Below are 72089 nucleotides of genomic sequence, written 5' to 3' on the forward strand. Positions count from 1 at the left end.
AGAGAGAGGGAAAAGAGGAATCAAATTTCAAGGAGGGGTAGAACGCTATTTGATTCCCTCTTTTTTCCTCTTTAGAGGCCTGTTAAGTGTCATAGATGTCCTCTAAGAACTAGTTTAGTCTCCCGACTCCTCAGCCAGGTGTTTCGTTTTACACGTCCATTTGCACAATATAAGGGGATATGTGTCAGACCAAGGCACAGAAGGCAAGGTGCCAGGGGCATAAGAAGGGTGTTAGTCTGCTATTCTATGAATAAACCGGTCAAAGTCTAACCCAATGGGCCCGATTCATGGAATTTTTTGCAGAAGTTCAAAGTGACTTTGCACTGCTGAAAAGTGACTTTGCACTGCCGACAGAAACCCTTATTCATGGAACTGGGCAAAGTGTATTTTTGCAGTGCAAAGTCAGTGCAAGTGGTAATTTTTTCACTACAAAATGACTTTGCACTGCAAAAATATACTTTGCACAGTTCCATCAATCAGGGTTTGTGTCGGCAGTGCAAAGTCGCTTTTCAGCAGTGCAAATTCACTTTGAACCATGTACAAAATGTAATGAATCGGAAGTTCCCAAAGGACTGAGTCCATGGTCTTTGGTACTGCTCTGGCTATGAAGAAGTATGAGGAGGAGGAGAGGCATCGGGAAACTAAAGAACTATCTAGAGCAGCATCATACTATCTTCTCAGGGGCTAGAGTGCAGGAGACCGCGAGCAGGCAGGTTGACTTGAGACAATTTAATGGCTGGCAGTATTTTTTCTAAACCTACAGGGGGCAGCATTACTTTAGACAAAGAAACTAAAATATGCACCAGCATTAAAGGAATGCTAGCTCTTTGAGAGAGGGGACAAGGGTCTGCCCTTTGAGTTCTAGAGCATGAGTCAGCAACCTATGTCCCTTGAAGAAGTTGTGGCATATCACTCCCATGATTCCTTACCTTTGGCCACGCTAGCTAGGGTTGATAGGAGTTGGACTCCTAAACATCTGGAGAGTCAAAGGTTGCAGACCCCTGGTCTAGAGTCATGAGCAAAGAGCTGAGAGGAAGGTGAGAGCATTAGGGTGCTGAAAAGGCCAGCGTGATTAGACACAGTAGAGGGAAGAGGCAGGTTCTTGAGCAGGGTCTGCATCACATAGCATGCACATATCTGTTGGGCTCCAGTGCATGGAGGGACTTTACCATAGTCAACATTCTGTGTTGCAGATGCATGCATTGGCCTCAGAATTAATGTCATTTCGGTACAAAGTGCCTATTAGTGCAAGACCTTCAATCGCTGTAATATGCTGAAACCAGGACTTGCCAGTAGAATGCTCAAGGTTAAAGAGTTGGTGCACAGAGCACTGAAGTTACAACTTACAAGATGGCAGCAGGTGCAATGTGACTAAGCCACCACGGGAGACAGCACAACTGGGATAATAAAAGAGGGACTAGCATGGCCATGGGAAGCCAATCGGTGGGTGAAATGCCGGACAACATCCACATGCTGGGTGCCTCCTCACATCCCTCTACTCTCTTGATTTGTAGATTACATTTTTCCATTATATATTCAGTACTACGAGCCCCAGAATGCAATAGAAACGCATTATGGGATTGGTTACACCCTTATCACTTGCCACACATTGGGAATGCTGAGCCTTTGCAAGTGCAGAACTTCATAGTGCAACCCGTGAAATGTACCATTACAGTTTTCTGTTCATTCTATCCCCTCTAGCGCGTGGAGAAAACAAATAAAAATGTTTGCTACAAAAAAAGTAAAAAATCATGAATGGGAAAGAACTTGAATGGAAACATCAATCTGGTCCAGCACCTCAAATGGAACGTTATGTTGGACATGATTAAGTAATGTAACATCATGTAAAGTGGACTTATATGGATCTACGTTATTTTTCCGTCGCGGAAAAGTCCACGACGGAAAAGCTTACATGAGAAATGTGCGAACCACCAAAGGTTCGCACATTTCCCATGCGAACACGCATTGGAAGCCCCACAGACCCACACCCCCACCCACACCCACAACACACTACCTACACCCTTAACACACCCCCACCGACACCCCACTTACCTGTCATTGCGTCGTGCTGTGTCCCTGCGGCGCCAGTTCCCATTCACTTCCGTGATCCGGAACCGGCGCCGCAGGGTCCTTTTCTTTTTTATTTTTTTTCTGGAGCTGCAGGGTTGTCCCCACATCCCCTGCTCACGGGCGTTGTGGGGGACATCCCCGCAGCCCCCACAGTCTTTTTTTTTTATACTTACCTACAATGCTACCACTGAAGGTTCGAACTTTTGGTGGTAGCATTTTTCAGACATTTTGTATGGTCAGACCTTTTGTTTACGGTCCGATAGTACAATTCCGATTTATATATCGGCCTTATACCGTCGTTGTTGGCCTCCTTGCTGTTTATAATTATAATAATAAGAATGCTCTATATAATTCACTTAAGATGTCTCTGCATTGGGGTTGGGCACACACAAACAGACAGACAGACATCCTTCCATTGAAATCTAGATTCCTCTCAGTGAGAGGCTGCCAATCCCAGTAAGGCTGTCGCAGCCATTGTATTCTCACACCCAAAGCCAGAAACTGCCGGAACATTAGTATACATGTTTCCTGGTTACAAAGACCTTAATGTTAGGTTGAATCGTGTAAAAAATTAAATTAGCACGAAGCCCAATGTGCATTATGTACTTAGTGATCCATGCATCCATCCCGTTATCACAGACATATTTGTGAAACATACAAATCGCTGGTTATTCTTATGCTATCAATAGCTCCTTAATTTCAGGCAAACCAGCCAGGAACCCTAACTTGTGCTATTTGGCCCTACCCCTCTCTCATAGCAGTTTTGTGGAACAAAAAATGTAAGTTTTGATATTGTGTGTTTGTCAGTTAGAATGTGTTATGGTGACAATCTACACTGGAAGTGATCTTTAGAAATGAACATTGAAAAAGAGGCAGTTTACGGTGTTAATAAAATTAAAGATTTTCTTTTTTAACAGCTTCTTTTGCCAACAATACATACCATTTTGGCCCTCAAAATGTACTTCCTTATTGGAAAGGGTTGTTCTCAGGTTAAAACTGTTGATCTGTATCGTCTGTGAGCACTAAGAAACTGTTTTTCTGCTGGTAGAGCACTGATGTGTTAGCAATGCTTCTGAACCTACGTATTTGTTAGTGTGCAAAAGCACTAATAATTAACATAAAATAAAGTTCAAAAACACTTGTCCCTGCAACCTCGGAACATAACCCACCTGCAGAGTCTACCATATCCCTCCTGATATGGAAAATGCACCCTGAGTGTGTTGGTGACATTCCGGCAGAGCACATCAAATGAAAATGTATCTCTCCAAATACCAGGCTGGTCAGCGCCTAAGGGAATCCCTATTTCACTTTTATCCAATTCCACCTATGAACATAAAAAAAACAGCACCAACCCACTCCCTTCCAGATATGTGAGGATTTTCCCTTGCTGTGCTGTTCTCCGCAAAGGCTGGGAGACTGACAAATGCTCAATCGACATTTTGAAAGTCGACATTACGGGCGGCGCAGTGATCACATAGATCCAACTACATCTTATAAAATGAGAGAAATGGATGGAGAGCGAAAGAGAGAATGTGCTAGAGTGAGAAAGACAGAAACAGAAAGAGTTTGAAAGACAGAGAGTGTGAGAAAGACACACTGAAGGGCTAGATTGGCACATAGTGCACCAGGGACAGGTATTTCTTTTTAATGTGAACTGTTTTTGGCACTCACCCATCAGTATTGTATGTTTCCACATCACACCTTATTTGCCTTTCAAAAATCCAGAAGGACAAATGGCTCCATGTCCATTGGGTCAGCTGTTAATCAATGCTGTAAATTCACAGGGAACCAGGCTGGACCTCACTGAGGAGGTCCAACAAGGCCGAAACATGTCTGGGGTTGCTTGGTTTTCTGTGCAGAGGGGACCTGGCCTAGCAGTTCGGGCTGGGGCTGCTACCTTCGGTGGCGGCAGCTGCTGACTGATTTGCACATGGCTGGTCCCCTTTTGCAATGGTGCAGACAGGCTAAAAAACGGTGGTGTGGAAGGTTGCCCAGAGCAATTGCCAGTGGTTTAGATTCATTTGAAACCTTCCACCCATCACTTTTGTGGTCAGTCTGTTTCTCCTTGTGAGAGAGGGTATGCCCAGACGTGGGTCCCTTGCTCGCTGCGCCACAGGGAACCAGGCTGCACCTCACTGAGGAGGTCCAACAAGGCCGAAACATGTCTGGGGTTGCTTGGTTTTCTGTGCAGAGGGGACCTGGCCTAGCAGTTCGGGCTGGGGCTGCTACCTTCGGTGGCGGCAGCTGCTGACTGATTTGCACATGGCTGGTCCCCTTTTGCAATGGTGCAGACAGGCTAAAAAACGGTGGTGTGGAAGGTTGCCCAGAGCAATTGCCAGTGGTTTAGATTCATTCGAAACCTTCCACCCATCAATTTTGTGGTCACATAGTGCACCAGGGACAGGTATTTCTTTTTAATGTGAACTGTTTTTGGCACTCACCCATCAGTATTGTATGTTTCCACATCACACCTAATTTGCCTTTCAAAAATCCAGAAGGACAAATGGCTCCATGTCCATTGGGTCAGCTGTTACTCAATCCAGAAGGACAAATGGCTCCATGTCCATTGCGTCAGCTGTTACTCAATGCTGTAAGTTCAGTAAAGACCTCATTCTTCAAAACTAATACTTTGCTACCCTTTCACTATGTGATACTGGGTGTTCTGTTTGCAATGTTGGGTTGTGGAGAACATTAAAACGATGTCTGTATTTCTGGAACAAGGATTCGCCATACCATTTTTGCCATCTGATTGGGAAGTCGATGTACACAGAGGAAGTCTGAAAACCTTCAAGAAACACTAATGTGTATTTAATGCACCGCGACACTGTTCTTTACAACATTAATTTTTTAAGTAGTCTAAAGGCAGAGATGGGATTGAATGGAAGGATTGTGTGCGCCAAAACATGCTTGCCTTGTTCCGAATGTTCATCTTTTACATGCTACTGCCTATAAAAATGAATGTTCTCTGGTTCTCTGGTTGGCATCCCGTGCACCCACCTAAGCGAGAGCGGATAAAAGGCAGGTGAGCCTGATACCTGTACCGGCATCTTCAGTGTCAAACAGGGAAGACTCACAGGAACAGTTTATGGAATAAAATATGCACCCATTTCTAGCAGCAAGACATTTGATGTGTGGCTTGTCCATTCGTTTCATGTTCAAAAGCATTTGTTCTAGACAAGACAAACAGTTAATGTAAGCTGCTTCAAAAATCAAAAAAGGACTAGAGGCACGTGATCCACTATGTGACAAAGACATAGAAAGTGAAAAAAGACACCTTTGAGTAAAAACATAAAAAAGATGCACACATGGAAAAGATATGGGTTTGGAGAGGGGCCGGCAATCTTTGTTTACATTTCCAAAACAAGGATTTGCAGTACATTTTTGCCATCTGAATAGAAAGTTAATCTACAAAGAGGACGCCTAAATATCTGTTTACCGGGCAACATGAACAAACTTTAATGCTTTCTCTAATCCATTTCATGGTTGTTCTTTACAGCATTATTTTTAAATATTGGTTAGTGCCAAAGAAGGGGTTGCATGGATGAATATTGTGTGGCAAAACCTGTTAGAATGTTTCCTGCTTTCCTTCTATTACACTACAATACAACATGACTGGAGTATAATAAACTAAATAGGCACTATACATGCGGATTTTGCATTCAAGGAAGTCAAATTTCGATGTAGTCACAATAGGACCCTCCTCCTATGGCCTTGTGCAGCTCTGCTAGGTAATGGCTGCTGGGCAATATCGGTTTCACTCTGAGGCAATAACTAAGCATCACATACTAGCACCACGGGCAATATGGGCCGTGATGTGCTGGTAAATCTAACCAGCCACAGGCCACAGTACAGCTAGAGTGCTGGGGGGACCCAAATTGCTGCATTGCCAACTGATCTGGGTAATTAGATCTTGGTCATGCTGACCCATACCGGGCAGAGTTTAAAAATAAAAGCAAAGGCAGTCCAATCAAAACTGGGCCCACAGCGATTCCACAAAGTTAAGTTTCCAGTTGTCTAGCATAAGGTCATGCCCGCTAATGTGACTGCTCCATAGCAAAGATTGTTTTTAAAGAAGGGGGGAGGTTATGTCCAAATGCGCCAACTGGTAATAATATTCAAAATAATGACTGACACTTATTCAGATTTATGACAAGTAGTTTTAATCTTCCTTTTCCCCTGGACTGTTAACACAGGTATCCTTATTTTACTGCAATAAGATCCTTCTTCATCACTCAATTCATATTACCAAAAGGTTCTGTACATTACTCTCTCATAATGGTTAATTTTCCTTTTCCAAGTCTTTAGGTGTCTCTTAGTTTTGAGGTCTTGCTTCCGTTTCACTTAATGATTCCACATCCGAAGTGTAAGGCGAAGAGCCTGGACTTTTTGTTCCTGTTTTTTTTTTTTTTTTGCAACATATTTGGTTTTAGAGTCATATTTTCTTTGAATAGTATAGATCCTTTGGTTTCTGTAATCACTTTCATCCCTGATGAATTTCCTTTGTTTTTTAAGCTTCAATTCTTTAACAAAATTCCCTAGATATTCATCTAGAATCTGATAGTTCTTGAATGTCAGTTCCGGGTAGGTAAGTTTTTACCACAGAGAAAAATCACCATGTACCCTTAAGTGCCAGGCTATTATCCAGTCTATGCAAAAAGGACGAGCATAATCGTCCTTGGCACTTGGACCGCCAAAAACGAGTGCTCTCTGAAAGCAAGTTGGAACCCCCTTCTAACTATCTAGCGAGGTGGGGATGAGCCGTGAATGTGCCAGAGAGAGGTTAGCAGTGGAGCTCTGTGGCGTGTGTTGGAGAGGCAGCCTAAGGTGATCGCAAGCGAAGAAGGTGTGGGGGTAAAGGATTGTGTTGGACAGGCATCATGGCAGAAAAGGGATTCCTGTGGGACAACAGGAATGTTACAATATCCACTACCATTTCCTTGAAGGTCCACTCGTGTCCCTGATTGCACAATCCTTATTTACTACATATTGTAGACCACAAACTAAATTGTATTTTGGGGCATCAATTTTTACCCAACAAGAGGGTACTAATTGCATTGATCAGGAAAGGAGAAAAGGCTTTGTTGCGCCCATTGAAATTACAACATTTAGGTCACACTTCACACACAACACTCAGGGCCTGATTTACAAAACGTTTTTCAATGGGATTGCGCCATTGTAAAACGCTTTTGTAAATCAGACCCTCTGCATATAAAACACTGAGCTAGTGCGCCTGAATTGTAGCTCATTAGCAAGGCTTTGCTCACTAGGCATGTTGGTGTTGCTCCACTCTAGAAGGTGCTTAACGCTTCAAGTTCAGAAAACAAGTTATATATTGTATGCAAAGAAATCAAAGTGTCTCAGTGTGGCCTTAAAAAAATGATTTGCCCACCTGAAGGCAAAACTGCCCTAACACTTTAACACATAGGGCACCTTAATGCTTTAGAAAGTATTCCCGGTGGACTTTTTACTGGTTGTTACACTTTTGCAAATGTCTCCTCATTGTGCTGGGGAGCAACTACCACTGACTGCTCTGATGGAGCTACTTAATGCTTGCCACTGGAAATTCCCAAGAAGCTGGATAAGCCGCCTTCCCATGATTAGTAAAATCTCGTGATTAATGTCTCGCTGCTGAAAGCCTGAGCCAAGTTGGCCTGGAATACTGAATACTGCTCATAAAAAGGGCCTACAAATTACATTAAAGTGGAATTATGCTAGCAGCTGGGTGATTGATTTCATGATTTCTGAAACCAAAATAATCCAATAAAAGTGCCTGCAAATAGATTGCAGGTCATTAGATTTCAAGAGACCCACCTCTTCATCAGTCCCTTAGCCAAGTGGTCAATAGTACCGTGCGGTGTGTCTGGCTGAAATATAGAGCAAAAGCTCTTGTAAGACCCAGATCCATTTCCCCCATCCTGCTGCATAAAAGCATAGACCACTTTGGATTCTAGACAACGGGCCTCAGAACGGGTCCGGAGGCAATCCTGCCAGTGCTACCAACATGTTGCCGCCGGACCCATAAAAAATTACCAGCGCTTGACTTCCCGGTGCCACCGGGCTATTCCAAGTCCGGTGACCAGGAAGTCAAGCGCCAGTAATTTCGTTAGTCCCCATTCCCAAATGGGGATGCCGTAGCACCGGCACCGTTACTAATGGTGCTGGTGTTCCTGTGAAAACTCTGTGGGTGGTGTGCCGGTCTGGAAACAACGGTGCTGGCAAGCTTACTGGCACCATTGTTTCCGGACCGGCACACTTAGAATGAGGTACAACGTCTTTGTTTGACACCTGACAAGCAGAGGCTTTTAGTTAAAGGTATTTCTTTTGAATCCTGAATCTCTTTAAATAATGTTCTCTCCTGATAGCGCATTGTCTAGTTTCACTTTTATCTGATTTTCTTTGGATGTTAAGATTTTGATTCACTCATTCCTGTAAATCAGACAGAAGGTCTAAACCGAATTCGAAACCCTTTCCAGGTCACCAGCTGAAGGGCTTGTGTGATGGATCAACTTCCAGGTACCAGTGGTTCAGGGGTGAATATCAGTTTATAAGCCATCAATCAGCACCACACCTCTAATACACGAGAAGGGATCCGAACAGATTGGAATAACAAGCAAATGATAAACCTCCTTGTCCAATTTGGTAACGTGGATGGAACGGCAGGCGTATCTCCGAATGGTCATGGATCATTGGTTAATTTCAACACAGCGAAAATACAATTATTACCCGATGGTAAAAGGAGTGTACAGTTGAGTTTGTATTAAAAATAACTTCCTTATTAATCAAAACAGACAGTCTAACAACACTACGAAATACAACTGACCCTGTAAAGGAAAGATAGTTTCAAAGAAGGAAAAGGGATGCACTCTGGATACTGACAGGAGGGTAGTCGGTATGATTAATAACCACAACGGTTTGTTAAGATTCTTGGTTTTAGCAAAAAGGGAGCAATGGGTCTTATAATGTCTCTAGGGGACTTCTGTGAAGGACCAGGGGGACAGATCCACAATACACTTTGTGCTGTAGATGTTTTTGGTGCTCAGCTTCAGGACGCTTTGCAGGCTTCTGCAACAGGGTTCGAGACGGGGTCGCTGCGGGTATCAGGTGGCACGCCGGTTTGGCGAGTGAAACTGGACTAACGACTGCAGGCTGGCCTACGCAGCGACTCAGGGTCAGGGATCATTGTCTCAGTGCTGATAGGCGGTTCTGAAGCACTGGTCAAGATGTCTCGGATGTCTTTAAGAAACAGCCGCTTGACAACTGTCAGCGCTGCCGTCAGTTGCAGATCGAGGAACTCGACTGGCTCGAAAATGTCCTTTAAGGCAGATGTCGGTAGAGGCTTGTCACAGCACTTCTCCCAGCTTTTTCACTGGATTAGTGTCGTCCTTTAGGGCGGACGTGTCAAAGCTGAGGGGTGTGTTGCAGGCAGCTGCCTTGTCCTTTGCTGTAGGTTCAGAGACCTTCTGGCACTTCTTAGCCAGGAAGCTTGCTGCAGAGCCTCGCAGGGCATGCTGTGTGCTGGCTGGGTACCGGTTCTGGAGCAGCTGGAGAGTCTTCTGAGTTCTGTATCTCCCTGTGTTCCATGGGAGATGTTTAATGGAGGGATCTTGATTCCCTCTTTGGATATCCTGGCCTTCCTTCAAGTGTTGGAGGATGTAAGGCAGACTGTACCTTCAGCCAGGGTCCATGGTTGAGTTTTCCTTTCTTTCTTCTTGTGAAGTCTTCAGATGATCTTGCAAAAGAGGGGCTCCAGCCCTTTTTCAAAGCCAAGTGCGCCACAGTGATTGGTGTAGGCTAAGCCTGCTTTAGTGAACCAATTCTGGGGTCCCTACTAATAATTTTCTATATGCGTGAGTTCATAACAAGAGTGCTTTGCAACAGGAAAAGGTAAAGGGGTTAAATCAGGAACTAGGGGTGTCCCAGAACCAATATGGCTAAAACCATCACTCAACCGAAAGACCTCTGGGAACACTCTCTTGTGATACTAAGTCCCACCCATCTTCCTGTCTGCTGTTGATCTGATGAAAGAGTCTGTCTGGTTAATGGCTCTCTCTGTGGTTCCTGATTAAAGATGTAGGTCTCCCTTCAAGTTGTGGTGAAACAAGACTTTTAGGCTCCTGCGTACAACATTTTCATACCTTATGAATGGGGTCCACCTAGCAGGGTGGCCTACTGTAAACAACAGGCTCAGACATGACTGTTCACTGTCAGTGATACTGAGGGCGGGAGCTGGCTTCCGATTGACACAGTTGCATATGTAAGGTTGTTGGATTTCCTGTCTCTCTTGTTAACCTCTGCAGCCAGGACTCATGTGGGCCTATTATCTAACCCTCTATTGGTATTTTAATGGCTGCCACCAGCTCCAGGGCCTAACATAAGAGCAGGGTGGTTCCATGGAGCCTTTGTAAGTTAATCAGGCTGACCATGGCAGGGGGAATGTTAACCCTCCCCTTCCTGGAAATTACATTGTGCACTCCTGGCTGTCACATTCCAACTAAATATGACATGCGTGGACTGAACCTGTAGGCTATGTCCACCCAGCGTACACGGGTCTATGCGCTTGTCGTGGTGTGGATTAGCCCCACACATTGTCCTGAGGTTGATCTACTATCATTTCATTTAATTACAAATTTCAGAAAAGCCCAGGCGAGTGTACGCCCACCCTGCGGATGGTCGAATTTCTCACAGCTTGCTTCCATACTCTTCATGTAGATGACTATGTCCAAAGGTGTTCTATACAGTGCACAGTATGATTTTGCAGCGGTGCATGCTGGTCGGAACGTGCAGTCATTGCACAGATTAGGCATCCGACACAGCAGAGTCTGGATAAATTAAACGGTGCCATGGATGCATAGTGTTGTATTAGGTATACCAGAGAGGGTTGACATTCACACTACGCATTCACCGTTGAGTGCACCTAGGGCCCAACAAACCCCCCCGCCCCCGGTATACAGGTGGATGACTTAGCCAGTGGCAAGTAAGAACAGTCCTTTGTTTTCCATAACAGACAGGGATCATATAGGAAAAACAGAATTTTCCAGCAATCACAACTCCTGAGCCTGTGTCAGGGCCTTTTGTTGAGGTGTGATGTCACAAGTCAGGGCTCTGCCCCAAAAACCTAAGAGCATGCACGATTGGGTGGTTGCGGTGGTGTTACCTATAGCCGGCAGTTATAGATGTTAGCTAACGGCCCTTTCATGTCAGGTGGTTTTGGCTTAACCTTCAGCAGAAACTATCTATTAAATTGTTGCAGGGTCGCAGGATTACCATTGGACCTTGCCCTTTGTCATCCACCCCTGGATTTGTGTTTCCCTGATTGGCTGGAGCTGATCTGTGCAGGCCTGGCACCCAGCTCTATTCTCAGTGCTCAGTGTACCTTTTCAAGGTGAGGAGAAAGACTATGTGTCCCCATTGTTGCCCTCAGTATAACCACTTTTGCCTTAGAAAGTGCCTGCAGGGTTGCAATGTTGTAAAACAACACATATATCACTTTGTGTCTGCTTTGCTGAAAACTGCTCCTCTTCCCACCATGAATAAATTGCCATTGTTTGGCTCACCCCCACCCCACGGTGAAGACCACAAAATTGAGCTTTCTGGTCTGCATTTAGTCACAATTTATTCTGCTATTTTACAGCAGAATCATTGTCTCTGAGGCTTAAGAATGTTCTGTTTCATGTAATTCTACTATAATTATGCTATAATTGATATATGTCTATATTTTGCTATTTTTCTTATAGGTTAGTATTATTTTAGCTCTTCCAAGCCCCTTATACGATCCTGTAGTTCCATATGGTTAGTTGGAATAAGCGTCTGCAAGCATGCTCTGTATCACTTGTTTCCTTGCGTTTCTAAGTTTCTGCATTTGGCCAATGAGAGAATATAATAAAGGCTTTCGACAGTATGTATATGTATTGGTCCTCTATCTGCAGAACTGTCTAAGTATGTTCTTCGTGTGTGCACATGTGTGTCCATGTAACTTCGTCGCAGGGATGCGAGTTTGCGTCATGGCTCACGTTGCTCTTATGATGTCACCACAGTTAGATATTTGTCATTAGTCGATCAGGTCCAGTGAGGCACCTCCACCATGATCAACGACGCACCTGTATCCAAAAAGACATAAGCTGGATAAGGTTTGAACGGTTGTCTGAGAGAATATCTGTTCGCATATGTGGGTGTCACTGGCCCTCCTGCGGGCTGGCCAAACAGTGGCTGGCATCTTGCATATCTGTCTCTTCGGTCTGTCATGCTTATGGGGGTCAAGAGGGACATTCTAGGGACCCTCTCTTCTATCCCCCATCTAGTCGACTTGTTGACCAGTCCACCAAACTTATTCACCATTGTTTTTGGTAGCCACATCTTCGTTATTCCTCCAAGATATCCATAGTAATTTGCATGGCCATCGAAACTCCATGTCATGTAACTGCAGTCTCCTTCTGGTTTTCACCATACCCATTTCAACCAGTACCTCTTGTTGTCCCCAGCATAATTGAATGTTATCATCTCAGTCAGGAACAATGTCCACCCCTTTATCTGTGTTGTTAGTTTTTTCTTTCCTCTACTATCTTAACTTCTTCACCATTTGTATTCATATCTACTATTACTTTCAGCCCTATATTTTTCTTTGTCGTCTTGCAGCATTGCGTGATGCATATCTTTATCATACATAGTGCTACAATTACTAATATTAGTGCTCCTAGTAATACTTTTAGTCCGTCTTCCATCCATGTTGGCATGGATGGAATATATAGCATCCATGAATATATACAGCAGCCATGGATATTATATATGACAGCCAGCTTTTATATTTTCCTGTTCCTTTTGCTTCCTCCTCCATTTTGCATGCATTTTCGACAATCTTGTCACTGATTCTGTTAGTGTGCCATTTGCTTCATCTTTTGCCGGCACAAATGTACAGCAAGAAGACACAATCTTGGCGCAAACCCCTCCTTCCATTGCTGTGAGAGGTTCTAGAGTTTATGGTCTGCATCAGCTCCCATCTCGTAATCTGGAAGTATTTTGCATTTGTGTATGTCTGTACAGCTGGAACTACTGACGCAGAGAACATCTCTGTTCTACTGAACAATCGACGTCAAGGTGGTACATCGTCAGGTGATGCCTCTGATGCTGATGAGAAGTAGTTCTCCCTTTTCACTCTATTCACTTCTACTGACCTCTTCTTTCTTCTTACATTGTCCATTTTAGGGAAGTCTTCTGTCATGATGTCCTTCTGTGCTACTAGTAGTGCTGGTGTATTGATGTGTACCAATGAACATTCTCCTCCCCAGTTGTACTGTTTTTACTGGAGTTTGTAGGAGTGTGTGTGCTTTGCTGCCTACTACTCCCTCCTTCCATCCTTCAGCCGTGTAAACTTGACCATACACAAGCATCTGCGGTAGTTCCCAACATCCTGTTTCTCCTCCTATTTCCTTGGGTCCCTTTTTAGGACATGGTAATTCTTTCAGTGTTATTGTTTTTGACTCGCCTTTCTGTGGGCAGTCAGTTATGTTTTGCATAGCCTGGTCTTTTTACCAGTACTGGTCCATCATGTCAAGTGTCTTTATATAGCTGTCTTCATTCTGATTTTAATATCTGCTGTCCCCAGGTGAGCAGGTGAGCCCCCTTGAGCTCCCTGGCCCCTCTAAAATCTTGGGCCTTGCTTTTTGCTGCCCCAGGCCCTGCGTGCTGCCTTGCAGCCCCGGCTCTCCCTGATACTCTTCCCCATCCCAAAGCCCACCTCCCAGCCCTCCCACTCCCATGATTGGATGCCTGCATCAGGCACAGAAGACTACGCTTGCTGCACCCGAGGATCGCGCATTTAATATATAGCGTCCCCAGGTGAGCCCCCTCGAGTCCCCAGGCCCCTCTAAAATCTTGGGCCTTGCTTTTTGCTGCCCCCAGGCCCCGCATGCTGCCTTGCAGCCCCAGCTCTCCCTGATGCTCTTCCCCGCCCTAAAACCCGCCTCCCAGCCCTCCCCCTTCCGTGATTGGATGCCTGCATCAGGCACAGAAGACCATGCTTGCTGCACCCGGGGATCGTGCTTTTAACATCCAGCATCCCCAGGTGAGCAGGTGAGCCCCCTGGCCCCTCTAAAATCTTGGGCCTTGTTTTTTGCTGCCCCCAGGCCCCACGTGCTGTCTTGCAGCCCCGGCTCTCCCTGATGCTCTTCCCCATCCCAAAGCCTGCCTCCCAGCCCTCCCCCTCCCGTGATTGGATGCCTGCATCAGGCATAGAAGACTATGCTTGCTGCACCCGGGGATCGCACATTTAATATCCAGCGTCCCCAGGGGAGCAGGTGAGCCCCCTTGAGCCCCCTGGCCCCTCTAAAATCTTGGGCCTTGCTTTTCGCTGCCCCCAGGCCCTGCATGCTGCCTTGCAGCCCCGGCTCTCCCTGATGCTCTTCCCCATCCCAAAGCCCGCCTCCCAGCCCTCCCCCTCCCGTGATTGGATGCCTGCATCAGACACAGAATACCATGCTTGCTGCATCCGGGGATCGCGCATTTAATCTCCAGCGTCCCCAGGTGAGCAGGTGAGCCCCCCTCAGCCCCCAGGCCCCTCTAAAATCTTGGGCCTTGCTTTTTGCTGCCCCCAGGCCCTGCGTGCTGTCTTGCAGCCCCGGCTCTCCCTGGTGATCCTCCCCATCCCAAAGCAAGCCTCCCAGCCCTCCCCCTCCCGTGATTGGATGCCTGCATCAGGCACAGAAGACTACACTTGCTGCACCCGGGGATCATGCATTTAATATCCAGCGTCCCCAGGTGAGCAGGTGAGCCCCCTGGCCCCTCTAAAATCTTGGGCCTTGCTTTTTGCTGCCCCTAGGCACCGCGTGCTGCCTTGCAGCCCTGGCTCTCCCTGATGCTCTTCCCCGTCCCAAAGCCTGCCTCCCAGCCCGCCCCTCCCATGATTGGATGCCTGCATCAGGCACAGAAGACTATGCTTGCTGCACCCGGGGATTGCACATTTAATATCCAGCATCCCCAGGTGAGCAGGTGAGCCCCCTTGAGCCCCTTGGCCCCTCTAAAATCTTTGGCCTTGCTTTTCGCTGCCCCCAGGCCCTGCGTGCTGCCTTGCAGCCCCAGCTATCCCTGATGCTCTTCCCCGTCCTAAAGCCCGCCTCCCAGCCCTCCCCCTCCCATGATTAGATGCCTGCATCAGGCACAGAAGACCACGCTTGCTGCACCCGGGGATCGCACATTTAATATCCAGCATCCCCAGGTGAGCAGGTGAGCCCCCTTGAGCCCCAGGGCCCCTCTAAAATTTTGGGCTTTTTGCTTTTTGCTGCCCTCAGGCCCTGCGTGCTGCCTTGCAGCCCCGGATCTCCCTGATGCTCTTCCCCGTCCCAAAGCCTGCCTCCCAGCCCTCCCCCTCCCGTGATTGGCTAGCTCCCTGGCCTTAACTGTTCCTCCCTGGGCAGCCCACTGCCGAGCAGCCCCTGCGGCTAAGAGCTCCCAGGACAAGGGTGGCTCCTACATTGGCGGCTCCAAGATGTGTTTGCAGGTGTCCGCAGGGGAAGCCAATGAAGCCAGCAATCAACAGACACAAAAATAAACTGTAAATGTGGCTTGGGTGGGGTGTAGAGCAATGACCCTACTCCAGAAAGCCCCTGCCACTCTACCTTACCTCTCCATAAAATACACTGCCATAAACGTACACTATGCGCACTTACAGAGACTAATGACCACCAATCTAAATCTACTCATGGCTGGACCGTAAACGTTGTTTGCATTACTTACGAACATACTTCCCAATGTTAGCATGTGCCACACTTAGAGGGAATTCTTAACTTTAGCCTGTGTCGCATCTAGATAGAAATGTGAATGTTAGCACGTGCCACACTCAGACAGAATTCTTAACTTTAGCCTGCGTTGCATCTAGATAAGATCGTGAATGTTTGCATATGCCACACTTAGACAGAATTCTTAACTCTAGCCTTCTTTGCATCTAGATATAAATTGAATGTCAGCATGTGCTGCACTTAGATGGAATTCTTAACTTTAGCCTGCATCACATCTAGATAGGATTGTGACTGTTAGCATGTGTCACACTTAGATGGAATGCTTATCTTTAGCCTGCATCACATCTAGATAGGATTGTGACTGTTAGCATGTGCCACACTTAGATGGAATTCTTAACTTAGCCTGCGTAACATATAGATAGAAATGTGAATGTTAGTATGTGCCACACTAGGGTGTAATAGTGATCACTAGCCTGCCTCAGATCTAGTTGGGATATTGAAGATTAGCGAGTGCCACACCCAGATGGAATAGTGAATGATAGCAAGCATCACACCTAGACATAACTGTAAGGACAGCAACGCCAATTAACTGATCCACTAATAATTTTACCCCTCTGCATACACCTCTCAAACTCTAACTAAGCACAACCACAATTCTACAACACAACAATCCGCACAAACTTCACTACACTGCAACAACAAAACAAACCACACATAGACTCGCACAACAGCACACAATGACTACCGACCGTATAAAATACACCACAAGCCCAGTCAACGGATCCACCGGGCTGAGGCTGCCAACAGCACATCACTGCTCTCTTGCACTTTTCTAGCTTATTCCCACTAACTCACCCCCCTTCCCTTTCCCAGAGCCGCCATAGTGCCAGGGGACCACTCCGGTTGTGATAGTGCACGATACAAATATCCTTTAACATTAACATTAACATACGGCAATGTTACTGTGGGCATCCATCTCAATGTTGCTGTTCCCCCATGGAATCTTCCTCGGGTTGTAAACATGGACAGGTACATAAGGCATTGTGCTCTTGCTGCTGGTATTTCAGTTGCTACAAACATTCTGGAGGCGCTCATGGTGTAGGGGATTGGTGAGCAGACATAGCAGCTCTCCCCTGTGGTTTGTTTACCTACTTTAGTCATGTGCTTGTACCACATGTTATTAGCTACTCAAGCAGTATCAGTGAGAAAGAGATCCACCCTGCATGTCTGCATCAGCATTGCATCTACCTCTCTTCACTGTATTGACAGTGCTTACCTTTCCACCAGACATGGTTGTTCCACCTGCTGTAGTTGGGGTTGTGTTAGTACAGGCTACAGCGGTATTACTAGAAACATATGACATTTGCCAAAAGATGAGGGCGAAAATACTACATGAAAATAAGACACAGGACAAAATAAGCATTCTTTTAATAATGCCCTCCATCACTTACACCTCTTGGATTCTTGTGTATTTTGAAGATATCAGTTGATCGCCTGAATTGCGCAAAACAAGCATTATTGTGGGTCATTATGAGTCCGGCGGTAGCCGTGCCGGTAAATACCAGCACAGCTGCCGCCGGAGTCATTTTTTTTACAGAACAGAAAATCCCCATTCCCATTCGAGTCCCATTGGACTCAATGGGGATTGGAAGGACAGATGCGCCAGCACTGTGTGCAACAGTGCCAGTGCATCCGTCAAGGTCTGCGAGCGGGTGCCTTTCCAACCGCCAGGTCAGACCTGGCAGGCGGATAGGCACACGCTCGCAAAACTCATAGTTTGTGGGCAAGCTTACCGGTATCATTGTTTCCGGACCAGCAAACTTGTAATGATGCCCATTGTATTAGTATTTCATTAATTCAAGCATGTGAACTTGGTGTTGGGTCATTGCAAGGAAACATAAGGTTTCCCGCACAGCTTGTGTTCTAGGGTCACAGAGAACTGAAAGTGCAGGTGGGTTTCCTATCTCTAGGTGTGGATATACTTGGGCCAAATAAGCAATGAAAACATGGAAAAACACATTAGGATGGCACCTCCTTGCGCTGTCTGATCACCTGACAAATTGGAGAAATTCGCCTTAGAGAAATTGGCCTTGGAAAGTTTTCGGATGAGGATCAAAGGGAAGCATAAAACAATGCAATACTAACAATGTAATAATAAAAGTTGCACTTTCACGATCAATGCTGTCAGTGTGCAGAAAGAAAAATAATAAACATACAGTGTTCCCTCACTCTAGATGTGCAGGAAGTCCTTTCCCTATCTCTCTTGCTCTGGAGTGAGTAATCATAGTTGTCCTCTGCTGGGTTGTGATGTTTCGAGGCAATTGTTTTCTTCTTCTGCTTCTGGATCGTTGGCCCCTTCATAGTTGGTGCTAGGAGAGGCCACCGCTTTGTTGGACTTGATGTCCCCTAGGTGATCCCAAGTATTCTTCACTTCCAATTTCACTGCTCTCTCAGAGACCAGCTCCACCATATGAGGTCCTGTAAAACGTGGCTTGTCCCACTTTCTTGTGAGGTTCTTTAGCAGAACTTTGTCGCCAGGATACAACTGTGGCTGCTTTAAAAGGTCCTTGTTTGCTTCTGTGTTGTTGATCTCTTCTTTTGCTTCAGGCCTCTCCTGGTTGTCCCTGCAGTTGACGAGAAATAAAAGATGCACTAGCCATCAAGGAAGCAGTGTATTCGTACATTTCCTGACCCAATACGTAAGACATTTTCTCTGCATTTTTCAGTGCCCTACTGGCAGGAGCAGGGGAAATCCCATGTGCAGTCCTGTCACCACCTCATGTGGGGTTAAATGGTGCTTGGACCCTGGTTTATTGTGCAAGGTGAATAATGCTAAAGGAAAACAATGCAGCCAACTCTTATTGAGGGTCTTTTTAATTTTGCTGATGCCTTCTTTGAGCAAGCCATTTAGGCGCACACCTATCCCGTTTGCTTGCGGGTGTTAGGCACAAGAGAATTTGTGTTGTATTCCTAACAAAGTTGTGATGTGTTGGAACATCTAATTGGCAAAGTGAGGACCATTGCCAGACCGCACAAACTCACACATGCCCCATTGTGGGAATATTTCTCGAATAAGGTCATCAGGATGGGAGCAAAGACTAGATTTGATCCATCGGGAAAACGGGCACACAACCACTCTCATGTAGCGGTAGCCCTGGCATACTTGGAGCATGTCAACATAGTCGACGTGCAGGTGCTGAACCGGACCCATTGGTCGAAGTATGGCTCCTCTCACTACCCTTAATGTATGACCTGCTGTAAATTGTTTACGAACTAGACAATTAGTCATTAATTCTGCTTCATGTTCCGCCAAGTTGTTACAGAACCAGTCCTCTACAGTATGAGCAGAAAGCACCTCCTTTCCTATATGGGTAGGATGTTGTAATTGTGTCAGTGCAGTGTGCAATAAAGAAAATGGCATTACCATTTTTCCTGTGTTATTTTACCATCATAAGGCATCTGTCTGAGCCACTGTACATCCCCTCTTAATCCATAACTCTTTTTCTTCCCTGGGTGCAGCTCCCTGCAATTCCATAATCTGTGTTATTGGTAATGTGTTAAATCCTTCCTTTATTATCATTGTTTTCACATAATTGCACGCTGGGGACAAAGCATCAATTTCTAAAATGCTCCCAAAGTAGGCGGCGCATTTTGCTTCTGCATCTGCTGCCTCATTGCCCCTAGAGATGGGGTCCTCCCCCTCGTGCATGCTTGGCACTTTGCCACTGCTATGCGCAGTGGGTACTGGAGTGCTTCTATCAGTCTGCCCAATTGGAAGGCATGCTGCACCAGTAACCCATCAGAAAGTCTGTCCTAAGACAACATGACAGCCCAGAATGCACTGTGGATGTCATGTATGCTGAATCCAAATACACTGTCACTTTCTTTCCTTTGCTGTGCTCCAATGCCAATATTAAAGCTACTAATTCTGCTGCTTGTGCTGATAATGTAACGGTAGACTTGCACTTGTGACCACCCTGCATGTCCCTTACTCAATCTCACTACTGCTGTCGCAGTATGTCTTTCCCCAGTTGTTTGGTCAAATATTGATGACCCGTCAATATAAAGCATGTATCCCCCATCAAGTGAATTCTCCTGTACTTTTCTAGTGTCACTGAATTATTCTATGTTGACTGTGCAGTTGTGCACATAGTCGCCCTCCTTCACGGGTTCAGAAATGAAAGTCACCGGGTTGACAAGTCTGCATCTCACTATCTTGAGAGCTGGGTTTAACAGTAACACCTCTTATATGTACTCGTACCCTGAGTCTGTGTTGTCAATGTACTTTTCGGTCTTTCCAGTATTGCGAAGAGATCCTGCTCCACATAAAGAGTGCTGCTGTAACCCATGGTAGTACTCGCTGACTGTGAATGTGGCGGCAGCCAATGCCTGTTTGCATGCATAGTGTCCTTTTATTACAGGGTCTAATTTCCCACTGTGATACGCTGGAGGTTTGTGCCCCATGTTCGTCTTTTGTGTCAGCACTGCAGTCATACCCACTCCATTGGAGTGCGAGAATAAGAAAAATTCACTGTGATATTCTGGGATCCCTAACACTGGAGCTGTACATATTGCTTTTTGCAGCTCGCCAAATGCCTCAGTCATCTCTGTTGTCCATTGTAATGTACCCTCCCCTCTCTGTGCTTCATTCAGTGCACTCAATAAGGGCCTAGTGTAAGTGCTGTAGTCAAATACCCATGCCGTGCAATCATGACAGAGTCCTAGAAACTGCTGCATTTGTCTTATGGTTGTGGGCTTGGCGGTGTGCGTATTGCTTCCGCTCTTTCTGGTGTTACTTTTCGCCTGTCTTGGGATATCAGTTGTCCAATGTACAACAGTTCTTTCTGGCAATATTGTTATTTGACCTTGTCTACCTTGTACAGTTTGTCTGCTAGTACTGTCAACATGTGCACAGAGTCAAGAAATGTGGTTGGAATTGAGGTCTCTCACACTCTGACTCTTTAAATTAGGTATGCTTATGGTTGACATAGAAATTAGTTGAATATTTCCTCAGAAAAAGTCTTCCAATAGATGGTGTACTTTCAAAATAGGGCAGGGTGACCTATTTTGACAGTAAACCATCTATTGCAAGACTTTTTCTGAGGATAAATTGAACTAATTTATATGTCAATCATAAGCATACCTAATTTCTGGGCTCTTCCCCAAAAACCTAAGAGCATGCACACTTGGGTGGTTGGGGTGCTATTATCTATAGCCGGCACTTATAGATGTTAGCTAATTGGCCATCTCATGTCAGCCGGCTTTGCCTGAACCTTCCCCAGAAACTATCTATTACATTGTTACAGGGTCACAGAATTATGATTGGCCCTTGCCCTTTGCCATCCACGCCTGGATTTGTGTTCCCTGATTAACTGAAGCTGATCTCCCCAGGCCTAGGACTCAGCTCTGTTCTCAATGCTCTATGTACCTTCTCAAGGTGATGAGAAAGAATCTGTATCCACACTGTAGCCATCAGTATAACCTATTTTGCCTTGAGAGTGCCTGCAGGGTTGCAACATTGTAAAACAACACATGTATCACTTTGTGTCCGCTTCGCTAGGAACTACTCCTCTTCCTAACAGAAGTAAATGGCCATTGTTCAGCTTGGCCGCACCACGTGGGTGAAGACCGCAAAGTTGAGTGTTCTGGTCTGCAATTAGTGACCATTTCATCTGCTATTTTGCAGGTGACTCCTTGTCTCTGAGGCTTAGGAATGTTCTGCTCGTCTCTGACGTTGGCTGTGAGCCCTGGCTTGGTGCTTCATGCAGCCTAATCAACTTTTCTTCGCCTCTCGTTCTGAGGCCTGTAGCTTCATGTAATTCGACTATATTTATGCTATTATTGCCATATGTCTACATTATGCTATTATTTATATAGGTTAGTATTTTTTTTATCTCTTCCAGGTCCCTTATATGATCCTGTAGTTCGACAAGGTTAGTTGCAATAAGCATCTGCAAGCTTGCTCTGCATCTCTTGTTTCCTTGCGTTTCTGCATTTCTGCATTTCTGCATCTGGCAAGTGAGCAAAATAATAAAGGCTTTTCACAGTATGTATATGTATTTGATCTCTACCTATAGAAATGTGTAAGCATATTCTTTGTGTGTGCACATGTGTGTCCATGTAACTTCACGCACGGATGCACATTTGCTTCATGGCTAACGTTGCTATGTCATGGAGTCTCTAATAACGTCAGCACAGTGAGATATTTGTCATTAGTCAATCAGGTCCAGTGAGGCACCTCCATCCATGATTAATGAGGCACCTGTATCCAAAAAGACGTCAGCTGGATAAGGTTGAATGGTTGTCTGAGAGAATATCTGTTTGCATATATGGATGTCACTGGCCTTCGTGGGGGCTGTCCAAACAGTGACTGGCATCTTGCATTTCTGGATCTTCGGGCTGTCATGCTTATGGCGTCAAGAGGGGCATTCAGGGACCCTCTCTTCAATAGTGCCCATATGTCATGACTAGCAGATGTAAGGTGGGTTCAGATGGGTGCTCTGAACTGGTGCTGCAAGCTTGTCTCTGCAGTGAGATTGCACTGAGATAGGCTGTGATGTGAGTAGCGATTGCAGTGACCGGTGCAGTTTGGTCCTAGAATCTGGTATTTCGTTCCTCACATCCCTCGGCGTGGGGGAAGCTGATACTAGTCAACGTAGTGCAGCATGAGTTCCAGTGTGTGGACTGGAGTTACCTAGATTTAGAAGTTGCTGCGGGCTGTGCATGGGGGGAGTGATGCCACAGATGTATTCTGCAGACGTTGCTGCATACTAGTGGTATATATCCTAGATACTCACAGAGACAAGTGCAGCCCCTTCAGACAATAATAGCAAAGTACAGATTACCCATTGTTAGCATATAGGACTGCTGTGAGAAATGGTGGAAACTAAGAGAACATAGGTGCAGGTGCTGTATAAATGTAACTGTACAAGGGGCTTGGTGTGTTACGTGAGTGTGACTACATCGATCTGTCTGAGTGTGTGTGTTGAAGTTAAACAACAAAGGGGCTGAATGTACTATTGTAGTGTAACTGCACAGCTCTTGAGAGTCATTAGCGTGTGTCTGTGTGTGCACACATATGGGTGTGTTTAAATAGTCATGTATACTATGCCAGCTACCCATCTATTGTTTCTGTGGCTGAACCTAATTTGGTTTGCTTAGTGGGGCCACGACCAGGGATAGCCAGATCTAGGTATTTGGTGGTGAAAAGTAAAATCAGGAGGGATGTGGGGGTTCAAAGGTGGTGTACTAGATGCACGCAGTGCGGTGGGAGAATGTAAGTAGATTTGGCAGAAGTGTCAACATGCTTATTTCTGCTTGGATGTGGTGGCTCGAGTGAGGGGTGGTGGTGAAGAAGTAGTGTCTCCATGGTTAGTCAATGGTTGGTCAATGTATTTGGCAGCTAGATCTACTCCTTTCAAGGACAAGGGAAGTGTTATGATATGGGTTTACATATCCTTTCCCAGGACAAAGCTGTTACAACCTCGGACTGTCATGGGTTTACCCATATGAATATTTTGAATGCCCAGAAATTACAACCAACCAGATCCCCCATTCAGTGGCATCATAGTGAACAAGGGTAGTGGGGGCTCCGGTCCTGTCCCCTGCACCCTTGTTCAACATAATGTCAGAAGGGGCAGAGGGGGTGTCCTCCGCACACGTCCGCATAAAGTTTGAAAGAAAAAAAAAGAGACCCTGCAGCGCTGTTTCCCAATCAAGGAAGTGAAGGGAACAGGTGTCGCAGGAACACAAGTCGGGGCACACAGTGAAGTGTGCTGCTACAGGGTAAGTAAGGGGGTGGGTGGGAGTGGGCTAAATATGCATTACGAGCAAAACAAATTTTTGGCCAAATTAGCTATGATCAATTCCGCCGCAATTTTTTTGATTTCGGTTAAACAACCCAAATCCGACTGTCATGGCTTCTCCTGCCCATCATATTCCAGTCAAGAGTAGATATGCCTGGAGCAACCTCCTCAAATGTACCAGTAATGTCAACTGGTGAAAGCATTAACTCCTATTCCTGGTATAATCACTGTAGGGGCAGCACAGCTTAATGCAGAGGTCTACAAACTGTCGGGCGCGCCCCCCAGGGGGCGCAGCCTTGTCCGGGGGGTGGGGGAGGGGGTTTGAGAGCCCAGCATGAAATGTAAAAAAAAAAAACTTTTTTTTTTGTTTGTTTGGAGGAAATGGGCAGGAGCTGGTAAAATGGTCAGAATGGACCATAAAATGGCCTAAGGCACCAATGAAAAAGAGGCCAGCAGTTGCAAATGGATATTCAGTCCTTTAGTCACAGACTGTTTGAATAGTACGCAAGGGGGTGTTTTTTGTTCAAATGGAAACAAATTGTGATATTTAAAGAATATTTATTCAGCTGCAATGGTCAAAACTACTAGCTGCATAGTGAAGTAACTCCTCAAACTGGCCCACATTGGCCAAAAAAGTGGGCCATTTTGACTGGCCTGCACTAGCATTTTGCATTTTTGCTATGGTCATCGCCCTATTGCCCTATAGGCCAGTCCAATCCTTGCGGCTTGTCCATAATGGGTGCGCTCACCCACTGGTCCCCTCACCCATCATGGAGGAGCCGAGGAGCCAGACCAGTGAAACACTGAGCACTCCCCTCAGCTGCTTTTTCCAGGAGTGCTCCTGGGCTGGCTGAACTGTCAAAGGGAAACACTGTTTGCCTTTCATAGTTCAGTTCCCCAGCCGCACATGATCACTGAGCCATGCAACGCTGGGGGCGTTTTGCTTCGCCAGCCTTGCATAGCTCATTGGAAATGCTGGCTGGGGCACTGCATGTACGTATGTACGAGGGTGTGCTCCTGCGCCTCCTCGCACATACAGGCAGAGCAACCTGGAGCCGGGCATTTTGGCAACCACGCGCAGGCCCCTGCAGAAGGTACGTTTATGGTGATTTATTTTTTATTTAAATATGTGTATGGATGCGTGTATGCTTGTGTTATGAGACTGTGGTGGGAGCAGGATGGGCAGGAGCCCTGGGATAGTGGTGGGAAGAAGGTGGGGAGAGCCCAGGGTCTGTACTGGGAGTAGGGAGCAGTGACGGCGCGCAAAAGTTCATAGCCATTTCTACATACTGTCCATCTGGCACTTTTGGGGGGGCCCAAATGCCCAAATTTTGCTCAGGGTGGGCCGGCCTGCCCAAATTTTGCTCAGGGGGGGCCCAGGCCAAAAAAGTTTGAAGACCACTGGCTTAATGTGTGCAGGTGTTGTGATCACATGGCAAGCGCAAGGTCAAATGCCTCACTGCAATGCAATGCCATGGCAATGCATAGCCCTGCATTCCCCTAGAATAGTCATCTTGGGGGGGGGGTACAGCTTTACATGTGCAGATTCAACCCCTTAGCGTTGTGCCCACATCTCTTACCTTAAAGGATTTTGTGTGCACCATAAGCGCACTGCCGTATACAGCGCCAACGCGCCAAAGGCCTTTTGCTCAGCCCATGGGGAGGAACAGTATGGGACACAGACTCAGCCGCCTGATGGCTCCAGTACTATGGGCATGCTCAAAGTAGAAGTTACTCCTCCATCAGCCCTCCCTTCTCCCTGCTCGTGCCGAATCTGAAAGTTCCTATTGACATGCGGGGGCTCGGGGGGACAGAAGGGGGCTCACACCTCTTATACCACCATTAGCCAATCTCCTGCCATTAGCTGCGGCAGAAAGGGCAGGAGTGAGGGGGGACTCTGGTACTGCATAAAGTCAGCCAGCTGTGTTTGCTTTCTCTTCCTGACACCGCCTTTGCAACCACCAGGGGCTACAGCGGACCTGTCGGGGGTTGCTATCTGTACCCGTTAATGGGATTTTACAGTCAGTGAACGGGTGCATGAGTGAGTGACTTAGTGAATGTGAATGAGGGAGCTCGTGTCTAAATGAATGTGTGATTGAGTCATTTGGTGACAGCTTGAGGTAGTGTGAATTAGTGGCCGTGAGATTGTGCGAATGGGTGTACGTCAGTGAGCAGTTCACTGAGTAAGCGAGTGTGAGTGAGTGACTGAGAGACCGAGTAATGTGAGACATGAGTGAGCGAGCATGTACCCTTATTTGCCACACTATAAGGACATATTGCCTGTGGCTGATTCCATAGTCATTTAATGTTGAAAGCATGAGTATGTGATTTTAATTCCTCAAGGATACATTGATTTGATAAACGCTCTACATCTCCTCATATGCACAAACCCACACTGGCATACGGATCTCTTCTTTCATTACACATTGGGCCTCATTATGACTTTGCCGGTCCGGTAACAACAGTGCCGGTAAGCCTACTAGCACCGTTGTTACCAGACCGGCACAGTCCAACTCTGCGGGTGGTTGCCGTCACGCCCACCAGGGTCAGACCTGGCAGGCGGTACGGCACCCGCCCGCAGAGGTTCACAGCAGCACCGGTACCGTTATTAATGGTGCCAGTGCTTCCGTGGTCCCCATTCCCATTGAATCCAATTGGACTGAAATGGGAATGGGGATTTACAATTACAGGCGCCGGACTTCCCAACGTCGGGGTTGTAATCCCCAGGTGTTTCTGGCAAGCCAGGCACCAGTAAAATTTGCAAGTCCGGCGGCAACCTGCCGGTTTTACCGGCACGGTTACCGCTGGACTTGTAATGAGGGCGATTGTCTCTCACCCTTAGATAAGGTTCATTTGGAACTGGAGTACACATCTCCTCTTCAGCTGATACTGTTTGGCACTCACCCCCTCCACATCCTGGGCAGGGCTTGAGAAACAGGCAGACTCACACAGCTTAGGGTTCAAAACAAGAATATGCCTACAGTAAAAGATTGCTTCTACACATTGGCTAATGAAGATACATTATATCAAAACCAACTAAACACATTCTTTTTGTAGCAAAATATGAACCAAATTACCATCTCCTTTAACAGGAGCTGCCCTTCTGCATCAATTCTGCTCCCGGGGAATTACTTTAACAGGATCATGCGAATGGCCAGGATACTCCAGAGTCTTGATTTGACAGTGTCTGCCCCCGCTTTCGATCCCTGGTTTCCAAAATGTAGAACCCAAGCCCTCCCAAGTTCTGGACCAGCTGCTTTCCTTCATCACAGCTCTCCTGGGCATGGTGGTAGGGAAGGCCTTGCCCCCTCAGGTACCATCTGAGCACTGCGTGTTACTCTTCACCATGTTCGCGTGCACGCTTCCACCATGATGGCATGGGGGTTTCAGAGAGCTCTTCTTCTTCTTCTGGTGAGTAGGTGATGCTCCACCCTCAACTCAGGGTGTGGCCTCCACAGCGAAATCTGACACAATGTTGCAATCAAAAGATCCACCCTCTTTGCCATTTCTTCTGGAAAGAAGATTTTGCTCTCCTAAGAACAAACATCTTATTATTCTTAATATTTATCTATTTATTTATTTTATATATAGGAGGAACAAAGGTCTTTTGATCACAAAACAATGTACAATACATGAGAAATCAGATCTGATGGGAAGCAGTGAACTTCTTACAATCGGTTGAGTTTGAGGGACATTCTGACGAGCGTGCGGAGGGGAGTAAATGGAGCAGTCACCGGGGTCAACAGTCAACACATCATATTGCAGAATCCATCACAATGGACTCTTCAGAGTATTGTTGGGGAGGGCGGAGGAGTTTTTGATGTTCTTTGGCTCCACTCCCACCGATCACGAAGGACAAGATGAGTCACATCAACCTCCTTTAACTCATTGAAGGCATTTCTTCATCAATGTTATGTCAAGTAGAATTTGAAAAGCACACCTTTGCCATCTACACAACTATGTGGCACTGAAAATCTTCTCAATTGTCATTGAAATCATAAGCTATTGTGATGAGTCAAGCAGTGCCCCTGAGGGTGGGTAGGTGGGTGGTCCTGGCAGTAGGGCAGAAACCTACCAATGACCTCACAATCACCACTCAGTCAGGGTTTTGTGAGGGGGGCCCTGGAAGGGGACCATTAACCTACTTCGCTTGCCTTTGTCTTCTAGCCCGGACTTGGACTTCTGAGAAGGCACAGGGGATGTACATACTAATAGGACTGAAACAAACATGAACTTTCAGAAAATAAATGTGGAACAGATTCATTTATATGCCTGTCACCACACAATGTATTCATGCTGAAGTTCTAGAGTGAGATTCAGAATCCATACAGGCTTGGACAGAGCTAGTTTACTTTGTCTGCACTTCTTTGAACATATTGGAACCAGGACCTCTGCCTGTGGATTGTGCACATTCTTCATTGAATGCAAGCGCAGTTACCATCTATCTATGGATTGTAGATGTCCTTCTCTGAACAAATGCGTAGACAGACTCTGTCAGTGGTTATGCAAGTTACTCCCCCAGGACAAGAACCTCAAGGAGCTCTGCCTATAGCAGTGGCTGAAGTGGGCGGGTTGGGAACAGTGCTCCTCTACTCTTTTTTTCATTACATTTTACTGTTCCTATAGTCTATTCTAACAATAAACTGTTCTGAAATGGTTTCGTTTTTAAATAAAAGTGTAGGAAGAAGTTGAAACTTGCACTTCAGGGCACTGCACTGAATGTTCCCTTAAACAGCAGGCACATGTGTTTGAAGGTTTGTATTGTACGTGGGAGGGGGCTTGGTGATGGGGTTTGGGGACAGGGGGCAGGCTAGTAGGGAACATAATTCCTCTACTTCTTTTTGTACCCTTTGAGCACTGGCCTATACGTTTTGCAATTCCTTCTCTGAACACAGTTAAGACCTCTGTCTATAGAGCGTGCAAGTCTTTCTCTGAAAACAAGCACAGCCCAGATTACTTTCTGTGGCTTGTGCAACCTCTCTTGTGAACACAGCAGCTAAGATTCACATTTTTGGGTTGTGCTGTAGTTTTCAGAACAGAAGGACAGCTAGAATCTCTTTCTCATCATTATGTTATGTTATGTTGATTTGTATCACACACTGCTACCATTTTCATGCATGAAGTGGTTGTTTCTTAGGTTTATGTGCTTATCTTCTAACAAGTTTTAAACAGAAACTTATGTTTCAATAAATCTTTGAAGAAATGTTTTATTCATTGCGTTCAATCAGCCGACATGTGTTTTGACCATCAGCCATTCTCAAGGCTTGTGATTACGCTAAATGTGTCATTAATTCATATTCCATTACATTAAACCATATATAGATTTGTTCAAATCATCAGCCCACCATCATCCATTGATGAAAATGTAACATGAGATTATAAACAGAGTCAGTGGTTACAGGAGATATCAGCAGTAAGCATGCCAACACCAAAACAAAGTCTGAATATTACATCATATTTTAAAACAAATCAATAACCGCTGTCCAAACCCATTTGAAGGTATGAACATCAATGTTACATCAATCAGAGTTACAACACATGAGATAACATACGAAAAATTCATCAGACAAAATTCTAAATTCTGCCATAAAAAGCGGATATCCGTTTGATAATATTTAGAATACAGTTCTAAAACCAGCATGGATAAAAGGGTATCAGTTCAGGCATATTTGATATAGCATTTGAATATCAGCAGATTCAGCATTTTTGGAAAAGAGAGAAAGACAAAATGGTGTCATGTAATATGATTCAAACACAACATAAGATTACGCACCAAAATATGACACAGGAAAAATCAAGAAAAAAACAACAAGAAAACAATAAGATAAAAAGACAAAAGAAATAACAAGAACAGCGCATCAATCAATGTTCCTTGGGATCAATGTGAATGTTATGGTGCAGCCAAAGATTTTGCTTCAATGTGGTGTCTCAGCATGCAGTTGTTTGGATTATCAAATATTCAAAATTCCATAGGCAACAAAATGGCGAGTTTAACCTTTTCGGAAAATTCCTTAAGAGCAATTGGTCACCCACACCCGTGTGAAATTAGATATAAAATAATATCCTCTTCTATTATAATGTGTCCCCCAGGTGTTAGTAGCCATACATGGAGGTGTCTAAAGTATCAGTATTATTATGAAGACTCACATATTGTTCTGTTCCAGATGTTAGTTGTATGGGATTCTAATTGAATACCTAAAATGTAATGTTAAAATGGGTTATTGGATTCTATTGGCCGCCATCTGATTATATATAAAAATATTTTTGCAACATGAAAAATAAATGGAGGGAAATAATCACCCTTGTGGTCAATTCTATATCCAATTCTTGATTTGAATGTAGGTCAGTTGTGCAGATTAACGAGTGTCTTTATAAATGGGCAAAATGTGTAATCTGTATTATGTGAGCTATTTAAATTACCACTATCTCATGTGTTGTTTGTCAGTTAGTATAATTCATCATTGTTAGAAAGAACAATTTGTCAAAGTGTTCCGCCGTACCTACCGTTTGTATGGAGATTCTCTGCTTCAAAGAATTGTACGGGTGTCCTTTAGGAATCACCCTCGGCGTGCCGCGAGTTGCTTTCTCGCAGCCGCCATTTTAATTATTTTTGCGGTGTGCATGTGATGACATCACACAATGCATGTGATGTCATCATGTTCATACTTGTTTGTAAACAAATATGCAATTGTGCGTGCTGGGCGCATATGTTCTCATGTCACATTTAAATGCCGCCTAATGATTGGAGTATATACACGAATGTGTTGGCTGATATCTGCCAATAAATTTATGTGAACTCTCTTGTTAATAATTAGCTTCGTTAAAGTGTCTTTAGTAATCAGTCAAAGGAGCTCTGCCTACTATTAAGTGTATGAGCTATTTTGAAGTGTTGCTCACCATCGTTACAGTTCAGTTGATAGTTAGAAAATGGTGAAATTAATGATTAACTTAAAGTCAGTAGAGTCGTCCACGCTTAAATTATGTTTATGTATTTTTGTAAATTCTTATTCCAACTTGTTTGTAAACATATATGTAATCGTACGCGTTGGGCGCATTTTGAAAATAACACATTCAAATGCCTCATAGCTCTCTTATGAATATTTCGCTTGGTTATGGTATTGGCTCTGCGTGTTATTATGTGTGTGAGCTATTTCACAATGTTGCTCATCATCATTACAGTTTGGTTGGTAGTTAGTTAAAGAGTAATGACAGTAATGATTGAAATATAGTCAGTAGAGACTTGCACTCTTAAATTATGTTTCGGGGATTCCAAGATGGCCTCCGTCAAGAGGAGTTGCGGCTTGTCGAACTCTGACCCCGAATAAATCCAGCTCGGTGTGGAGTCTGTAGAACTCCGTTTGGGGCTGAAGAGAAACCATCAGGCATCGCTGCAAGGGACATCGGGAGGGCCCGCATGCATTTTCCAGCTTGGTGAAGACAGACTGTTGACCAGCGGGGAACCCTCTGCGCAACAATCAGATGAACGCCGGGGAACCTGCCTGCCAGCCTTTTGAGGGATGCGGAGCGCAGCTTCCACCTTCCCAGACCCGGCTCCGGCGACAGGGCCGGAGGAGCCATGCATGCCCCCTTTAGCGCGGGTGGAAGTAAAAAAATGAAAAGGACAGGGGGAAGCCCATCCTACCATAACGCAACAGAGGCCCCGGCCTCCCACTTCCATATATCCAGAAGATCAAGAGGAAGCCTTGTTTCAGGTGCAGATAAGCCCGGGACACCTGGGTCTGTTCTCCTCCCCTCGTCAGGGCTCTTACAGGATGGGGCATCAGTGCGGGAGCACTAGCAAGGTGAGCATGGCTGGCGAGGACCCCTGGCCCCATGAACAAGCAGTGAGCTGCAATCCCCTCCATTATTACACACACTTAACGACACAGGGTGTGAGGAAGAGGAACAATTGGAGAGCCCCCGTGCATAATCCTGTTTTACTGAAAGTGGTCAAGAGACGAACGGGGACCCCCATGTCTGATGTATAAAACAGCAAATTGATGGACAGGGCTGGAACACCAGTGGGGGACAGATTTCCAGCAACTTTAATTGACAGAGGATCACTCCCTTAGTTGCTTTCAAATGCTTCCATCTTCCTCTTCCTCCCATTCTTGCTTTCTGATGGATTGTGTCCGCCCACGGTATCCTCATCTTTGATATCACTGCTTCCAAGTAGGATATCAGTGATATCAAAGATGAGAAATCTGAAAAGGTAGAGTTTAATAGAGCTTTTTGTTTACAATACTTTGCAAGCTACAATTTGGTGATAGGATAGTTAGGCGAATATGCGCCATATCACTGAATATGCTTATTAATTCGCTAATAAGCAACCGCATGCCTGAAATGCATAATATCGATCTCCTCAGATCATAACTCAACGCAAACATTCTCCTCCCATATCTCTATGCTTACTCTCTACTCTACACCATCACACAATTAGAGTGCAGCTACACCCCTCGATCAATTCGGCCTAGCTGCTCAGATATGAACAAACCCCACAAACACCTCATCATTCTAATGAAACGCAGCTATACCCCATGACAAACTGGCCTAGCTGGACACATAAGCGTCCTACAGGCCTAACATAGCCAGAACCCAGTCTTGGTGTCCACCCGCCAGACTGCACACATTCTACCAATATCAATACCAACACACCTAATGCTAGGATGCAGCTGCCATCAAGCAATTACAACAGCTGCACACATAACTGGTGCACTCAAGCACCCTACGACACCCTACTCACTCAACTGACCTGAACTACGGTCCCAGAGGGCGTTGTACCTACCAGCACTTTGAGGTCATACCAATGATAGACAGAGCGCAATATGAATGCCAAATAACATAACAATATCATAACATGTAGAGCGTGTGCTGAGTCCTATTTTAACTATGACTCAACGGAGGCCTTGCCCCCTCCACTGCCCCCATCTCCAGGTGTAAATTTTGAAGCCCTGCATCACATTTAGAAATTCTGCATCTAGCGCAGTTCAGCCCGGGGATGCCTGCCTGGGCCCACTCCTCCCCCCCTGATGATCCCTGTTCTGAACGAGGTAGCAAGCTAAGGGGCACAAGAATGGTAAACACAGCTGGTGAGGATCTCGGGCCCCAAGATAGCACAGTGAACAGCAGGGGTCACAAGGGGCACACCGGGCTCCTCCTTGCGGTCACACACTGGAACTCATAGGTCCTGCCATATGAGGAAAGGTGGGCCCATAGGTGCCAGTAAGTAGGGGCAAACAATACAAATCACCCTGAAAACCCTGGAGGAGATACCACGGTAAGCCACCCTAACCCACAAGGGATACTCTCCAGAGAAGAAGCTTCATCTCCTCCTCAGACCCCCCCACGGCTGCAGGCTAGCAGAAAGATAGGGGGTAGAGGCGATCACTCTAGCACAGATCGTGGCCAATGCAGGGAAATAAAGGGAGAAAAATAGCACAGAGACCTCTACAACAGTCCGTTCCCAAGGTAAACCTCATACAAGAGTGCTGGTCAAGATCGGAGGGAGCTTACACAAGCTTAGACAGTATACAAGACTCAGCCAGTGACAAGTCGAATACTACAGACAATATCATGGCTGCTTCCAAAAAAGATATGGAACAATGCTTTCGGGAGTTCCAGGATAGGCTCCCCACATCCCTGCAGGTACAATTCAATACTTTCAACAGTGAATTTAAGGATGAACTAGCGGCAATGAAGAAGGACATCTCCTCTCTGGAGGAAAGGGTCGACACTAATGAAAAAGCACTCCAAGACTTGGCCCTCGACTCAAATAAATCGGACAAACTACTAGAACACTTGGCCAGAACAACACATAATATTGAGTTGCAGTATGAAGACCTAGAGAACAGATCACGGGGGTCCAACATCCGCATTAGAAATCTACTGGAATCAGTGCACAATGTAGACTTAAAAGACAAAGGGCCTCATTACGACCCAGGCGGAGGACCATGGTGCTATTAGCACCATGGTCCATGCCGGTGTCCGCCATGGCAGAATGGGGAATTACCACCCCATTCCAAGGTTGGCGAGGCGGTAATTCCCCATGCCACCATGAGCTTCCCCATTTCCATTTTTGCCCCATAGGGCTCAATGGGAATGGGGAAGGCGCTAAATACGGTGCCGCAAATTGCGGCACCGTACTTAGCACCAAGGTCTCTTTGCGGGTCCCTACTTTAACGGCTGGTAAAACCAGCCGTTAAGGTCAGATCCCGCAAAGGGACCTCGTAATTAGGCGCTAATAGGTTAATGGCACCGCAGCCTTTTATGGCGCCGTTAACCCATTAGCGCCTGGGTCGTAATGAGGCCCAAAGTCTTGACCTCTTGAACGCAGAAACGGCAGTTGCCATCCCTATCGATAGGATCCACAGGGTGTGCCCAACATGCAAAGATTCAGGCGCCCACCCCAGAGACATCCTTGCTGCCCTAGCTTGCTACCCACATAATAACAGATCCTGCGGGCAGCAAGAAGGGCAGCTCCAAGCACTTTGAATGGCAATGAAATTCAACTGTTTCAAGACTTATCGCAACTGACATTGCAGAAAAGAAGGGAGCTGCGTAGCCTGCTGGAGCATCTGCAGGCTAAAAAGGTACCATACAGATGTACCTTCCCTTTTGGCCTCCTCTTCAACTGGGAAGGCAAACAACAATAAGTGACCTCAAAAGAGGAGGGGGCCCGGATCATGCAAATTGAATTGGGCTAACAACCTGGTCCAGCAGCCACCTGCAACTACACCCCCAGGGGGCGTAGGCTATAGAATGGACAACTTAGGAACACACCCGCAAGAAAACCCAGAAAGACTATTTGGATCACACAGTCTTCAACAATCTGAGCATTAAAGACATTACTGAAAAATGAAGAATGGTCTGATGAAGGGGACTTCCACTGAGCTCAATTTACTTTACTTTGCATAATGAAGCCGGGGTACGATTAGAGCTCTTCTTGGAATCCGCCAAAAAGTAAGGGAAAGTGTTTTAGGATACCTTGTATGTTTTTCCTGGTTTTATCAGTAGGTTGCCTCCAAGGACTGTGTCAGAGGAAAGTTCAGCAGGGTGGCCTACACCGGGGGGGATCTTTGTTCTAGGAGGGGAGGTGGGGTTGGGGGGGGTGCATTGGGTAGGGGTTGGGCAAACATTGAGGGAAGTTGGGCGGTACACAGGGGGCAACTCGCAGAGAACTATTTTGTCTCCAATTCTCAGGATATCCCTAAGTATGATCACCACACAACGCAATTACATTCCGGACTCTGACACTTAACATTAGGTTTCTAAACACCCCTGTCAAAAGAAGGAAATTAGAACATCTCCTCTTCACACACCAACCCCGACCTGATTGCACTTCAGGAAACACACATTAGACTCCAGCTACACAGGTTAAAATTTGACAATACCCAAAGATCATACAAGCCAACGCCAAGGAGAAAACAACAGGGGTACTCCTCGTGTTCAAAGCAGATACCCAGGTGACGATATTAAAGACAAATGCTGACAAAGAGGCCAAGATATCTTTTTACTTCTCCAATTAAGTCTGCTTACCCTAACAGTAGCTTCCATCTGCGCCCCGAATTCTGTCCAAAAAGGGTTTTTGAAAATGGTGCTCACAAAACTAGAACACTTCAGTGAAGGCGAGACGATATTGCTGGGGGATTTTAATATAGCATGGAAACCGTCCCGGGATAGAAGCTCCGAAACCAAATGTGCCCAACCTTTGGCATCACAAGCCCTTAACGCAAAGTTTGAACAACTGGCACTCAGGGATGTATGGACAACCCTGGGTGGTGACGAAACCGCATAGACCTATTACTCCCATGTACACAAATCTTTTTCTAGAATCAACTACATTTGGGCCTCGACCACACTGATAGGTAGAATATCAAACATACATACCCTCACTATAACTATCTCAGATCACACACTGATTACCATTGATCTAGCTTTCCCTGGACCTCGACCCACATCATGGAGTTGGAAATTCCCAAATTCTCTATTGGTAGATCAAGTCCTCTGCAACGACATAGAGCGTAAAATAATAGAGTACTTCTCCATTTCCGCCAGCATGGAAACAGGGACAGGTCTGCTCTGGGATGCATTTAAACCAACACTAAGAAGGGAGATTATAGCGGCTGAAGCATATAGGGGGAAACTCAAGTGAAGAATAGAATCCAACCTCGAAACCGAAGTAAGAAATACTATGAAACAGATGGAGACGGACTGTAGCCCACGACTCCAGTGGTTATATAGGAAAGTGAAGGACACATTAGATCTTTTGCACATGAAAAGAGGAGCCTGATTTATTTAAAGCAAAAATACTATATCAAGGCTAACAAACTGTAACGCTCACCTGGTATCCACAGGGACGTCACTCAGCCTGTTCTGACCTCTTACGACCTCGAACCCTTCCCTGGAGGCTATTTGACTGGAGACTGGGCCTGAAACACAGGATTGGTAGAGTTTAACTCCCTATTGTCTCTGTGTGCTTGAACCCCTTCTTCCCCGGGGTCCAACCCTTCCCTTTCATCCACAGCTCACCTTGTTTTCTTGGATAGTGTGCTCTCCGTCCTGCTTTCAGCGCAGGGGCGCATTGATTGATGCGGGCTTGTTGCTGCCTAGTTACTTCACTGGTAAGAGTCTGACAGGTAAGTATAATGAGTCTTTTGAACAGTTCTCTAACTTCGTTCCTTTCCTTCCTTAGATGATGGCCGGCGTCCGGGGATGGCGGCGTGCTGCTGAAATGAGTAGCGCTGAAGGTGAGTGAGAGTGCGATGCGCGATGCACCCCTTTTGTATTTGTATTGAAATGAGTTCTTTTTCTGTGTCTTTTAGGTGCTGTGACATTTTCAGCGTGGATTCCGGTTATGAAGAACAAATGCGGTGAGTAAGCGTGGTATGTGGCGCCTCTAGATGTTTCCACGCTAAGCTGGAGTGTCTTTTCCCTCTTGCAGATGGATGAGAAGTTCCAGAGACAGAGTTCCCACAGAGCGGCTAGAATTCAGGTAAGCGTTTGAAGCTCGTACAGTATTTAAAAATAAGCGAAGATTTGCAGAATGCTTACTAATGCCTTTTTTCTGTTCTTTTCCCTTTCCCTTAGGAAGCGGCGTGCCGGGATGGGAATGACACCGCCGAAGATGCCCGCAGAAAAGAAGGAGCGATGAATGATGGGCGTGCCGCAAGGTAAGGCTGTTCCTAACGGTGTTCTTGTTCTTGCAGGAGCTGAGCGCAGAGGAAAGATGCAGGCCTACTGGAGACCGATCCGAACACGGTGTCACGCTGCAGGTGCAGAAAACACAAAGCATGTTTCTCAGCCTGGGCGTGGCTTAAATAGTCTCTGGGTATCCCAGGTGTCTCTGGGCTGAACCACACCCAAAAGGCTAGACTGCACATGCAGTTCTGGGAACCGAAATATGTGGGGGCATGCATCTTGTCCCCATCAATGCACTACAAGTCCTATCCCCAATGTTATCCTATGGGAGTGAGTGAGTCTGGTGACACAAGCGCCAAGTCTGACTCCAAGTGGGTCTTTGGAGGGATGGAGAGGCCCTTGAGGGCCATGCAGGTGATCGTGGCCTGGCTCCAGCCTGACATCTTGGAGGGCTGGGGACATGAGGGGCAGGAATCATGACACAAAGCTGATAAATTACTGGTGAGATAATTAAAACAGAGATACGTGGCCCAAACAATCCTGGGGGTAGAGGACTCCCTCGGTACATGGGTGATGACAACAGAACACATCACAGTACAGTTTCAGGCCTTTTACTCAGCCCTGTATGAGTTTGACCACCCTGACCAACTACTCCAACACAAATACTTACAAGCAACTCAACTAAATAGTATATCCACCCCAGATAGTGAAATAATAGAAGCAGATATCACTCGAGAGGAGGTGCTATATGTAATAGCGAACCTTCCTACGAACAAATCACCGGGTGGGATGGATACTCTGGCTCTTTTTATAAAAGGTTCCGTACGACTCTAGCCACCAAACATACTGACCTTATTAATTCCTTCGCCACCAGTGGCAAAATTACAGCCACTATGGAAGAAGCTAGAATAATGTTCTTCCCCAAACAAGGGAAAGGCCCAATAAAATGTGGATTATATTGCTCGATTGCACTCATGAACTTAGACGCTAAGATGTACACTAAAATTCTGGCCAACCATCTGGAACATCTAATGCCCATTCTAATCCATCCAGAACAAACAGGGTTTATAAAAAATCACCAGACCCATGATAATCTTAGGAGGGTGTGTCATCTGCTGGAAAAGGTAGCCAAAAAAGGGGAAGCTGCAATGCTTGTCTCGCTAGACACCTAGCAGGCATTTGTCCGGGCCAAATGGTCCTTTTTTTTAACACCTTGAGAGCAATGGGATTCGGACCCAAATGTATTGCTATGATACAAGCCAATTACACTAGTCCCTTGGGGCAGCCCAGTTTCGTGCCCAAATGTAGCGGGACTTGGAGGGATAGTTGGCCGCTTTATGCCAAGTGCTTCATTTAGTCATGTATCAAAAGATTCTATGCTTTTCACTCTAGCAAAGTCCTGGCTAATAATGGCATGGCATTTCTTGTGATACCTGTGTGTGTCCAGACTCTGTATTAGTTGTTCACATACTTCATTGGTGTGTTCGGTAAAGTGTGAGAGATGTGTGTGAAGAAAAGGGCAGACTAGCTATTACAGGGCAGCTAATGGTAATACCTGGCCAAGGTTGGAGGAGCAAGCACTAGCACCTAAGAGAAGGGCCGACATTCTAGGTTTGGAATTTGGTTTTTCTTGAGGCTGTCCTGGGGTTTTTTTAAGGAAATACTGACTTCCATGCTTGCAGAGGCTATCTTGAGATGCTTAGTCTGCAATCAAGTCTGCCAGCGCCGCTGCAAATGTTGAGTTATTGGGGTTGAGGGGGTTCCATACAAATTAGGAATAAGGAAATAGAAAGTCCCAGAAATAATGGTCTGGATCAGCACACACTCACATGAGCGAGCAGCAACATCTGGGATGCAATGTATTCTTAATGGTCCTTTATGCACCAAAGCTATTTTTCTCAATGCTTCTTAATGCTTCTTTATGCACCAAAGTTATTATTCTCAATGCTTCTTTATACTCCAAAGCTATTATTCTTATTGCTTCTTTATGCTCCAGAGCTATTATTCTTAATGCTTCTTTATGCTCCAAAACTATTACTCCTAGTGCTTCTTTATGTTACAGAGCTATTAGTTTTAATGCTTCTTTATGCTCCAAAGCTATTATTCCTAATGCTTCTTTATGTTACAGAGCTATTAGTCTTAATGCTTCTTTATGCTCCAAAGCTAGTATTCATAATGTGTCTTTATGCTCCAGAGCTATTAGTCTTAATGCTTCTTTATGCTCCAGAGCTAATATTCGTAATGTGTCTTTATGCTCCAGAGCTATAGCCCCTGCTCTTTGGTCCCTATGTTTTAAAATACCTTTTCACCCAGACTGCACACTTTTGATTAGGATACGGGGAATAATCTTCCTTCACTAATGTTGCTTTTAGAAATAGTGACTGTCATTTTCCAGAAACAATGTGTGCAGTTGCATGCTGGTAAGATTTGTATTGCTGCTATTCTGAAATGGGCTCTCCTTGCAGAGTCAGCAGCACGGCCATCCTAAACCCTTGCTAAAGGCCTGTGCGTGTGTCTCTGGCCTGTCTAGTAAATAGTATGACTCACATTCCTGGATAGTTTAAGTTCTTAGTACACGGGCATTTAATTGCTGTTATTTGACACCTGTATCTTATTTAAATCCCTTTGTAATGAGCCGGAAATGACTCTGGGCTGTGTTCATGGATAATAGTAACTTATAGTTGAACCAACCGCACTTTCATAATATTTTAACCTGTTCTATCTGCAATTGCTAGGCCCAGGATCCCTTTCAGGTCAATAGGTGTATTTATTTATTTATTGTTCACCTGTTAGGTGTTTATACAGGAAGCAAATATTGTTTCAAAGTGCCCACAGGGAAACAGGGAGGGGACAGGGGATGAGTTAATTAAATAAACCAAAGAAGATAGTGGGAAGGGGGGCACAACCCTACTGTGCCTTCTGAGTGTTCAGAATGTGCAAGTGCAGAGGGGAGATTGGTATGGGGTGGGACCTGTGGTGCTCATGGTGAGCAGCAGGTGAAGTGCTGCGAAAGGGAAAGTGCAACCTCCAAGGGAGGGTGAGCCGAGGCAAGTGCAGAGCATAGAAAGCAGCTGAGATGATAAGAAGTGGGGGATCAGGGCCCCGAGGATGCATAAGGGCCCTGCACTTCAGTCAAGCTACTGTGCCAAGTTATCAAGTTAAGTTATCAACTTCCAGGTCAACGTTTCTGGTTCAGGAGTTTATCTCCCCCTAATCCAGTTCCCTGGCAAGCTTAGCTGTTGCTGAGTGTGACCCCTATTCTTTCGTCTTGTGTCTGTGGGCTCCGCTGCATTTCTAGGTAGAACCTGTCTTTCCCTGTGGGTTACTTGAGTCCATCTCAGCCCATATTTCCCTGGTGGGTAACCAATGGTGGTTAAGCACTGGCATCAAGCAGGAGCAGGGCCTTGCGGCCTGTTACCTCTCTGTGGCTGTGCGTCTTAGTCCAGCAAGAGACGGGGAGAAAAGGCTTCCTTTGGCTCAGTTGTACAATGCAATTCAATATCTAGCCACTAATTTATATGTGAAAAAGTAGCAACAACCAGCAATCGCTGCAAGTGTAGTGACTAGTATGCCTCCCCCATACAAATTAGTTTAACAAACACAAAAAACACTGTGTACACGACTATGCACTGAATCCTATGCGTTGAAAAACGTCCTAAGGAGACTGCATTTCTCTTACATTCCAGAGCACTCCCCAGGTGTCTGTTCGTTCTGACATGAATGAATTGCCTTTCAAATAAAAACCTATCTTCATTGTCCTGTAATTATACCTGAAACAAATGCAACTTTAGTGACCTCCTCGATCAAAGATAAATGTGCACTGGGTCTGCTTTCAGGGGCAACCAGGGGCTGTATAACTCCTGGGCCGTAAACCTGAAGTAGGGCCCCTCTGAAAGAGTTCCATTGTGCTTTATTGGCGTCCAGGCAGTGGCCTCGTAAAGCAGAACCCAATCCTTGGGCCTCCTGCTGGAGAATGGAGGAGGTGATAAATCAGGCAGCAGATCGCCGCAGGCTGCTGTGATCCGGCGCAGACATCCCCGCCGGCGCTAAATGCCTCCGGCTTTAGTGCGCTTAAGGCATGCACGCATCAAATACATACATAAATAAATAAATAAATGGAATAAAAGCAGCGGAGCTAGCTTACCTCTGGAAAGGACGCAGATGTGCATGGGGCCAGGGGATCACTTCCATCCAGCTGACATGTTTAGAGGCGAAATAATGACAGCCTGTAATAAAGCTCCCCCCCCCCCACGCACCTCTCTTCCCCCTATGCACGATTGTTATCAACCCCTGCTCCTAATTCCAGTGTTGCATTTTACCACTTATGATGGCATTATGCGGCATTATGCAAGAAACCTAACTACCTTTACATATTGCCTTATGCCTATGACAGCACTTCTGGATGTTACAATGATTGCAATTATTGTAGTTATAGTAATTTCGTGCCTTGAGATTCGGCGAGAGATGGAGGCAGAAGAGGAAAATGCCACCAGGGTAAAATTCATACGGATACATCAGTGTTATTTTTTATTTTTTTATTTTTTGTATTAGTGTGTTACAGTTACATGAACTTTTCATACATTTACAAAAGAAAAAAAAGAACATTATGGCACACTAGAACAGTGCTAAAAGAAGAAAGAAAAGCAAAAAAGAAAGAAAAGGAATCAAGAAAATTGCAATGTTAAAAACCACGTCCTAAATAATTAATTAAAACACCAAATGGTTTGACTCGTCTACCCTATCAGAGCAAACCACAGTACGACACAATTCATTGCATTACTATACAATCCCACTGGCATTAACGGCAGTGTGGCTCCCATCAAACCTCCTGTTGGGGTTCAGTTTAACAGTATATTTTAACTCCACCTCCAGGGCGTCATGTGCACAGATCGCTTCGCTCGGGACTATAACTCGCCCCGGGGGCATTACCTGGGGCGGCATTGGCCCGCCACCTCGTGGCTTATTGCCACATTACAGAGGCTGCGACAAAATCGTTGTGTCACTGGGATGTTACGTCATGACTCACGAACTGCCCGCACTCTCACTTTGTTTAATCTCTATGGAATGAATATTCTTCAATACTGTGGGCCAGGAAATTGCCTCAGGTATCTCAGGTATCCCTGTGGTTTAAGGTAAGTGAATGGCACCCTAGCAAGCGTGCCTTAGCTTTTTAATTTACCAACATGTTCATAACTCACGCACCAATCCCACAATTTTACCTGTTTCTTGCATTCCTGCATAAACACTCCACGGCCCTCGTGCCAATGTGCGACCCAAGGGATTACAGTCATATAATCGAATTCGAAATGACCGAGGGAGAAATAACCGAAAGTTATTTTTTCGGACATAACTTTTGTTTTTCCTCTTGCAGTCATTTCAAACAACCTACTCCCCCCGGACACCCTTACTGACCTTCTGGTGACGCACAGCGAAGTGTGCCGCGGCCACCTCGCCACCCCTCTGCAACGCTGGTTCCCTTCACGCACAAAGAAGGGAACCGCAGCCACAGGGTCCTTTCCTTTTAAAAAAAAAATAACTTTATTTATACCCTGTTTTCCTTGAACCCCTGGAGTCCCGGAATGTCGATTAAGCGGAGCGGGACACCCCTGCAACCCCACTTCCCCTTGATCGACATTTTTTGCATTTGTTATTTCTTCGTCATTTTCCCCAGTACATTTTTTTTCTCGTAAATTTGCACCGATTCCTGACCCAAGCTATCACTTTAAAGAATTTCTCATTGATGTTTTTGAATTCAAGTATGGATTTCCCAGCACTGTCATTGATGGATTTTTTCAAGACGGTTAGTATTGAGCTACTGGCTGAGGTCATTATTTTTATACATAAAAGGCCTCTATGGATTTTCACGATTGAGGAAAGGGAAGTGAGACCCAATTCTAATCCAAATGGGATAATCCCAACACTTTACGCCATACATTTATTTTATTAAAAGAAAACCTTTTTTAAACCGTGAAGTGCACGTGTTTTCCCGCTTTTTCTGATCAGCATTCTGTTTATCAGGGACTACACATGTAGCCCTACTTCCACAATCAAACTCCCTCGATTCTCGTGTACTTTCCCAACAGTTTGTTCATTTCTATCCTTCTGCTGCATCACCTGTCCTTAGGGTGGTCAACCATTTTGTGAGACTGTCCCGATTTTATGGGCTGTGTCCCACGGCACGCAGTCAGCTAGGGACGGGCACTTGTCCAACACAGAATCAAAGCTTCTCCAGCGCATGGAGCTTAGACCTTTTGTTTGATATTTCAAGCACTAGGCACCACAGCAGCTTCCTACTCCAATCAACACTGCCCTCCCCCGTATGTCAGGGAAACAGCTTCATAATACATGGCGGCACAGTGCTGTCACCCATGACCCCTTGCTCATGGGGGCCCTGCACGCACCATGAGGCATTGTCTCAGATGCCAATGCCATAATAGTCCACAGTAACGTAAAGGTGGTTGAAGGGTTGGTAATGACTGGTTTGGTATTCTGGCTAGGTAGAGGTGGAGTCACTCCAAGGGTCAACCTCTCTCTCTTGTCTCCTGTGGGCTCGCTCTGCCCTTTTCCAGGCTACCCTAATCACTCGTGTGAAGGTAAACTAGAGATAGGTAACCCCTACTGTCTAAGAGGCCTGCTGGCTAGAGGTGAAGGCTTAAAGATTAAAAAAAAAAACCTTAGCAATCTGTGTCCCTCTGGGTTTCTTCAAAGGTAGAACTTAACCGAATGATTCCCCTAGATATGATGTCAAGTAAGAATGGTGTGAAGCTGGTGCTTCCTCTCATCCAACCTACTTCCTTCTCTCCTCTCTCTGCATCTTACTACTGCACTCTCCTCCCTTTCCTACTCTACTCAAACATCCCGTCTCGTCCCTCTCTCTCCTTCTCACCTTCTCTCTCTCTCCCTCTCTCCCTCTCTCTCTCTCTCTGCTGCCTCTCTGATATTCCACATTCTCACTCTATCTCCTCCTAGGTACATTACGCTCAGCCTTCCTGACCCGACTATTCTCACCCCTCCTAATTCTACTACTCACTCTATCTCCTCCTAGGTACTTTACGCTCAGCCCTCCTGACCCGACTACTCTCACCCCTCCTAATTCTACTACTCACTCTATCTCCTCCTAGGTACATTACGCTATGCCTTCCTGACCCGACTATTCTCACCCCTCCTAATTCTACTACTCACTCTATCTCCTCCTAGGTACTTTATGCTCAGCCCTCCTGACCCGACTACTCTCACCCCTCCTAATTCTACTACTCACTCTATCTCCTCCTAGGTACATTACGCTCAGCCTTCCTGACCCGACTATTCTCACCCCTCCTAATTCTACTACTCACTCTATCTCCTCCTAGGTACTTTACGCTCAGCCCTCCTGACCCGACTACTCTCACCCCTCCTAATTCTACTACTCACTCTATCTCCTCCTAGGTACTTTACGCTCAGCCTTCCTGACCCGACTATTCTCACCCCTCCTAATTCTACTACTCACTCTATCTCCTCCTAGGTACTTTACGCTCAGCCCTCCTGACCCGACTACTCTCACCCCTCCTAATTCTGCTACTCACTCTATCTCCTCCTAGGTACTTTACGCTCAGCCCTCCTGACCCGACTACTCTCACCCCTCCTAATTCTGCTACTCATTCTATCTCCTCCTAGGTACTTTACGCTCAGCCTTCTTGACCCAACTACTCTCACCCCTCCTAATTCTGCTAATCACTCTATGTCCTCGTAGGTACTTTACGCTCAGCCTTCCTGACCCGACTACTCTCAGCCCTCCTTATTCTGCTACTCACTCTATCTCCTCCTAGGTACTTTACGCTCAGCCTTCCTGACCCGACTACTCTCACCCCTCCTAATTGTACTCCTCACTCTATCTACTCCTAGGTACTTTACGCTCAGCCTTCCTGACCCGACTACTCTCACCCCTCCTAATTGTACTCCTCACTCAATCTCCTCGTAGGTACTTTACGCTCAGCCTTCCTGACCCGACTACTCTCACCCCTCCTAATTCCGCTACTCTCTCTCACCCTCCCTCATGCTACTACTCTCACCCCTCCTCGCTCTCCATTCTCACACTGCCTCACTCTATTATTCACACCTCTCCTCACTCTGCTACCTTCACTCCTCCTCAATCTTCCCCACCTAACACACTCGCTTTCACTATTCTCACCCCACTTCTCTCCTGTCCCCTTTCTCCTCGCATGCATCTCCTACACCCTTCTCTACTATTCTTGCACTCCCCCACTCTTCCAGCACCCACTCCCTTTCACTCTCCCTACTCCCCTCACCATGCCTTTCAATTGCTTCCCTTTTATACCGTGGGCCTTGTGCTTCTAGTTTTACCCTGCTCCCATTCGTTCCAGAGATCATCTGATTCTGTGGGCTAATCTGTGCTTGCCTTTCCCCCAGGAGTTTGGTTACATAGATGAAAGGTTTTAAAAAACCCTCTAAGCTCCTCCTCTTTTCCCACGCACAGTTTTTGTGACAGTCTCTTGCCTGCATTTTTCTGGTGTGCTGCGGGTCTAAAAGTTTGTTGTTCTCTGCTAAGGGGAGTTATTTGCCTTTCTGAAGACCTAGACGCTGTCTGTGTTTGATGGCCCTTAAGGTGTCTGTAAGTTGACACATTTCTGGTTTCCTGCCCTTTTTTTGACGTTCTGGGTTTTCTTGATGGCTCCCAGGTGCATTCTGGGAGATGATGTTCTGCAAGGCAAGAAAGAGAACACGGGCCAGAAAGGCATTGGGTGACAGAAAGAGGTACCAGCAGGGGCGTTGCTAGGGGGTGGCTAAGGGGGCTATAGCCCCTGATCTTTTGGCTGTAGCCCCGGATAGAATCTCAGGAGCTACAGCCAAAAGACTAGCTAGCCCCCAGTCCCAACAGTTCCGACATCAGCTTAGCCCCGGGTCTTTTCCAGACCTAGCAACTCTCCTGGGTACCAACAATCACATTCAGGGGCTAAGGGATTGGGTTGCCCGCCTCTTGACAGGGTCAAGTCCTTGTCGCATTCATACCACGTGTACATCAACCAAAATAAATTACTTCCTGAGTGGCTGCGTTCCTTCCAGGTGTAAGGCTCTTCTCCTGCCTGTCCCCGGCGAGGCAATACTGTCACCTCCCAACATACGGAGAGGGGCAGAGACATCCTTCCTCCCACATCTCCAGTGGCCCAACAAACGTGGCACAGCAGATCCCACACTCTCTTTGTTATGGGGGAGCATTTTTAATTGTGAAGGTATTTGTAAGTTTGGGTTCATTTATGTAACCATTTTTTTCAAGACCTTATGTTTTAACGTTTATGGGCGATAAGAACTGCTAAAGGGGTGTTTTCATTCGCCACACTCACACCCAATTGAAATATGTCACACACAATAACGTTTTAAACTGTCTCCCTTCATTTCATGCATGCCACTTGACACACCAAACCCCCTTTTTTTTCTGCGGAATGTCACAGAGGAGAGGGAACGTGGCCCATGATGATTTACCAGCTTCAGGGATGTGGGAAGAGGGGTTACTGACCAGGAGGCAGGGGCAGTGTATTTCCTGGTGCCGGCCGTATGCTGATTTTAAGATTTCAAGACCAGCAAATTTGCTTACTCTCACTGGGCCTCAATACGAGTTTGGAGGTAGCCATGCCGTCATTACCGGCATGGCAACCTCCAAACTCGTGTCCGGGTATGGTTCCCGAAAAAAGAGAATTACCGGGCCATTCCAACTTTTGTGAGCCCGGTAATTCCTATTTTCTGGACCACGCACGTCCCCATTCCTATTGGAGCCCCTATAGGGCTCAATGTGAATGGGGAGGATGCTAACAAAGGGCCCGTTAATGACGGGTCTGTTGTTAGCATCCTGGTCTGCTCGCGGGTGCCGGTATGCACGTCTGGCCAGACCAGACGTGCATTCCACCACCCACGAGAAAACTTGTAATGTGGCGGCCCGGTATGAACGGTGCCGGTACGCGGCCGCCAGGGTCGTAATGAGGCCCAATGTCTCAAGATCTCCCCGGTAAACAAACTATGCTCCAGCACACGATAATATTCACAAAGCCAAGTGCTGCTGGATAAAAAGAGTCATGTTTTATAAAGTGTGATACTTTTACATTTTCAAAAAGCCGTTACTCGGACTACTTCACACTCTCTATATTTGTGCACACATGGCTCAAATGGTTATTAACACACCTGAAAGGCAAAGTCCAAAAAATGTTTTAATGAAACAATATGTATCATTTGCACCTGGGGCAAGGGCGCTATGCCAATCAATCAGGTGGTTGGGACAGCGGGTGAGAATATACAGTGTACCGCCCGCTGTTCCAGCCCTCCGAGGTCCTTCCCCGGGTGGTGCTTTCTTTTTTTTTTAAGGTGGGAAGGCAACAGCGAGCCACCCCACCCTCTCTCCCACCCCAAAACAAAGCATACACTTTCCCCACACGCCTCCCCCCTCCCCACTTAGCTGCTGGACTGCAGTTTTGTGCTCTGATCTTGTTGCTTCTCCAGCCCACCACCATGGAAAGGGAAAAGGGACTATGTCCCTTTTCCATTGGCACAGGCCCTCTTTTTATTTATTTTTTTCCCCTAGGATGATTGGGCTGAGCCCATATACCGAGGGAAAAATAAATAAACGATTTGCACCCCGGGCAAACCCCAGAGGTCAAATAGCTATCACACCCCAACGGGGGTGGTGAGCAGGCCAGCAATGGCCTGCAGCCCTCGCTGAGGGTCGGGCTGGCAGGCCGTTACTGGCCATGTACTCCCCCCATAACTGGGGCGTGATTGCTACATTTCATTCACATTAGCAGGTGTCATTTAAAAGTTAATTATTTTCAACATTAAGGAGCCTTTTATATACCCACACATTTATCACATATAAATAGTGGAACAATATACATAAAATGAACCAGAAGGGAAATACTTAAATATTTTCTTCCAACACCAAAGAGCAGATGGGAGTTGCATCTGGAACCCCAACTATGTTGTCTCTGTGGCGAGCAGCAGTGGGTGGTGTCAGCCGTGGATGGCAAGCTGACATCCAGATATGGCACAGGCCTGCTAGAACATATTTTTTTTATCGATTAAGCACAGAACACAATGACATTTTAGTGACTGCAAGTCAGTTGGTGTTTTGAACCCAAAGTTGCAAAAGGAACTGCTACAAACAACATTTCTACCAACTGCAGCTGGGAAGATGTTTTCACGGGCCTGAGTTGCAGACTGGTCACCAATCCCAGCTTCCCCCTTAACTAAAGTGTTTGCTCCCGGGCACATCATTTTAGCTCACAATATTTAGTTTATTCATTCCTTCACTTACTCCTGGCAACTTATTTCAAAGTAACATTTCTTGATCTCCTTCAATATTTAAGGCTCATTCTGTGACATCATTTTCTCTGATGTCACTACATATGCAAAGTAGAGGGCCCTGCAAATCGTTTGATGCACAGGACCCCGCAATTCCTACCGACATCCCTATTGACAGCCTGAGATATAGCAGAGAGGGGAAATTGGTTGTGACTGTTGTCCCTCAATAGGTGCGAATAGTGGATGATACATTTGAAGGGTGCATAACCCAACATCTTGCCTGAAAAAATGGCTACAGTTTTAAACCCGAAGGAGATTTGTTTAGGCCTGCTCACATTACTTTGCATAATGTTACTTTAATCTTGCATTTGAAATGGGGAAAATAGAGTTAAACATATATTTTATTTTTTAAATATTTTATTGGGCATTTGTAAGGCACTTAAAGATCAACAAATTGGGTTTCAAAGTGCCTATCCTTTTTGGTGCAAATCTGAGGGCTGCAGGGAGCATCTCTGAAAGGTATCAGGTATTAATATCGTCACATATATGGTCGCCGTAAATAATATCGCCGCAAACATGTCGTGGCGATATTATTTGGGTGACTATATATGTGGCGATAGGGGCAAAAAAAAAAAACTTTACAAAAAAAAAAGAAATAAATAATTAAAATTTGGGCGTCACGGGGGTGTCCCCCCCATGTTCCATGCAATAATGTCACCACAAAAAATGACAATTTTTCGGCTTTTTTTTTTGTATGGCAATATTTTTGTGGCGACATTATTACGTGGAACCCTCTGAAATGCACACAGATTTGCTCAAAGGCATCTAAGAGATGCGCCATGAAGCTTTGGAGTTGCTCTAGTTTTAAGCTTTGTGGATCAGGGATAATGTAGCAGTGAATAACTCAATTTCTCAGGGCCCTCCTAATTTGTTCCAGTACATATCTTTGTGATCTGGTGAACTGTGTTTTATCTGCAAACATCTAGAGTCCCTAGTGGTCATTCAGTTCAGGCTAGTCATAAAAAGTCTCCCTTGTAATGGGGCCAATGTAATGCTTTTAGGGACACAATGCTGTCCTTTCATGCTTCTCTGCTAGTATCCCCTAGCACCAGGCCTGTCTCCATCCCATATCACATGATGTGACAGGAGAAAATATATTCTCACCAACCATTCAGGGTATCAGCGATTCTAGTATAGCAGACTTATTGCAGCAGAAACAACCTTAGTGTCCTCACCTACAGCAAGTCACAGGAGAAGCTTGGGCAAGGCCGAGTGTTGTATCTTGTGTTTCCTGCTTTGGTCCTGCATGAATGCTTGCATGAGAGAATGCCTGTTGGGATGTTATGCCTGTGCAATGTTGTGGTGTGAGTGCCCCTGTAAGCTCCACGAATGTCAGTTGCAGTGAAGCAGCCTGTGAGAGTGGAGGCCGGTGGAAGTCTCCTGTTTACCTTCCTACTTACTTACCCTTGCACTTTCCTGATGTATATACCTTGTCACTGGAACTTAGTAAAGTAGTTCACTTCCCTTACCTGAGTATCAGATCTTTCATTTCACCCCACAACACTGAGCTCTGTCCCAAAGGAGAATGAGTGAAACTCTTAGCTTTGTCCTGTTAAGTTATGCTATTGGGTCGTGTACAGCCTCACTGCAGCCATTTCATGGTATTTCAGTGCTTCAGCTTCTGCAAGCACAAGAGGTGGGAAAGGGGATGAATGCCGGTGTGGAAGGGGCAGGGCAAGGCTGCTTTGTTGCAGATCTGAAAACATAGGGCTCTGTGTGGTGTGTAAGATTCAGATATTTTGCAAGGTATATGGAGCAATAGTTTATATGAGCACCAGGTTGGTAATATATGTGGTTTGTGTGGCTGTCAATGGTGCCTGGAGATTGTGGACAGTTGTTTTGGTTCACCTGCGGTGGATAGGCCCGTGGGAATATTTTGTGCAGACATATGTTTTGGGGTGATATACATTCCATTGTGTAAACATATTTTGTTTCATGTTGGGGTAGTATGCCAAGATAGGTTGTTGTTGAAGGTGGGAGGTAAAATGCGCCAAAGGTGGCCATGCCAGAATATCATATTTGTACAGGACTCTGAATTTTCTTTGGGTACACCTAACTTAAAGGGGCAGAGGGAGAGTGTGGCATTTATTGTTCAGGCAATCCCCATGGTGGTCTTTGGCAAAAGCATCATGAGAATGTTTTACAGCGAAATGTTAAAATTTATTATTTGGACAGGACTCAGAAATTTCTTTGGGTACACACAACTTAAAAGGTGGTAGTGCTATCCTCTATTGTTGAGACAAGCCTCAGGATCGTCTTTGTGCACAGGCAGAACAAACATGTTTTACAGTAGCAAAGCAAGCATATAATGTTTGTAAATTCTTTTAGAAGTCAAAGCCCACTTCTCACCATACGGGGGGGGGCTGGTAATCTATTCTTGGTGCTGCAGTAGGAGTCACATCTTTATAATCATAATTTTAAATTGTTCATTTATAACAGACTTATTACCGGAGACCAGTTTCTAAACACGAGACAGGGATTCAAACCTGTGGAGCTATGCGCTGTTTTGCTTCCAAGACAAACACGCTGCCCCTGAGCTATCTTACCTGCACTCGACAGAAGATTGAGTAGTTCTGCTGCCTCTGTTACGCTTGGTTACTGTAGTGCCGGGGATCACATCACAGTCCCCTGTTAGGGAGAATTCTCAGAAATGTGCTAATTCCCTTCTACCTTAGAGACCCCCAGCTCTTTTTGCTGGACTTTAGGACTTTTCATTTCTAACCTGGAGAGAGTGAGACCTTTTCCCCACTCTCTCATGTATTTTTCTTTAATGTGAACACTACAAGTTAGCTGGTCCGGATATAACGGTGCTGGTAAAACCGTACCAGCACCGTTTTCCGGACCGGCTAACTACGAGTTCTGTGGTCGTGTGGTGGTACGCCACACTGCCACAGACAGACGCGGAAACACCAGCACCATTTCAACATGGTGCCAGTGTTTCCACTTCCCCATTCCCGTGGAGTCCTATGGGACTCCACGGGAATGGGGATTTACAGAATGCCGGCTCTGGATTTACCGGATCACCGGGGCTGCAATGCCCCGGTAATTCCGGCAGGTCCAGAGCCGGTAAATCCCTACAGGTCCGGGAGCAGCTTGCCGGTTTTACCAGCACGACTACCGCCGGACTCGTTATGAGGCCCAACAGTGTTTCTTTTGGTTTTGGAGTCCGACAAACTCCATAGGCATCATCTTTTTACATTGTGACACACAGCACCTTTACTGCAGTGACACATGGAAGTTGTGCAGATTTCCCGAAGGTTTCAATACCTTCTCTTGGTTAAACTACTGTTTCCAAGAGCAGTGAAGTGAAATTGACTTTAACTTTCTAGACCCAGCACACACTATATTACAATAGGGTGCTGGAGGGGTTATTTAGTGTCACCTTTGCCTAGTTTCTCATGTAACATTTCTATGTTACCCTTTCTACAATTAATGGCTGGTGGCAGTGGTTTACATTTTCCTACCATTGTGTTTTTCTACCGCGTGCTGCAATTGCAGCTGCACTAAAGCACCCATGGGTGCCCATTTTGTCAAAATGGACCGGTCTTCTTTTTTCGCCATTTCTTGTTCGAAAGGTCCTTCTTGAGATTTACTCTGCACTCCAAACTAGGTTTGGTCTCTTTGTTCATTTTGTCTTTGGCGGGTTTCACTGTTTGGCTCCAGCATGTCTGGCAGGGCAGGAAATGAGGGAGGTGCCTGAAACTCCCTGTGCTTAATCCCCTTGGTTTCGGGAATGCACCCAAAGGTGAATGGCCAGCTGACTGTCCTTGGAGGAAAGCCACCCTGCTGTGTGAGTGACAGCTAGGCTGCAAATGAATGGGAGAAACCTGCATAAAAGGTGAGATCTTTTGCTTGGAAGACAGAGTCGACCACTGGATGAAGGAATCCGAGGAAGAACTTGGAAGAGACACCTGCTGCAACTCCAGGACCATTGGTTTGCCCGGTGAAGCTCTGCTGCAGTGCTAAAGCTCCGAATTCGCTTGGACTAGAGAAGCCCTGCAAAGGGCAACTTCTTCCCTTGGGTTGGTGGGACCAATTGACCCCTAAGCAAACTCGACTGGACATCCTCTCAGAGCTGGCTGTTCTTCCATTGCAGCTGCAGGAACCGATTGACAGGGAAAGTAACCCCAGGATCGAATGTATCATTTTTAAGTCAGACCCGAACTCCAGGAAGATCCTCCGGACTCCCATGAAGCAGGACTGACCAAGCCTCAGCCACCTCAACAGAGTGCTGGACCCCAGATCCGAGGAAAGTCCATAAGGTATCCGAGAACCGCGGTGTTGCTATTCGCGATAAGCTGAAACCGCAAAGTGCCGCTGATCTGAAGTTTGCCCATTGCTGCCGCAGACCTTCAAACCATAGTGCAGGAGTCCCCAGACATCCTCCTTCTTGTCCCCACAACTGAGGCCCAAGAACAACAGGATCTGCCATACTACACCTGGAACAGATGCCAGCTTGAACCAATTTCTTCAGACCTAAGGTAATGTAAATCAAGGGATACTTACGTCTTTTTGTGTAGCATTGCTAGCTCTCAGTTGAGACTTGTCTTAGTTGCTTTTGCAGAGTTGCTTGCAGCTTTGCCCCTCACAAGTCTCCCAGCTTGTGGCCTTACAGTGATTTCATTTTCTACAAAGACTTTTAAAACATTGTGCAATACCTTTTTACCAACCTGCAAAAAGTGTTCCAGCTCACCTAGACTTTTCCTCAGCTAACATTGGCTGCCCAGGCTCCATGAAAGACTCTTCTTACCTCTGACTTTGTGCTTTAACTATCCCGTAACAAAGGTCACACATTAGATAACTTGTGTAGCTGGTTAATTATTAATTTACTTTTCATTGGAGGGTTCAAAAAGTACTTACCTGCTGAAGAAAATGTGTTAACCATTGTTTTATTCCCCTATTTTTCTCTTTTGACACTAACCTCAGTATTGCTCTAAATACAATCTTGCATAATGGTAACAGGAGATTGCCTCCTGTAGGGACTGCTGTGACTTGGCATCCTGAATGTCCTCAGGAATGGCAGACGTAGAAAGAAGACTCGACAGAGAGTTAGCCTGCTGTGTTCAAGGAGAGGCAGAACATGGTGTTTTCATAGCCATATTTGCAATAGCTACGTTTGGTAAGAAAAGCATGTGGATTAGCCTTTAACCTCATTTCTTGCTGTGCCTCTATTGCGGCCTGCATGTAGTGTTCCATGAAGGCAGTAATGCCTCTATGCGTAGTCGTAAAACCAGAAAAACGCATACAAACACAGCAAACTATGCTGAAACACAGCCTTGCAGACAAGTTAGGAGAGATGGCGAAGTGCAATGCCGGTGTCGTGGCAACCAGGCTCAACCAGACGTTACCATAGACTTCCAAGATTAAAGCGTACATACATGACATCATAATTCTGGCAAAGAAACACAATATATTGGTGTTGAACCTCTCAATTCTTGAGCAAAATGGGATCATGAGCACGGAGGACCCTACACCATGTAGTAATATGTCTCTACTAGCACCAATGAAATTATATATCAGGGAAATCTTTTATCGTTTTGCAAATCTAATCATTGCCAATGTACTGGAGAAACTCCACTTTTTTGGAAGAAGGGTTTAGAAGGTGGAAATGTCGAGTTCTGCCTTTATTGGCGGGAACAGAGATAGGCCACATTGTGTCCTTCTTTGAGTTCAATGAAGCAGAGCCACTCCACCTGATGTTGATTAACAGGATGCACCATGCACTTGCACAGGACCCGGCAGCAGCAGCAGCTCTGTTGCTGCCATGAAGCGCCAGTTCCCCGAAATCCCAATTCGGTAATTCACTTTATAGAACCCATGACCTGAATGTTCTCGATGGTTTTGATGCCACTGGTTCTGCATGCAATATTTACTACTCAGTTATCATTTGTTACTATGGTCATAAGGGTGCATTATTTGAACAGCGAAGCAATGTTAGAAGAAGGACATCTTGCCTGCTGATTGGTCGCCTTCCGCAGAGAATTCCTTTTTGAGCACAGGCACTAAGCTGCTGACTTTGACTTAGGAATTCTCGGGGGGGGGGGCTGAGCGGCAAGGCTCTATGTATATGACATTCTTTTGCATAAGCTTTATGCAGTGTTAACGTTTCTGCAAATGTTGAAGTTCATTAGTACTTAAACCCAGCCATCTGGTGAATTGAACCAAATCAGTGATTTCTCAATTCATCCATTGAGACAGGACTTACATGGATGGGATTTAGGGGGGTGGACCTAATGCTGACTTTAAGTATCTCGGTATATAGGTGAGCAGTGACAATGAGGTGATCTACCATAGGATTTTAGCTGAATAGCGTATGCCGATCTGGAAGGCGAATACATTTTAAATACATAGGGCCTCATTACGAGTCTGGCGGTAGCCTGCCGCCGGACTCGTGATTTTTCCCGACGTCTGGCTTCCCGGAATAACCAGGGGATTCCGACCCCGGCGTTCCGGGAAGACAGGCGCTGGAAAAATATAAATCCCCATTCCCATTTTAGTCCCATAGGAATCAATGGGAATGGGAATGACAGAAGCACCAGCACTGTCAATAACGGTGGCCGTGCTTCCATGAAATTCTGCAAGCGGGTGCCGTCCCGCCGACCAGGACAGGCCTGGCGGGCAGGACGGCAGCCGCTCGGAGTCTCGTAGAGTGCTGGTCCAGTAACAACGGTGCAGGGAGGCTTACCGGCACCGTTGTTACTGGACCGGCACACTTGTAATGAGGCCCATTGTCTTGTCTCTGGAAGACAGGCGCTGGAAAAATATAAATCCCCATTCCCATTTGAGTCCCATAGGAATCAATGGGAATGGGGATGACGGAAGCACTGGCACCGTCAATAACGGTGGCGGTGCCGTCCGTCCGCCCAGTCAGGTCTGGCGGGCGGGACGGCAGCCACTCGCAGACTCGTTGTGTGCCGGTCCGGTAACGACAGTGCCAGTTGGCTTACCGGCACCGTTGTTACCGGACCTGCACACTTGTAATGAGGCCCATTGTGTCTCTGATTGGCAGTTTGACGAGGACAATGATTATCTTCTCAGATGACTGAAGATTTCTGAAAAATGCTCATTGGTATTCTTGGAGGTTTCTTCTTCGGATTGCTCAGCCTGTGTTGGTCAGGATGAGCAGCCTGAATTTCTATATCCACTGGTTATCGGTCATATGAACTCTGTGGCACATGAGCTGCAGGCTCGAAGAGATGTCATAGCTCAGACTGGTGCAACATATTGTGCAATGGTTTAACTGCTGTGCTGTGCACCAGGTCACAAAAATGCTTGAAGGATGGAATAATCTTCCTAGCAGAATAAAGGATGGAATTGCAGAATAAGGCAACCAGGGGAATTACTGATGCAGACCCGGGGGCTCACCAATGCTGTTAGAAAGGTCTAATCATGTGATGCTGTGTTGAATATAGCTTCACCTTAAGCAAGGCTATTAATTAAAAAGTGTGTCTACCTCCCCCCCCCTAGCCTGTATCCCCTGTTTGCAATCCTCTGTTTCCTGTCCCTCCTTATACCTTCAAGCGCACCCATAATATTCTATCATTCTAATTGTCTCCCTATCATTACACCAATTACTGTGGCCCTTGTTGTACCTTTGATTTCACAGATTTGTCCAGCCTATATACAACCCAATACAAACAGCACATGCATAGGTTGTTTAAATGTGTCATGGCTTTTCAGCCAGAAGGAACCTTGCTGAGCATATGAGCACATTGCCGACTGTTTGCCTTTGGCTCTGTCTACTAAAGCACTAGACATACGTCTTTTTACTACGTCTATTTTTTATACTACAGAATTTGAGTACAAAGAGTACTTAAGCACACGTTCCTCATTATAAAGGTAAATTCCTGGGTACGTATTCCTGCTTAATGTTAGTGATTCCATACACGGAGAAAACACAGGAAAACAATGAAAAAGTGTGTGTCTTGGAAACAGATGAACCTGAAGCACCAGCATCCTGACACACAACCCTCACGGACCTATAAATGCAAGTGATAATCAACTATTCAATCGGTAAATCAGTGGAGTAACCCAATCACTACATCTGGGTACAAATCCTGGCTAATTAAGTGCATCCCCAAAAGAAATGGGACGCCTAAACGACCTGACCACCACAACATCACAAAAAGTGGTACATTGAATGTGAAAGCGGCCATGAAGAACACAACCAACTTCCACAAAATGGCTGAAGAATATAACTTAGATCTTATCTTGTTGCCAAATGAATGCAGCCCTACTTCCGGTGCTTGCTGGGGCCACCTGTGTATGCTAACCGGACACAGGCTGCAGGATGTGCAACCCTTTGGCTACAAATTAATGCTTTCCAACCACACCCCTTACCAAACCCTTTCAAAGGTGGAGTCCTCTGAATGTAGGCCTGCCCTTCATCGTATCTGACCTGCATGCACTTCAATATCTCCGGCTGTCCCCCTAGGTTAAACAGGAAAAGCTTATATATAAACCTAGATACCCTACAACAGAAAGGGCTTTCCTCAATCACACAACAACAGAAAATACTTCCAGAAAGAAAATCGAATGGACTTGAAAACAGGTTCTGATAGAAGTGTTTTGTTTTACTTAAGTGTTGTTTAGTGTTTTGATTTCTCAATAGATCTCAATTGCTTTGTCAGTGTCTTTATTTCACAATTCTATTTACTGTTGGTCATTCACCATCTCTCTTTCGCTGTTATGCTTAGACAAACTACCTTTTCATTACTAGTTCAAGCAAAAAATAGCACTGACCGCACCCTGCAGGGTCCTACCACGGGGCAAAAAGGGGAGAGATCAGCGCTATAAGCACAGAAGGGGTTGCTAAACTAATTACTAAACATTTTTTACAATTCCGGGCGTTTGCGAGCTCGTTTTCAAGATGGCCGCCTGAGCTTTGGCTCCGAGACAGAGGGAGGAGGAGCGGTGCGACACTGTGCTTATTATTGCACCAGAAGTCTTCTACTTCTCGACACAGTGAGCACTGTGGTCAGATCACAGCGATATGGTGAGGCTCTCTATTGACTTTGTCTACCTGCTGCTCCTAAGATTCTGAGCAGCTCAGTCTAATGCTCTCCTTGTGCTGGGGCACTGTAGAGTGAGAGGAGTGCTGTACTGCACTTAATACTTTGCGGGTGGATAAGTGGTGCCACTCTCTGGGCCTCTACTCGCCTTCTGGGGCCATGTAGCCTGCGTTAGATGGGTGCGGTGCATGATGTTTTCTGACTAAATTGTGCTTGGTACCACTTTACATGCCGCTACTCCACTTCTGTGCTTATAGCGCTGATCTCTCCCCTTTTTGCCCCGTGGTAGGACCCTGCAGGGTGTGTCAGTGCTATTTTTTGGTTGAACTACTCTAGGCTAGTCCTTGGATCTTTCTATAGCATCTTCACATGGCAAAGGGCGATAAAACACAATCCTGGTTGCCATTCCCCAACAGAGACCTTCCTGTGGCCACCAGGCAGATGACTCAACCCTCTGGGATGTTGTTGGCCGGGGAGACTGGGAAGGAGGCGAGTGTGATGCTGGAAATGCATCGGAGGGACTGGGCCTCCGTATCCTTGTCCTTTACTGCTTTTTATCGTGTGTTCTGTCATGTTTTCCGCGCAGGAGTTCATGTGGGACTCCTGGTGGTGCAGCTCTCTCTCTTTTGGTTTGGTGAACAGACCTGTGGGATAACCTTATGGCACCCATGGGTAGGGGTACAGTCCTGTGCCCCTAGTGTATGTTTTTGGGCACCTGTGGGTGACCCACAGAGCAGAGTACAGGCTGGTGGCAGCTCTGTGCTTAAATGACTGGTGCCCTGAGCCTCCTCCATTTTGGGATGCCAAGGCCCTGTCATTGGAATTGGTAGATCCCTGATGGAGACAAAAAGGCCTCTGTGGCCTCATGCCTTCCATCACCTGTTACCTTGATCTTCTTGAAGTCCCGGGAAGCCCTGCCTCTGTCCCTTCCCCCTGGCTGGCTGTTGGGTGGAAGTTCCGTATATGTTAGTGTGGGGAAGTGCCGACCAGACTGGCTGCAGCCTTCTCAATGACCATATGTTGTGGGTACGCCTGTGGATGGGACCTGGGTGAATGGAGTGTGTGACAAATATACGTTCTATGTTGTGGCTTTCTAGTATCTGGTGTTTGACACAATGGTTGAGACAGCCCTGCCCGAAACCGGTATGAATGCAGTTTGGAGTGTTGAATGGCTCGGTACTTGTCCCAATACACATAACTTGTTGTGAGTGTCTGGAGAGAAGTGAATGGCCTGAATACCTCGTGTGCCTGATTGGCTGCCTGCCTGCATGAATGCCCGTAGTCGTGATTGGATGCTTGAGTATGACCATGCGGAATGAATGGGAGATCAACAGTATATCTGGGGACCTCTCACTGCTAGGAATCGTGTTCGGAAGCTGAAGTCCACTACGATGAGTAACTGGAGTAACTGAAGCTTAACCTTGAGCCCTGCTGGCCGAGAAGAATTGCTGTTGCTCTCCTTTGCAATCTGAAAGCTGCTGCGCCTCAAGAACCGACCCAGAGAGGACCTGGTAAGGCACCCTCTTCCCGAGCTACGAGGGACCATCGTGCACAGCTGATCTTTGCCTAAGCTTCTGGTAGACAGACTTTCGACAGGCTGCCGACCCGATACAGGGATTGCTGCGGAACACCAAGGAGAAGCGCCCAGACTGTTGGCTGCCACTGTCGCCGACCGCCGTCACCGACTGGAGCTGCCGTGCTCCCGTTGCCTAAGAACTTCATTGATCCAAGGACGCTCTCGTCCACATCATCGCAGCCGTATCCCGCTGGAGAAGGCCTGACGGTCGACGCGCCGAGGAGCATCCACCGGTGGGTTTCCCTCCACCCAAAGACCACAGAGATGCCGACGACTGGACGGCCTTGCTGGGCCGCAGTTCTTCAACTCTTTGCGGTCCAGACCTATCGACACCGAGGTGCCCCGCACGCCTCTTCCTTGCAGGACGTTGACGCTTCCCCGTCAACGAGCACCGCTAGGAACGACGCAGCCACTTCAACGTCGTAGCTCGACCTGTTCTCCGTCGGACGTTCGATGACCCGTGACTCCTGCCTGAAAGGGAGGACACTCAAGAAGGGTTGTCGATTTCCCCGACAAGAAATGCTACAACGCCAGGTACTTTGGGGTTGCAGAACTATTGGAAAGTCTAGTGTGAACAATATATGGACTGGGTTTGTATCTTTCTGATGCAGGTTGCCCAGGTGGGGGGATCTCTACACAGAGCTGTGTTTAACGGTAGTTACCAGTATTCTGCCTATTGCTCAAACATCTTGCTTTTCTTCCTCTCTCTACTGCTGGTTTTCTCTTTATTTTGATCTGTGTGTCATTCTGACCGTATGCACTTGAATAAGATCTAATAACGTTAGTGGTACCACTTTAGAATTGTACATATTTACCATTGTTGATTTTCGGAGTACAAAGTGAGTTATTGTGATCGTGTATATGACCTTCAATATTAATTATATAAAGACTGTGTTTTAACCGACACAGTGTGTGGACATTCCTTCGTGGGTGCTCGGGGACTACACTGTACTTAAGAACCAGCTTGCATCACCTCCTGAGAAGCTAGGCCTTGATTGCTCAACTACGTCTACCAATACTACAGAATCTTTGCTGGGGTCTCTGTGCCTCCCCTCTACCACATAGAGAGCGGAAGTGCAGACCACCCCCTCTGGTCTTTACAGTGAGTGTAGAGACTTCAACCATTGGTAGTGACCATTCTGGTGCACCTTCTGAATTGTCTATCATTCTGGCACAGATGAAGACAGGGTTCGAGTCTGTTAATGGTAAATTGGCCAATTTGGCCAATTTGGTGTTCAGGTTTGACAGGATAAAACAACGGATTGAATAGGAGAGAAGACAGATATCTGCGGTCAAACACAGAGTGGGAGTCCTGGAGGATACCAGCTCTGGAGTGACTCAGGTGCTATGGGCATTGCCACAGTGGTCCATGCCTAAAATAAGGACCTGGAAGCTAGATCTAGAACGAACAAAATCTGGGTTTTTGGCATTCCAGAATCCGTCCAATCGATCAATGTGGAATTGTTTATGGATGAATGTGTTAGGAAGGTGCTATTGGACCCCCCATCTCTGTTCAGTTCCTGTTGAAAAGAGTGCTGGTCTGCCCGACAAATAAACCGGGGCAGAATCCTTGTCGGGTGATTGCACGCCTGCTAAACTACAGAAACCGGTACATTATCCTGCAGAAAGCTCAAGGACAGGGTGAGCTATGCTATGAGGGTATATAAATCTCCTTCTGCTTGGACTTCACATCCTCAGTTCCAAAAGCTTGTCCCTCATTTGTGTCACTAAACCTCAAGTTACGTGAACAAGGTGTCGGGGGGAAATTCTGCCCGTATATCCCAAAAGAGATAGAGTATGAGTCACATGCAAGAAGCAAGGTGACTCTGCTGTTTATTAGACAAAACGGCAGGGATGGGTCAAGGATCGTACGCGTCCGTCCTGACACACACACAATCGTGGGGATCGCAGGCCCTTTTTACCTTAGTATGACGCGCTACTTGCGTCACCTTACAAAGTTTAGCAAAAAACCTATTTCCACTCTGGACTGGTTACTCGAGTGGTAGGGTTAGTATAGCATACATATAGAGAACGGTGTTAGTGGTTGAGGGTTAGTCAGGTGATATACTTGGGCTGTCCCTTCAATTTGATACATGAAAATTGTTACATGAAGACCTCTGAGGATTGGTCAATGTTAATGGCGTCAGTGATAAGAGCCCCATGTTCTGATTGGTCCACTCGCGAGCCTCCCAGTCTGGGACTATCGCTGTTCCCAGCTCGCGGTGCACCTGTCATTTGCAACAATGTTTTTACTATGGTTAGGTGTAAACAATGTGAGGATTTATTCATATGTTGGGAGGTCGACTACTCCCACTGCTGCAGATGTCCAATGAGTCTTTTAATTGTATCTGCCTGTGTCTTGAAACGTGGGATTCAGGCGTCTCCTTCCTCCTGGGCTTGGCATCTTGTCAGGTTTGGCTTTGTCACGTGAGGTGGGACCGTGTTTGAGGCAGAATTCAGCACAATTAATATTGTTTTTCCCACTGTGTGCCTGGTTTATCTTGCAGGTGCGACCTTGGCGTCGGCTTGCGGCGTGCGAGATTGCAACATCGTGCCCTTGGCTGTGTGCTTTCGCCGGGCTCATTCTGCAGGGTCAGCAACCGAGCTCTTGCTTATTCAATGTTCATGGAAGCTTTTGCTTGCGGCCTACTTGGGCCTGGTGCATAGGTGGAACCGTTTAATGCAGAGCGCTTTAGGTTACGGTATCATATTGCTCTATCCCCACGATCGTGTCTCCGTTATATTCTTCATTATGGTACATGGTTCTTAGAAGAAGCGTGAGCAAGCCTTTTTAGATAAGTTCATTATGCGTCTTGCGTTTCTGCATTTTGAGAGCCTATGTGAAAAATAATAAAGATGCACGTCCGTGGGTATGTCTGTCGCCTACATCATAGCACTGAGTATGTTCTTCGTGTGGATTGGTGTGGGAGTGTCCAGTGTGCATGTTTGCACAGGTGTGCTGACCGTTGGCTAGGTCGTCATGGCATCTCTAACGACGTGTAGGTTTAGTCGAGTTGATCCATGCCGCTGGTGTCGGCATGGGCAGGGCGGGCTGCTGGGCAGGTAGGTGGGCACATCCGTATGTTCCTGTACCAGGGTATTTGGTCGTCTGGTAGATAGGCAAACTCCTCTCGTGGCGGGTGTCTAGGCCGTGATCCTTTAGGCCAAGCGCGAGAGGGGAAGGGCGGGAGTCTTTTCTTCCATTCTCCCACTTCAGTCCCCCCTCTGGTTGACTTGTCGACCACAAACATATCCTTTTGTTTATCTCCTCTTACTCTCCATATTTTAGTTATTCCTCCCAAATGTCCATAGTTGTTAACATGGTCTTCAAATGACCAATACATATAAGCACAGGTTCCTCCAGGAGTGCAGTATACCCATTTCCCTATGTAGCTCCTTGGGTTTCTTGGGTTTTCGAGCTTCACAGATGGTGGGTCCAGGTGGTTGGTGATGATCTGGTTGCGCAACTTCTCTCTCTCTTTTATGATTGTGCCTGTGTGTTGGCCGTCATCTGTTGGCATCAAGAGGTGCATACCAACCATTTCGATCATCTCGTCTGTGGTGCGTGCCTTCCGGGCCTTCCAAAATCTTATTATGATCAGTGTAGCTCCAGCCAAAATAGTACATCCAACTATAATCTTCAGTCCATCTGACAGCCAAGATGGCATCCATGACCATAATATTGAAAACCAGCTCTCATCCTTTTTCACACCTTTACTTTCATCCATCATTTTTGAGTGCATCTGGGCCAATTGTAAAACTGCTTCTGTCAGTGTACCATTGTCAGCATCGTTGGCAGGGATGAATGTGCAGCATGATTGTCCTATTTTAGCGCAAACTCCTACTTCCATTGCTGTGAGGAGGTCCAGTACATATCTGTTCTGAAGTGCTACCATCCTCACAGCTCGCAGTTCCTCTTTTATTGCGTTGAATCCATTTACCGTAGAATTAATAGTCATCATTAGTTCCCTTCGAGTTATCTGGAGCCAATTTGCGTTTGTGTAAGCCTGTAGTCCTGGATGTATTATTGAGGAGAAGAACATTGCTGCTCTGCTGAATAGTCTGTGGTCTGGTGGAATTGAAGTGAGTGCTGTTTCCGACCTTCCCCATAGGTAATTTCCTGTCAGAGGTTCTCCTTGTCTTTTCTTTCTATTCAGGACAGTATTATTGCCGTTGGTTTTGCTCTCTGGCCCCTTCTGAGGTTGTACAGATCTCTTCTTCCTCTTGTTCCCTTCATCCATTTTGGGGAAGTTCGCCACATTGACATGTTTCTGGGGTACCACTAGTGATGGTACATTAACGTGCACCATTGTGCATATACCATTCCACAGAGGGGGCAGTGTGTGGTATGCTTTTTCTCCACAGGCCCAGTAATGGTCATTACTACTGCTGTTCCTGCTCCCCCCTCAGGTAACTCCATCATGCTTGCACAGTTGGTGTTGTATCCTACGTCCACCTTCCCTTTATGTTGGTAGCATACCTTAGGCGCAGTTAGCGGCAGTATTGTTATTGGGTCTTCATCCTTCTCCATCCACGTGAGCATGGGTACGTACTTGACCCAAGTCATCCAACATCTATGGTTGTGTCCATCAATAGTTGAAATATTTTCTCTTGTTACCATGTTGCTGCCAACCACTCCTATGTCCCATTTGTTGTTCATGTACACCTTCCCTGTTATTATCACCAGTGGTCTTTCCCAACATCCGTTTTTACCAGGGACTTCAGTGGCGTACCAATCACATGGTAGGTACTGTAGTGTTATTTTCTTTGTTTCTCCTTTTTCAGGACCACTTGTTATGTATCTGAATCCTTCAGCATGTAAACTGCTCTTGTGGTAACTCAAATAAGTCTTGAGGAAGTTGTTTTCATATGGATATGTATCTCGTGTTTTCCACACCAGTTGCACCACTGTCCCTTGAAATCTTCCTTTCGTCTGGAACAGTGCCAGGTATATTATACATCGTGCTATTTTTTCATCTATCTCCGTGGCAACAAATGTTCGAGAAGCGCTCATGGCGTATGGGATTAATGAGCAAACGTAGCAGCTGTCTTCTGTTGTCTGCTTACCTATGTGGGTCATGTGTTGGTATCATATGTTGTTTGAGACGTGTGCTGAATCTTGTATGTAGTTGTCAATACCTTTATTATCTGAGTATGTGCTGCGTTTAACTCTATTTTCCTTGTGTGGGATTTTACTAGTACCACCTGACGTAACACCTGTTGCAGCTGGGGGGGGGTGTATTAGGTTTGGGTACAGCAATAATATTGATAGCATAGCTGTACTGCCATACAGAGGCAGCCAAGAACCCGGTGGTCATTAAAATCCCTATCAATTTTATTGCAAATGCTAATTTCACCAGCATTTTGCTCTTACCTTGCTGCAGTCCGGCAGCTTATTCTTGCGACGTTACAGTTGCCCGCCTGAAAATTCTTAATATGCTCGTTATTAGTGTTAGTTGTTGTTTTTAAGCTCTCCCTATCAAGTAGTCATTCAGTGCCCAGGCGAAGAGCTGTTCCCACGCCAATCTAAGCGATCTATCTTTTAGGGCAGGCAAGTATGGTTGGAGGTGGGGCATTAAATGTTCTATGGCCAAGAGGAATGCTGTGTAGTAGACACGTACCCTCCTTCTTTTCAGGTACGTTGGCCTTTTTATTTCATATACAAATTGGTGTGACAATTCTTCCGGGTAATTATCGTCTGAGGGTACCATCTACTCCTGGGCAGTGAATTTGTTAGTTATCTACTTTCTTAGTAGTACAATAATACGCTGTACCTGCATGTGCGAGAGAAAAGAAAGAGAACAATCAGGTGTTTACATGTGTATATGTGCAAGACAATGTCCTTCAGTTCAGTTATTACTGCAGTGGGTAGGGGGCCAATGGGCAGAGGGTTTGGGGCTCAACTGGCGGAAGTCTCTTTACTCTTAAATCGTGTAACCATGGGGTGGGCGGTATGGGGATCACCCCTTTCTTTTCTAGTAGTTGTCTCTGGGGAATCTGAGGGGTGGCAGGGTATGGGGACACTTAGGCCGTTAGTTGTGGTAGAAGTCTCTTCCTCCATTGGTGACGCTGTTGTTGTTCTTCCAGTGGCCCTGTCGGTGGCGCAGGGGCGGGTCTGGAGTTTGTAGATCTTTACGTCGTGTAGGTGGTTCCAGGCACGTTTGTCCTGTAGCTTTACTGATCTCGTTGATACCTCCTCTACCAGATGGGGACCAGTGAAGCGTGGGCTGTTCCACTTTCTGTTGAAATTGCGAAGTAGTACGTGGTCACCTTTAGCAACTTTGCACAGTCTTTCCTTTTCCAATTCTTTATCCGCGTCTTCTTGTTGATTGCTGTTAGACCCGCCCCGCGTGCGCTCGAGCTGTTGAGACACAAACACTACACTAGTAATCAAAGAAGACACATATTGGTACATTTCATCACCAAGGACATTTGCAGTACTCTCGTGGTCGGTAAATGCTCTTGATGTTGGCGTTAGGGGAAGGCGCATTTGACGTCCGGTAACCACCTCGTGAGGGGTGAGGTGGTGGTCGGAACCTGGTCTATTCCTTAGCTCAAATAGGGCTAGTGGAAGGCAATACAACCAACTCTTCTTTGTTGTTTGCTGTATGTTTGCAATTGCCTCCTTTAATAGGCCATTCAGGTGTTCACATATACCGTTGGCCTGTGGCTGGTATGCACATGCAAATCTGTGCTTGATATTCAGTAAGGATGTGATGTGCTGGAACATTTTGTTTGCGAAATGTGGGCCATTGTCTGACCGCAGTACCTCGCACACTCCCCACCTGGGGAAGACCTCCCTCACTAGGAATTTAGCTGCTCTGAATGCATCTGGGTGTGAACAGGGCCCTGCTTCAATCCACCTCGAGAATGGGCATACTACTACAATCATATACCTATTTCCTTGACATACGTTGATCATATCAACATAGTCAATATGGAGATGTCGGAAGGGTCCCTCTGGCCGGGGTATAGTACCTCTTATCACCTTCAGAGTTTGACCGGCCGTAAACTGTTGACATGTGAGACAATTGCTGATAAAATTTGACACATGAGAATTTAACTCGGGGCAGAACCAGTCTTCCCTAATTCGTGCTGCAATTACTTCCTTGCCTGTGTGGGCTGGGTGGTGTAATTGGCTCAGGGCGGTGTTCAATAGTGCCAGTGGTATTACAATCTTTCCAGTGTCACCCTGGCGCCATAGTGCGTCAGTTGGTGACATTGTGCATCCTCTTTTTACCCATATTTCTTTTTCTGCCATTGGTGCAGCCGCTTGTAGCTCCATTATCTGTGTGGCTGGGAGATGGGTGTACCCTTCTCTTATCAACATCTCCTTAGCCATTCCCCTCCCTCTCCCTCTCTTTGACTCTGGGGGGTTCCATATCTCACCAAAATATGCAGCATACTTCGCATGTGCGTCTGCTGCTGCATTCCCTTTTGAAATGTGGTCTTCACCAGTGGTGTGTGCGGTGCATTTGACCAAAGCTAATTCTTGGGGGTCATTTATTGCTTCAATTAGTTCAGCCAATAGGAGGGCATGTTGCACTGGAGTGCCATCAGCTCTCCTAAACCCTCTTCTTCTTCATTTTGACAGCCCTGAGTTGACAGTGGACGTAACATATGCGCTGTCGGAATATATGGTCACTCGTTTGTCAAAGCTTTCCTTCAACGCCAAGATTAGTGCAATTAATTCTGCTGCTTGAGCGGAATAATGCTGTGGTAGTTGTACACATTTCATTGCCACACACACCGGTACCTCCATCATTTTTACCACTGCTGCCCCAGTCCTCCTTATACCATCCCTTTGGTCGATAGTTGATGACCCATCAATGAACAGGAGCTCACCTCCCTCTAGTGCGTTCTCTTCAATCTTTCTAGTACATGAGTACATTTCAGTGATTTGCGTACAATCGTGTGCATAATCTCCTTCCTCAAGTACTTCTGCTAGGAACCTTGCAGGGTTGACCGTGCTACATCTAACAATTGATAGTTCAGCTCTGGATAAGATGATCTCATAACCTGATGCCCTTTGCGTGGTTAGGGTGGACTTAGGTTTATTCAATATTGCAAATAGTGCATGTTCCACAAACAGTGTAGTTGGGCACCCCAATGTGATTGCTGATGCTTTCTCTACCGCAAAAGCAGCTGCGGCGAGACCTTGTTCGCAAGGGAAATGACCTAACATCACAGGATCTAAGTGGCCGCTGTAAAATGCTACTGGTTTGTAGCCCATGCTTGTTTTTTGAGCCAACACTGCTTTCATTACTGCTGAGTCGCAATGTGAAAATATAAAGAATTGTCGCTCATAGTCTGGGGTTGCCAGTACCGGAGCAGTTGATATCGCATCTTTCAGTTCATCAAAAGCCTCTTTCATTTCCATTGTCCACCCCAACTTTTTCTCCCCTTTATTAGCTTCCTTTAACGCCTCAAGCAGGGGTCCTATGTATGAGCTGTAATCAAATACCCATGCTCTACAGTAGTTTCACAGACCCAGGAACTGCTGCAGTACCCTCACTGTTTGTGGCACTGGCGTTTTTGAAATGGCCTGTGCTCTTTGTGGTGCAATCTTTCTTCCATGTTGGGATATGAGCTGACCAATGTAAAGTACCTGTTCTTGACAGTACTGTAACTTTTCCATGTCTACCTTGTAACCTTTTTCAGACAATATTGTCAGCATCTTTAATGAGTCCTCTCTGCATGTTCTTTCGTTTGTACTGCAAATTATTATGTCGTCGACATACTGCAACACTGTGCTTTCCACTTCAATGTTACCCAAATCCATCTGTATTACTCTGTTGAATATTGAGGGTGATTCGCAGTACCCTTGTGGCAATCTGGTGTGTTTCCACTTTGTGTTTCTGTAAGTAAAGCTTGTCAGATTTTGTGAGTCTGGGTGCAATGGTATTGAGAAAAAAGCATTTTTAAGGTCGATCACTGTAAATCGTGATGCTTCTGCTGGAATGCCACACAATATTGTGGCCGGGTTCGCGGCTATGGGGTATTCTGCTTCTACTATGTTGTTCAAGGGCCTGAGATCCTGTATAAAGCGCCAAGACCCCCCTCTAGCCTTGCGCACTGGGTATACAGCCGTGTTACATGGTGATTCTGAGGGGACCAATATGCCATTATTTATAAGGGCCGTTATGGTTTCATATATGCCCTCATCTGCCTCTTTTGATAGTGGGTACTGTTTCACTCTGGGGAGTATTGCACCTTTTTTCAATTTTATCCTTACTCCCCCTATACTTTTTATGCACCCCACGTCATAGGGGCTAGTAGTCCATAATGATGTGGGTACTTTTGTCATATCCTCCTCAAAGAAGGGAACTGGGGTGGATGTGGGTGTCTCAAGTGCCATTGCAATTTTCTGTGCCACTTGTTTGTACGCCACTCTTAGCCATATTTCCACACTCATCATAAACACCATTTCACCTTCCTCCTTTTCTTCTGAGAACAGCTCCTCATCTGACACCTGGGTGAGTCTACATCCTTCTGCTAGTGCTATCACTGCCCTCCATGCTCTTCCTTCTCTGTCTTGGGCATGTACCGCAATGTAATCAGCTGTTGCTATAATGCTCTCAATGTCCACTGGAACCACCTTCCCTTCTGGTTCATTGGTTGGTGTTTCTGGTCTGAACAAATAGGCTGCTGGCCTCCTCCAGATCTTTCCCTCTATCCCTGGCATCCATGCAAATGCCATGTCTGTCCCGTACTGGAATAGTTCACCATCTACTGGCTCAGCCCTAATCGCTGTCTGTCCGCAGTATGCTTGCATAATCTGTCGTGCTGTGAGCATGTTAATTCCTGGAGTAGAGCAAATTATGCCGTCCTCCGTACAGGAGATCTTCATATTCAATCTGTTCATGATGTCTCTCCCCAGTATATTTACTGGTGAGGCACTATAATATAAAAGTGGGACTGACATGTCATAATCTCCTATAGATAAGGGAATGTTATCAGTAAAGGGAACCAACCCTCTAGCCCCAGAGAATCCTTGGGTGTTCATGGCTTCACCCGACATCTTAAATTTACCTTCCCTTATGCAAGACCGGGTCGCCCCGGTGTCAACAAGGAATGATCATTTTTTGTCACCTATCGTTACCTCTATGCGTGGTTCCTCCGCACTATTAGGTGTTACTGACAGGATGGGACACACCAAGGCCGTCTGTGGGCTGTTCTATTGAGGGTACAACGATTGACCATTTCCTGTGTAAGGGTTGTGTCCCAGGACCGTCACCCTACCCAGTTGTGTTTGTTGTGCTTGGGGTTGTTGTGTTATTGCTACCTGTTGTTGTGGCAGTGAATATGTCTGCGGCTGTTGTTGTGTTATTAGTTGTTGCTGTTCATTTCCCTGTTGCAACGTCTGCTGTTGCTGTATGCCCTGCTGTTCCTGTGTGAGCCTTGGTTGTCCCTGTTCGCTCCATGATGGTGTTCCTGGTCTTACTCTACACGTGCGTGACATGTGCCCTACTAATCCACAACTCCAACACACCGGTGGTTCCCTACTCTGCCATGGAAAGCTTCCTGTGTTGTCCTGGTATACTGGTTGCCCGGTGGGGTAGGAATTTCTAAGTCCTCCCACCTGCTGTTGTGTGTTATATCCGTATCCTCTCCCTCTTATAATTCCACCTCTTCCCCTGTTGTAATTATAATACCCAGCTCCTGGCATTGAGTATCCTCCTCCCATGTTGGTCGTGTATGGTTGGAGTGGCGGCACCTGTTGTGTTATAGTCTGTGAAGGTGGTATTTGGGAGGGATCTTGTGCAGCCACTACTTGTGTGGGGATTTGGGTCATTGTTGTAGGTGTAGTTATTAGTGCCCCTTCCATTGTGTATTTAGTAAGTTTTTTCTGTTCTAGTTTAGCCTCTTCCGTTTTCCTGTCCTCTTCCTTTTGTTTCATTTTTCCTTGCCATGTCCTGCAATGATGCACTATTGTCAGTTGTATTTCTGGCCATGCTTTTGCTTCCATTCCCACTACTTTCTTCAGTTGTTTCTGAACTCCTTCTGGGAGCCCTTGTACTAGTATATGATAGAATATTGCTGGTGTTTTGTCCCATGGTTCTCTAGTTTCCATGCGCCACTTCTCTTGGATTTCCTGGATATAATCAATAGGATCTTCGTTCTCACGCATTTTGCGTGAGGTAATTGCTCCTATGTCTGATGTGTCTGGGTACTGTACCCTCAGTGCCTGCCATAGTGCATGACTGCAGTTTGCGAATGGTGCCCCATCGTGCGATGTGTTTGCTATTGTTACCCCAGTGAATCCCGCTCTCTTCCAAATGTCATCCGCTGCATCCCCTAATATCGATATTAGAAGGCCCTTTACATCTCCCACTGCCAGTTTCTGTCCTGCGGTGTGTTTTTCCATTTCATATATCCATTTACCCGCACCTCCACTTAATGATGGGAGCCTGCACTTTATGTTTTCTTTGTCTGTATGCTTCCAAGGGACGTATTGTGGTCTAACCCCTCCCCTCTCCAGAAGTGGCATTAAGTTGTGTCTCGTTTTACTCCTTGGGTTCCATAAAATCGAGTCCTCACACCCCTCCTCTTCTTCCCTCTCTCCTACATTGTCAATTTCGTCCGTATTTCCCCCGCTCGTAACTCTTTCTTCTCCATCTTTTCCCCTTCTTCCATCATTTCCTGTATTTAATGTGGGCGTGTGTATTCGTCCTTCCTGCCTGCGTCTAGGGAGGTCTCTAAGGCGACCTGCATAGGGTGTCAATTCGTTTGTGAAGGGCGCAAGTTTGATTGTACGTAATGAGCGTGAGGTGGTTGAGCATGTAGGGTGGGATGGGAGAGGGTGTGATGGTGATGGTGTGGCTTCATGTGTCTGTCTTTCCGCTATTCCTTGCTCTTCCTCCTCACTTCTCTCCAGTTCACCCTTTCTCCTACAGATCCATGGTGAGTCTGTATTGGTCCGGGTGGTGTATAGTTTATCTAGGCTTTCCCTTTCACTGTTTCTTCCTTCCTTCTCCATTCCTTCTTCTTCCTCACTACAAAAGTCATTCGTAAATGGCAGCTCCCACTCTGTCTTTTTCCCCTTGATTGTTACTGTTTTTAAGTCTATTAGGTCCAGATCTCCCTTTTCTCCTTTACCAACCGCTCCCCTTTGCGCTGATGTTGTTGCTACTTCTGTGTCTCTATATACATACCCCCTTACTTCACTCTCCCCTCTCCTATCTTCTCTTTCCCCTTCATTTCTCTCCTCCATCTCTCTACCAATTTCCTCCCTTTTCCTTTTTAATTCCTCCATTACTTCACTACTCATCTTTTCCAATATCCTTTCATCCTCTTTCTTCCTTTCCCATCTCACCCTCTCCCTTTCTAATATACTCTCTATCACCCTCCCTTCTTCGTATTTCCTAGTCGTTTCTGATAGTAATCTCTTCTTGCACATTGCCATTTCTTTTTCTTTCTCTTCTTCTTCCTTTTTCCTTTCTCGTAGTACCGCTCTTGATACCCTTTCTGCTGCTGCTTTTACCCTTTCAGCTTCTCTCCTTTGCTCCTCAGTTCGTTCCCTTATTTTTTCCAATTCGTTCTTACCTTCTTTCCTTTCCCTCGCTCTCTCTCTTTCCTCCCTCTCGAGCTGTTTGATCAGTTCATTCTGCTCATCCCTTAACTCTGCTAGTCGTTCCTCCAAATCTCTTCCTTTTGTCGTAACAGCTCTTCCCCTCTCATTCCACTCTCCCTGGTATTATCCTCGTCTACTTTCCTTACTACCTCCTTCTCTTCTCCTGTTAATGAACCTCGTAATTTTAATAGTATCTACGCAGCTACCCACTCATCATGTCCTATTTCCACAGTTTGTTCTTCCCCAGTCCTCCCCTCCCCTGCTGGCATCTTCCTATGAGCCACATATGGTGGCGGGCTGTATGCCGGGTTCGAGTACCCCTCAGCCGCCCTTAACTGTCCTCTTTCTATTTCTCCTAATTCTCTTAAAGGGTACAACCCTTTAATCGTTGCTCTGTTCCTTTTTTATTTCATTTTCTTTTGAGTTATTATTCTTTTCTCCTCCATCTTGTCTGTTCCCTGGGTTCTTTGGGTCTTCACTCCCCTTTTCCCCATTCTCTCCTTCCTCCTTAATCTCTTTTTCTTCCGGTATTTCCCCCACAGTGAACATTCCATTTGGTCCTGGTCGGGACCCTTGGAACATCCTCCATAAGTTAAACACCTCCACGTGGTGTGTCAACTTCTTCCCTTTGTATGTATTATGCAGATGGTTTAATAGTGAATGTTGGGTATATGGATCGAAGCTACCATTAGGCGGCCATGGTGTTATCATTTTGTTGTCCGTCCCCTGTGTCCATTCTATGCTATACTTGATCATTTTCTCCCTATGGGGTGACAGTGTTGTACATATGTGTTGTAGTGGGGTAGTGAGGGTGTTCCCCCACCCTCCCGATCCTGTCCCGTATGA

The sequence above is a fragment of the Ambystoma mexicanum genome, chromosome 10, assembly GCF_040938575.1.
Source record: "Ambystoma mexicanum isolate Mex_15411 chromosome 10, UKY_AmexF1_1, whole genome shotgun sequence".
Lineage (NCBI taxonomy): Eukaryota > Metazoa > Chordata > Amphibia > Caudata > Ambystomatidae > Ambystoma > Ambystoma mexicanum.